Below are 65,824 nucleotides of genomic sequence, written 5' to 3'. Positions count from 1 at the left end.
ACTTTGAATCTATTATAGCAGCTTCTAACAAACATAAACTCTCGCTCTATTACCAAAACCTAAGCAACCGTAGCTATGCTAACACCAGCACCCGACCCACACATACACCCAACACGGACATATAAATTTGTGTGTTGGATGGTATCATATTTTAGCACCCCTGTTTGGCAATTTGACAAAAAATATGACTCTATCTAAATACAATATCATATGTTTCAACACAAGATTTTAAATAAAGTATCTTTCTAAATATAGTGAAGACAACAGTATCTGTACGTGAGTGTATGTGTGTTTGTATGTGTGTGTGTGTGTTTCTGTGTGTCTGTTTGCCTGCCTGTCTGTCTGTCTGTCTGTCTGTATGTATGTATGTATGTGTGAATGTATGTATGTTTGTGTTTTTGTGTGGTATCTGATTTTTATTACAATTGTTGTACCAAATTTAGCAAAATTTTTAATGAATCAATGATGTAGTCATATACATGCATACATACATACATACATACATACATATATATATATATATATATATATATATATATATATATATATATATATATAAATTTAGTAAATGGAGTAAAACGCATATGTTAACTGAATACTTTTATTTCCAACATATGTTTTGAAGATTACAAATTATACCTTCCATAGGAATAGGTGATGTTGATAAGAATGTAATCTTCTCTTCAGGGAAATGCATGGGAACCAGCTTAAACATAAGGCATTTTAACCAAATATGATAACTGTAGTTAACTCGGACAAAATAAATTGGTTAATAGATACCAGGGTAGCAAAGATCACAAAATGACTGTGGTGTAACTTCTGTTTATGAGGTAGAAATTCCTTGTTATTTTGGATACTTGAGTATATATAAATTTAGTAAATGGAGTAAAACGCATATGTTAACTGAATACTTTTATTTCCAACATATGTTTCGAAGATTACAAATTATACCTTCCATAGGAATAGGTGATGTTGATAAGAATGTAATCTTCTCTTCAGAGAAATGCATGGGAACCAGCTTAAACGTAAGACATTTTAACCGAATATGAGAATTGTAGTTGGAGAAGGTTGTTACGTAATTCATTTGAAAAAGCCGTTGGAGGTTAGGACGCTACTAGACCAATTTATTTTGTCCGAGTTAATTATTAACTAAGAGAAAATAAATACCTATAATAAAATATATATATATATATATATATATATATATATATATATATATATATATATATATATATATATATATATATACATATACATATACATATATATATATTGATTGATTGATTGATTGATTGGCCGATGATTAACTGACTGACTGGCTGACTGACTGATGAATGTTGTATTTACAAACATAAGAAAAAACACAAAATACTTCAAGTATGTTTATTAGAAGATGAATTTTCTCGAATCAACTTTTATGATCAATGCAGACAATCTTCGAGTGCTGTATTTTATTGCTGAAACAGCACCTGTTAAATGACAGTAACAAAAATACATACATCAATCAAGTACTCAAAAACGAAATGAACAGCACCCTGTGAGTTCACAGTGAACTCCCTCAAGAAACACTTCCTGATAGCCAGCTATATGACACCAGAAGTGCTGGGCTTGCACATCTCACTCTGCATACTACAAGAAGGTTATCCATAGGTATGTTTCTCATAAACTAGAAAAGGATGACAATGTTAACATATAGCTTCTCTTGGACTTGTGGCTAGTCTCTATCTACCCTTTCCAACTAATTGAGTATTTACAACAACCATTGTTTCTTTTCCCTCAACAACAGAAAGTATCTACTCCTATCTCCCCTTTTTCTTCCCTCTCTCTTCTTTTCTTTACTCCTGACAACCTTATACGATTCCCACTCCCAAATATTTGACCCCATCTTTTCCTTTTCTTACTTCTTGACTGTTTTATTTCATCAAACATTTGTTTTTCTATTGTGTTCTGGTTTCACCATTCATTTTAACTCACATGTAACATGAGTAAACTTAGAAATTCCAAGCAATAATGTAACCTTCATGTAATTAAGGTATTCCCAGCCTCAGGATTTGCTAAGTTGAGCTATCTTCTGCTCTTGGATTGAAAAAGTATAGCCTTCAAGTTATGACATGATGTAGTGGCCACAAGTAGCTATAAAATATCTCATGAACAAATGGGAAAGCGATGCCTTTAAAACCCAAGGTGCAATCAGAAATGTTAATTATGTCACTTTTCTGTGAAAGACATAGCACATGTAATTTAGCAGCTTCCCAAAACTGTCATCAAGGTAGCACTTCCCAATGTGATATGACATTTTTGGTTAAAACAATATACAATACCATGTGATATAAAAACTGCCCTGTCATAAATATAGAGACTCCTCCTTTTATTGAATCTGTTATCTTTTATTTGTTTCAGTCATTAAACTACAGCCATGCTGGGGCACCACCTTGAAGAATATTTTTAATCAAATGTATTGACCCCAGTACTCATTTTTTTTAAAGCCTGTAACTTATTCTATTGATCTTTTTTGCTGAACAACTAAGTTACAGGAACACAAACAGACCAGCACTGGTTATCAAGCAGTAGGGTTGGGGCTGGACAAACACACACACACACACACGTATATAGAAGTGCCTCACAGAGGCAATGACTGATGACCGAGACCTTTGGCAATGTGCTATGCCTGAGAGGACCCGTCAGGCCAAGTGGACCTGTGCTGGTGGCATGTAAACGACACCTTTTAAGTGTTGGGCTTCACAGAGGCAAAGTGGCTGAGTTCCTTTCGAGTGTTGGGCTTCATGGAGGTAATGACTGAGACCTTTGGCATTATGTCATGCTTCAGAAGAAGACCCATCAAGCCGAGCAAAAACATAGTTGTAGCAGATACTGTTGTCATGCAAATTGGCACCCATGCCAGTGGCATGTAAAAGTACCCTGGTGTCACACAAATGGCACCCATGCTGGTGGCACATAAAAGCACCCATTACATTCTTGGAGTGGTTGGCATTAGGAAGGGCATCCAGCTGTAGAAAACCATGCCAAATCAGACTGAAGTCTGGGGCAGCCTTCCAGTGTGCCAGCCAGGTCAAACTGTCCAACCCATGCCAGCATGGACAACAGACATTAAATGATGATGATGTGTATATAACGGGTTTCATTCAGTATTTTGATTGCAAATTTTCTTTACTTTATAAATGCCCATTCTTTTAACATAATTGTATTTCATCTTATTGCTCTACTTCACGTTTTCTATTGTAGATGTCCAAGCTTCATTTATGTTCCATGTCTTGCCAGTATTCTTCTCATGTGCATGCCGTATGTATACTGATACATAGACACAATAGGAATATTTGATAAACTATAGTAATATATGATACAATGATATGAAACCAATGTAAAACATGCTATCTTAGAGATAGCATGTTCCCACTAGTACACACACACACACACATAGTAGATGTAAGCATGAAACCTTGCCACAGCACTCAGCTATAGCCCAGAGTTAACCAAAGCCTTGTGAGTGAGATTTGGTGGATGGGAACTAGAGAGTTCTCAACGAGATAGTTCTAGCTTCAGTCCCACAGCATGGCATCTTGTGCAAAGCCTTGCGAGTGGATTTGGTAGGAATGTGTATACGTGAATGAGTGTGTATATGTGAATGTGTGTGTGTGTGTGTCTTTGCATTTAACACCCACATCTGCATAACAATGGTGTTGGTTTGTTTGCGTCCATGTAACTTAACTGTTCAGCAAAAGAGATCAATAGAGTAAGTACCAGGCTTTAAAAAAATATGCACTGGAGTTGAATCATTCAGCTAAAACCTTTTCAAGGCAGTACCCTAGTATTGCTACGGAAGAAAAAGAAGAAGAAGAAGAAGAAGAACAACAACAACAACAACCACGACGACTACAACAACAACAATTCTTTCTTTTAAAGGCACAAAACCTGAAATTTTGTGGTAGAGAGACAGTTGATTACATCAACCCCACTGCTCAGCTGGAACTTATTACACTGAGCCTGAAAGGATAAAAACAAATGACACAGTCCTCACTCCCACACCAGACATTCTGGATACTCTCCATCTCAAACATCTGGACCCTCTGATAGATATCAGGGATCTCCAAATCCCTGACAGAGACACAACCTTGACTGCAACCAGTGATGATGTGGCTGCTGCCATGAGATTCTTCTCTATGAGCAGCAATGGCCAGTGATCCAGTCACCTTAAAGATTTAATCTCGCCACACTCTACCAAGATGGGTTTACACTTGCTCTGATCCATCACCAGTTTGACAGACTTATTTCTAACCAACCTGATTGTACTGAAGAAGGACGGAAGCATCCATCCTACAGCAGTGGGAAATGTCTTTTGTCATCTTGTGGCTAGGTTAGCTTGTAGATCAGTCAGCAGTGACCTGAATGAGGTGTTCAGCCATGTCTAGCTGGAGGTGGAACTCAAGTGTAGATGTGAGGTTGTTGCCCATGCTGCCAGAAACTTCATACAACACACATCTCCCTCATCACCTTGTCTCCTAATGAAACTGGATTTTAAAAATCTAGGACGATATCAGATGCAAGTTCACCCTCTAGCAGCTTGAGACATGACTAAATCAGTACCATCTTGCCTGCCTCCATTCTGATTCACAGACAAATAGCGTTGCACGGCTCAATTTGGTGCCCCCCCTCATCTACTTGTACCCTTCTAGATAATGAGTGCATCCATATTACAGTACCTCAATACCTTAGTTTCTGCCTGTGTGAGCTGTGCAAATGTCAATGCAAAATGGCAGTAGACAAATTTGGTCTGCATCCTTTATCATGCAGCCTTAGTGAAGGCCGACTCCCTTGACACACCACTCTGGATGATATAATGAGAAAGGGCTTTGATGCAGCTAGCTTCCTGTCTCAACTTGAGCCAGCAGGCCTTGACCACAGGGATGGTAAGCGACCCAATAGGATAACACTCTTCCCATTAGAGGGAGGCAGATCTCTAGTCTGGGATGCAACGTGCAGTGACATGCTCCCTGGCTCCATCCTTACAGCATCAACTCCAAACCCAGTTGTCGCCGCCTGTAACATGTAGGAGAGAAAAATCAGCAAGTACAGGAAGCTGGCCGGCCACTGTCAGTTTGTGCTGGTCGCCGTCAAGACGTAAGGTGTTCTCATTCCCCATATTACCGATTCCTTCCGCAAAGTAGGGATAACGGTGGCCCGTGGGTAAAACGAGCCCCATTAGGTGGAGTGGCTACAGCTGCTGCAGTGAGTGCCGCTGTGCAGCAACACCATCGCAGTCATTACTGCGGGATGCGGTTGAGCACACCATTCGTTCTGGGATATGTGACACATCGCTCCTTCTCCTTCTGTCATCCGTTGCGTTACCCTCCCCACCACCACCATCGCCCCCCCCCCCCACACACTTTGTTTCTCTTTTCTTTTCTTATCTCTCTTCTTTCCTGTTTCTTTGCATTTAAATGTTCTAATAAAATTAAAATATTTATTAATTTGCATCTCAAGTTACACAGGCATAAAAAAAAATCGAGGATTAGAAATAAATAAAATAAAAAAGATAACACGAAGCTCTTCAACTCTAGTAACCGAACAGATTCATAACAACAGCAAATAATATAGATAGAAATGAGAATTCGCGTCTAGTTATCTGCTCCTGATTTGGTTTCTTTAACCACCATTCTCTCTCACTAATGTCATCATTGTTATTGTGGTAAATGTCCGCTAGAGGTCAGCAGTTTGTTCTTTCACTCCTCCCCTCCCACATCAAATGTAATTAATTATAACATGTCAAATAGGGAGAAAATGAAGCCAGTTATTGAGTTGAGACCACAAAGGCCACCTATTGCAGAGATCATTGCTGACCTGGAATCGGCTTCTGCAGACGACGTTGTATTCGGATTGCTAGATACTTCTGACTTAATGGACGGTAAGCAACAAGTAGAAAATATTTCATCTTTGTCGTAAACATACATACTTACATGTATACTTTGATATATTATATATATATATATATATATATATATATATATATATATATATATATACATATATATATATATATATATATCAAAGTATAAATGTGGATATAAACCTCGGAGGGATAAAAATATCCAAGACTAGACTGGTTGAATACCTGACAATATAGGTAAACTCTCTTGGTTTATATATATATATATATATATATATATATATGTATGTATGTATGTATGTATGTATGTATATGTACGCGCGCCCGTAATGTGTTTGTGTATATAATGTATACGAATACGCACACCCGGTGGTTAGGGTTTAGGGTTACGCCGAAAACGGGTGGTGTGCCTATTTTCTTTACCTCCGCCTACATATCTGTGTACATACCTGTGTGTATATACATATATACTTACACGATTGTGTATATATATATATATATATATATATATATATATATATATATATGCACGTGTGTGTACATTTACATATATACATGCAACTTCATTAATGCTGCTTATTGTCACTTTTTTATATTTTGTGTTTATATCTTTACTTAATCGTTTATTAGACTGCGACATTTTTTAAAACCTGTTCGGTAATGTTTCGATACAGGAAATCGAAATAAAGAAGCACCTGAATGAAGCGATTCCAGTTTTCTTCAATGATACTGTCCTACAGGGAAGAACACGTAGCTTATAACAGAGTTAGTTGTACACGTACACACAATAAACAAAGTCAACAGAATATACAATACTGAAAGTAGAGATATTTATATTACACTTTTTTACAAACTGAAAATTTCACAATGGTTGCTACGACTTAATTGTTTTCAATCGGAGATGATAATCTCAGAATAACTTATTTGTGAAGGTTTCCAATATAATACACACACAAACACGCGTTGTTATGTGTGTATATGCAAAATATACTATGTATGCTTCTCTATGTGCGTGTATGGTTACTCTTTCTTGTCTTTGGAGAGTTGTTAGTCCGCACATACATACCTTTCTATGTGGATCTGTTTATTATACTGATCATCTAACGAGAGAATTTCTATGTTATTGCTCGACCTATGAGAAATAACGGCCATATGTCCATCAAATCACACAGTTTTGTCTTGAAAAGATACATATTGTATAATTGTTTCTGATTTAGGTATAAAGCCAGTTGAGGGGAGGAGTTATTCGATGTCTCGCTCCCGGCAGTCTGAGATAAAAAAAAATAAAAAACTGGCTGTCCATTAGTGAAATGTCTTTTATCGCAGGCTTGTTGGACCAGAGCTAACCTGGGTCTAAACAAAAACTGTTGATCACTATTCTATTTCTTACCTTAGCAACGCATTTCTCTGAAGTGCAATCGTAAAAATAGTTACGAAAGTATTTACTTCTAAATCGACTGCTCTGTTATAATATACAAACATCATCATTCAACGTCCGTTTTCTATGCTGGCAAGGGTTGAACTCCTGAAACAATATTGTTTTATTTAAAACACCCTTCTAAATCTGTGCTAGTTTCTTTTTGCCTGTATAAAGGCCTTTATTTACTTACTATATAAACGTGCTTTTGCTTATTCTCACCTGAACGAAATAAAGATCCATGCAACAGGAAAACAACTATAACAAATATGGTACATATCTTTTCTCACATGCTCCATCATTTGGAAAACAGTTATGATAGTTTATTGTGCTGATTTTGTGGTTGCCTGAATAGAGTTGATAAACTATAGAAAAATCTATAATTTATCACGTAATAAGAATATCGCATTGCTGACACACAAAAAAAAAATAATAAAACACAAGATTGTAAATCTTTAATATACATGGTAGTATATTATGGTTGCAAAATGAAATACTGTCCTTGCTAGTAATTAATATGGTTCCACGTCGAAAACATTGTCTGCTTGTCATTTACATGGTATTTAGGTATTGTTATACTACCCTGCTACAAGAACAGGCATATGTTTTTACATTGGTTTATTATTTGGGTCCATTTAGTGAGCTGTGGTCATAATGGGGCCCTATCATCTTTACAAAATTCTGTCATAACTTCAGTGCTCCAGAGTATTTGTAATTGCTGCTGAAATTCTGTAATTTTTTCCCTTAAAATATTGTGTCTAATAACACAGAAGCTTCTTTCACCCTGATATAGCAACCAAACCATTTTTCTACAATTCCCCTTACTGTTTTTTTACTATAAGGAAGATAACTTCTATCTAGTCATTCAATCTCCCTCATTAAACTCACTGTTGTGAAAACCTGAATATTTACAATCCTAAATCATTAGACTGCAGTATTTCTCACAGTAATCAGATAAGATATTATCTATATTGAGCTACTGAGAGAGTGATGTAACTGCCAATATCTCTCAACAAACTCTGCACCATGTTTCAAATGCAGACTGCATGTTCTAAATATTAGAACGGCATGTGTCACAAGAATGACAGCAGGAACTACATGTTGCATACCTCCTCATGTCTTTTAACTTCAGATCTTTAGATTTATCATTCTGAATAGAACATTTTATTCTAACAGCTGAGAATTAGCTACTTTATCATCTGGAAATATTATCTGTGACAGATCAGCATACTATCAAGAGTAGATGTAGCTCTCATCTATTCAACAACAGGAAAATGGAGGTAAACAAGTGGCTCCTTAAAACCCCTTCAGATGTTTGACCCTTTCATAGCCTAATTTTTAAAGAGATATATTTGTGTATATAAAATAATTTTGAAAAATAATCAAGAATAGGAAAGGATTTAATAAAATTATGTTTCTCATCATTAAGTTGGTGTTTTATGTTAGTAGATTTCAACTTCAATATCAACACTTTAGATTCCATTTTGCATGACAGAGCAAGGGTCAGTTGTATCTAAAGGGTTAAAAACTTATATTGACTGTAAAGCTAGAATGACCAGTGTGGGTTTGATACAAACCAACATACTGGACATTTGTTTAAACATCGTTTGCCAGAGTTCTGACTTGGTCTATAGCGTTCTTTCAACAATTTTTTTGTAATGCTTCGTTGTGTCTGTAGAATTAGTAAATAACAACATCAGTATAGCACTTTAAGATCTAATTATATTTCATATCTAGTTTGCATTTTATATCATCATCATCATCGTTTAACATCTGTTTTCCATGCTAGCATGGGTTGGACTGTTTCACTGAGGTCTGGAGAGCCAGCGGCTGCACCAGGCGTCAATCTGATCTGGCAATCTTTCTACAGCTGGATGCCCTTCCTAACGTCAACCACTCTGAGAATGTAGCGGGTGCTTTTTACATGCCACCAGCACAGGAGTCGGTCAGACAGGCCTGAATAGTGCTTTTTACGTGCCACTGGCACGGGAGCCAGTCAGGGGGTACTGGCATTGGCCACGTTTGGATTGTGCTTTTTACATGCCACCGGCATGGGAGCCAGTCAGGTAGATCTGGCATTGACCACATTCAGATGGTGTTTTTAACATGCTACCTGCACGGGAGCCAGTCAGGGGGCACTGGCCACAGCTAGAATATTGGTTTTACTTGGCTCAACAGGTCTTCTCAAGCTTATCATATCACATGATGCATCAGAGGTACTCTTAACTGGGCCGGACATGCTTGGCTGTGATCTCACTTTAGTTGCTGAGTCTTCTCAATCACAGCATATCTCCAAAGGTCTTGGTCTCCTCTCATTGCCTCTGTGAGGCCCAATGTTTGAAGGTCATGCTTCACCATCTCATCCTATGTCTTCCTGTCTACCTCTTCCACAGGTTCCTTCCACAGTTAGGAAGTGGGTAACACATGACCATACCAGCGTAGTCTTGCTCACCACATTTGATGCTTTTTATGCCCAACTTTTCTCTCAGGGTGCTTACACTCTGTTGTACATGCACACTGACAATATATATATATAAAAACAAATAGTAAATGAGTATATGCATATATACGTACAGGTATGCGCATACTGACATCCACCTGTATGTATAGGTGCATATCTGGGTACAGGACATTGCAAACAAAACGTAGACGAGAAAACACACAAGCCACATAGAGAACATTCTTCATCAGCTACCCCTGTTTTAACACCGGCGTTTCGAAGAGCTGGGCAGGACGCATCGTTAAAACGGCTCTTCCCATGGACCGCAAATTAAATTTGTATACACAAATTAAATCTTGCCATGGAGGAATGTAGTGGCGGACAAAAAGCAAGACAGGAAAACAAACAGAAAAGGCTTTATGGCCAGACGAGAAAAATTATGTGTGTATATATATATATATATATATATATACACTAGCTGACGTACCTGGTAATTCTCAGAAAAGTGGGGCTTATCCTTGGTTCTGTTCTCATAATTGTTTCGCTAATCCAATAACAATACAAAGTATGTAGCCCTTAAAATGGTTTTTGTGCATTTACAGAGAATACCGAACTGGATCTGGTATTTAGGAATTCCCAATAAGTTATGAATACCCAAATTGTGAAGTCAGTTATGTAAAAACATGAAATTAGTTACCCGATAGTAAGAATTCAAATAAAGTAGGCCCGGAAAGGGCTTTAATGCATTCCTAGAGTATATAGTACATAGGAGGAAATACCAATAAAGTATGTTTACTAAAATCGTGAAGCATGTTAATTAGATATGAGATAATAACAATTCGAAGTAAATAACTCTGAAAAGGGCCTTTGTGCATTCCCAGAGAATATTACCCTCAGGGACGCTAGTGTTGGTATATTCATAAATAAGTCATTACTGAAATAAGTGGATCTTTTGTTTAAGAAAATACTATTTACTTGTTTAAGGGTTGTACTGGATAAATTGCAAAAATAACTCTAACAGTTCAAATACTAAGAAATAAGCACACTCAATTTCATTTTTATCAAATAATTTAGGAAAATGAATGGGTTATTTCCCTTAGCTATATATAAGGATCCCTTCCAGGGGCGAATGGATTATTTTCCTTGGTTTTTAAAATAAAATATATTAAATATATATATATATATATAAGGATCCCTTCCAGGGGCCCTATTATCGGTTTTTTTTTTTTCAGCAATCTGAGTATGCCATGAGGTTTCCAGACATGAGTTCTACTCACGTGTCATGTTTCATCAAAATTGATAAACAATGTAGGAGGAGTTTGCTAACACACCCACAGATTTCCCACATATGTAGTATATATATATAGATATAGATATATATACACACATATATGCATACATTCATATATACACACACTCATGAAATTTGTTGAGAAAATATGACATTATTGTCTATTAAAAGAAACTGAAGAAATGAAGTTTTATAAATATTCTTATACACCAGCAATGTGGTAGGGTCATGATATGCATGCATTGTTATATTTGTTTGTGTTTTAAGTAGCATCAAATTCTTTCATTGTTAAAAGCCTGCTCATGTTTTAAATGGATATCCTGGTTCTATCACAATTTAATAGTTTCAGTTTCACAGTCTTGGATCAAATTTTACTAGAATATATTTCTAGCAAAATTCATATAACTACACCCAATATTTGTTACTTTTTCTTCCTTTGTCTGAAGATTGATAACCATGTATGTGCATATATCTATCTATTTGTCTGTGTGTGTATGTGTTTATACACACACACATCCATATTGTTTTCAAAGAATTTTAATATGAGACCATGTGTTGAATCCAAACTAGTTAGTCAGAAATTTCCCATCACACTACTATAACCTTTCCACTGATTTTAAATTCTCCAATTGATTTTCTATATGTTATCAAGCATGTATGTTGTTGTCATGTTACTGTTTTGTTTTCACTGAGTCTTTTTATTTTCTTTTGATTTGATTATGTTTCTTCTTGTTGGTACCAACATAAAACCATATGTGTTTGTGTGAGCATATAATTTGTAGGCTGTTTGTTTGTGATTTCTATCTGTGTGCTTGACTTTAGTTGAGTTTAGTCTTATTTTTATGGCATATATTGTTTATTTGAAGTAAATGTTAAATATAAAAGATTCATACAAATACAAAGAAACATGAGAGGTGAGAAAGGGAAAGAAAGAAAAGGGGAAAAAAGAAAGAAAAAAGGTGGAGGGGAAGAGGCGATGGGCCACATGTCCTCGAACAAGTGGGGTGCTCAGCTGTGCCCTGCAGTGATGACTGCTATGGTGTTGCTGCAGAGAATGGCCAGCAACGCTTCTTACTGCACCAGCCATTCCACCTTGCGGGACTCATTTCTCTGGGTCACCGTTATCCCTATTTTATCCTCATTCTTCTGATACTGTAATGGTGACTATTACTTGTAGGGTGTTGTTACTTCTCTCATTCTTTCTACTGAAGGTATGTGTGACGTCAAAATATGCTTCACTCTTTCTCTGTAACTTGATGTAGTGTTGAATCTTTTGAATATCTGGAAAATGCTTATTTCAACATTGTTTATTAATTCATTACATTTCTGTATGTAATGTTGGTAGAGCAGGAATATCTGTTTCCTTTCATTACGTTCACACTAGTATTTACTGATTCTTTCACCTATGTTGCAAATTGTCTTTCCTATATAGATGGCTGTGTCCATGCAGAACCCTTCCATGTATCTCACATGGTACAGTATGTTCCTAATTTGCAGTTAATTTGTAGGTTGGTTGTACACATTCTGTAGTTTTTCTTTGTACAGGTATGTAAGACTAATCATTGTTTCTCATAAAAAAAGTTGTTAGTTCCAGTTTTTGACCCCCAAAACAGCAACACTGTTTGAACAGAAGTTAAATGCAGGTGCAGCAGAAGACTTTAAGAGTCAAAAAGACAAGGTTGTTATGTCCCTATTGAATGACATTTTCAATATCCCTCTTTATGAACTCAGTATGTTTGGAATTAAGTGTTTAATTTGTGTGTGGTTGATTCCTGTGTCTGTGGAAGGTTAATGTGAGGAATACTGTCATATGCATAAGGTTATTAGAAATGCAGCAAGATGGCCATTAATATTCAGAAGGAAGACTGTAGGAGACATTATCAAATCTTGGGGTACTCCAGAATTGATAGTATCTGAGTCAGAGTTGAATCAGCACAAGAAGGTCTCAATCCAAGAAGAGGTGAGTGTAGCTCTCAGCTGGGCCATCAACACAGTTTTACTTACTAAATTTTAGACATTATTTACTTATTCTCCTTCTGTAGTATTATTTACTAACATGACCTACTTCTATTCTCTCAGAAGAAATGTTTGAATCAAGCAAGGCATTTGACATGGTAAACCAATGTCATTATTAACTTGTTCACTATTAGCAAAATGCCTATGATGATTATTACTATTTGATATAGATAGATGTTTATATGTAGGAATATATATTGATTACAGGCACACTAAGCAGTGATGATTAAAATAAAGCTGTGTACATTTATATTCAAGATATTTAATGTCCACTCAAAAATAGAAAAACATTTGTTGCAGTAAATTTCTTTCAATCATTTTTTTCATTTTTCTTTCATATTTTACTATTTTAAAAGTTTTGATCAAAACTTACAAAAGGACAGATTGGTCAATGTTTCCTATATATATATTTATATAAGGACAATATATATATATATATATTACATAAGCCAGAAACTAATCTAGAGGACAGTATGTGTTCTAGTGACAATGACTGGTTTAACAGGGGGGGGGGGGCTAAAAGAAGTACTGATAGAACATGGCTTCGGAAAAAATAATTCTGTGTGACTTAGTTGTTCAACCAGCTTTCAAGCTGTGATTGTCTCATCTTTTCTGGCATGTTTTGTTCAGAATTAATTTATAACTAATATATAGAAGCTTCCTTGGTGACTCATTATGTCAATGATATTATTTTGAAGTGACATCAATGTTTTATTTTGATGTGACACCAATTTCATTATTCTGATGTAACAGATTTATATTATTTGTGTACTGTTTGGAAATGAGATCTTAATAGAATAGACAGACTATCACTATGTTGGTGGTTATAATCATGTTGACTGATGGATTAAATTAGTTATCTCTTTCTGGTTTTGTTCTTACATATTAGCTTCTTACAAAAGCCACTTCTTGTTAATGCATACCTTCAGTAATGGTAACTCAGTTAAAAAGGTTCTTGCCAGATGATAGATTGGAAACTCTTCTACTTAGGCTGTATATAAAGTTTCTATTATAACTGAGAGAGTAGTTGCAGTTCTTGTGTATGCATATGGTTTCCTTGTTTGGCTTTCTATAGAGGTGAAGTCTGCCTATAATCAAATCTAGTTGGATGTCTGATAAGTTTGTTGTTGTTATATGAGAAACAATGTTCATGTTTAAAGTGAATTTTAAAAATATTCTTGTTAGACTCTTTCTGAGTCTATCAACATTGTGACTGTTCATGTTGTAGAAAATTGCTAAGCCACCATATCTGTGCTATGGAGGAGTTTGTTTACTGGAGATATCTAGGAAGGAAACTGTCTTCAGATCTGATATTTCTGCTCAGCAAATAAAGGATCATCTTCCTTTCATCCAATAAGAGTTGTCAAGGTACAACATTGACTTCCTCATATCTACCTTGCTAATGGTGATATATGTTCCCCAAATGCCTGGGCTTTCAGGGGAGGGGTATTTAAATATAAATGGCTAGAAATCCACCATATCAAATTAGGTGAATCTGCAAAATGGTTTGTTTTCTATACTTTTAAACCACTTAATTATAGTGGTACTACATTTCCATTGTCCCAATATTAATAGTGTTTCTTATTTTAAGGTTAATCATTTTGAGAATAGGCTAACTAAAGTCAGTTCTTGTAGGTTTTTAATTAAGCTACATCTGGTGTTGGAGGAAAGTTCATCTTATCATCTTTAGGGGTAATGTAAGGTTTGTGTCTAATAAGACACCTCTGCAGCCTTGTACTTCTAATTTGGAAGCTAACTCTTTTGTTTTTACGTTTTATGATGGTAATGTGAGTGTGTTTGCATGTGTTCTTTCCCTACTTATTCCAGTTTCTAAAGCTAAGAATTTCAGAATATTAAAAATAAAAAAAGAATATTTTAAATATTGACCCTTATAAATTTTAACAAATAGATTTTGAGAAATACACTCATGAATGAATTCCTGAGATCTCTTTTAATTTTCCTATCTTTTTTTTTTCTGAACTGCATCCTTGGCAGTTGATTCTCATTATTTTACTGTTTGGGCAAAACATCAAGAAATAGCATTTTTACACAAGCAAGATTAAGTGTCTAGTCCTGATTTATACTTCACACCAACTGTCTTTCTCTCTTCACCTACACCTCGTCTCTCTCTCTCTCTCTCTCCCTCCTTCTCTCTCTCATATGTTAATCCTGTTCACAGCTATTTTAGTCTTTTACTTCACTTCAGATTTAAGGAAGTTTAGTTAGTTGTCAAAAAAATCATTACTATTATTTTTATTACTGTTGTTGTTATTGTGTCCTTGTGTGACTTAGTAAAAATAAACCATTGTTATTACTATTCCTGTTGGTGCATTTGTTGCTGTTGTTGTCTACACTATTATCTAGCAGTGCTGCATAACATGCTGGCTTTGCCAACAGCAACAACACTTATCACCACTAACCTGTACAACAACTGTTGCTGGACTTTACATCAGAATATTTTAGTTACTGTAATTAGTTTATAGATTTTCTTGGGCTTGCCACTAAACACTACATAGTAGATAAATAACTAAATGATATACATACATACATATATGTAATATATATATATATATATATATATATATATATATATATATATATATATATATATATTCTTTCACTTGTTTCAGTCATTTGACTGCGGCCATGCTGGAGCACCGCTTTAAAAGGTTTTTTTAGAAGAAATCGACTCTAGGTCTTATTCTTTGTAAGCCTAGTACTTATTCTATTGGTCTCTTTTGCTGAACTGCTAAGTTATGGGTATATTAACACAAACATCAGTTGTCAAGCAATGCTGGCGGGGACAAACATAGACACAGACACACATAAATATGTGTGTGTGTGTGTGTGTGTATACTCTTACTCTTTACTCTTTTACTCTTTTACTTGTTTCAGTCATTTGACTGCGGCCATGCTGGAGCACCGCCTTTAGTCGAGCAAATCGACCCCAAGACTTATTCTTTGGAAGCCTAGTACTTATTCTATCGATCTTGTTTGCCGAACCACTAAGTTACGGGGACGTAAACACACCAGCATCGGTTGTCAAGCGATGTTGGGGGGACAAACACACAAACACATACACACAGACATATATATATATATATATATACGACGGGCTTCTTTCAGTTTCCGTCTACCAAATCCACTCACAAGGCTTTGGTCGGCCCGAGGCTATAGTAGAAGACACTTGCCCAAGATGCCACGCAGTGGGACTGAACTCGGGACCATGTGGTTGGTAAGCAAGCTACTTACCACACAGCCACTCCTACGCCTATATATATATATATATATATATATATATATATGATGGGCTTCTTTCTGTTTCTGTCTACCAAATCTACTCACAAGGCTTTGGTCGGCTTGAGGCTATAATAAAAGACACTTGCCCAAGATGCCACACAGTGGGAATGAACCCAGATCCATGTGGTTGGGAAGTAAGCTTCTTACCACACAGCCATGAGATTATTATTTCTCACACACACACACACGTACATGCACACACATACAATGCAAGTAAAGGGACCCTGCAGAATAGGAAAACTGTAAGATGTGAAAATAAGTGAAGGCAGAGCTTAGGGTACCAAACCTCACAAAAGATTTGACAAATGACTGCAAGAGTGATGAGGCACTGAACTCCAGAAGACCTGCCTAATCCACTGAAGTATTGTAAAACAAGCTTTAAAATGATAAAAGATAATAATGGTGGTATGTTCACTCACACACACATATATATATGTACAGGAATAAATATATTCATATAGATAGATACACATAAAAAGCTTGCACACACACACACACACACAAGAAGGCTATCCAACCTTAGGAAGAGGCCTAAATGAAATATACAAGCAAAATGTGGTTCTCGACTCATCTAGAAGGTTATTAACTTCATACAAGAACTGGCTCAGATTGTGACCACCCAGCCAACCCATGCCAGCATGGAAAGTAGATGTAGAGTGATGTGTGCTTGTATCTGCACACACACACACACACATATATATATATATATATATATATATATATATATATATATAGGAGAGAGAGAGAGAGAGAGAGAGAGCACTCACACAAAATCAAAATTGTTCACTTATGCAGGCAATCATTATCTGCAAAATGTAGAATGGAACAATTTTTATATTGAATACATTTTAAATGTATATATTGTATATCAACATAAATGTATTTTATGATTTGTTACAATTATCTTTACATAATATTTATTAAAAAGTGTTTGTCAAATGATAATTAAGTTCATTTTTTTTAGAAGAGGCTATTTTGGGCCAAACTTTGCTGCAGGTTTGCTATATTTAGTAAAATTCAGGTAGTCTGGACATATAATCGTAGTTGATGGTAGGTACTAAAAGAGAATGACTCTCCCCAGACAATAAAACTAGATGTTTTTTTTTGTTTATTCCGTAGGTCTACTCTGACAATAAACATCTGTCATTAAAAATGTTCCAGCTGTAACTATCAGTTATAGTGTATTTGGGACTACATTATCCAGTGAATCTGTCTCTTTTTAACAACAATACTTCTACTAGCCCACTTTCAACTACCACAGCAGTAGTACTCCTTGTTTTTGCTTCATATTCTGCTTCTCACATTGTTTACTAATACATTTTTCCATGGCACAACCAACCATATTTGTATATCTTTATTCACTACTACTCTCATTTATCCTACAACTATATCATCACCACATTCACTTCCTACTGCAAACAACCTTTCAAGAGTAAATCTGTTCCATGTTGATTCCATTATGATCTTTCATACATGGCACTGCTTTCCTTCTTTAATCTAGCAGCACCTTATTTCAACTCTTTCACCTGCTTCCTTTTCTAACCTTGATACAGTTGGCTTTCCATAACCTCGTATGTCTTCCTACCTCCAATCTTTCCATATGTGGCAAATCCTTCCTATTTCAATCATGGCACTGCCAAACTTCTGTACATGCTTTTTACCTGTTTAACCATCATACTGTCATTGTTCCCTACAAGATAATCATCTTCTTTCTCTTAACTTTTGCCACACTATCAGTAATATTTAATTGATCATCCTGTCACTGATAGTCAATCCAGAGTTTTCTAATGTCAATGTAGGTCAAGCAGTATGGACATTATGGTAGCCGGTGATTGCTAAATAAAGGTTCTTGTCATTTGTTTAGCTTCAATGCTGCTTTAACTGAGCTATTCAACTGTGACCACCCTACCATTTATTTATTTATTTATTTATTTATTTTCAAATGTCACATATCTGATTGTATTATCCAGTATTTTGTTCCTCTTAAGTTTTCCTTAGGTTTGGACAAGCCAGGGCTCAAGAAAATTTACTGACCAACTGCGTCCTGATGGTTTTATCACTCTTGGCCCTTGATTGCTTATTCAGCTGGTGCACCTTCTTACATTGCAGTTTTCTAATAATATATATGCAGAGCATTTCCCAATCTGCCACTTGGAGGACATACCAGATATCAATGGAGCTCTGGAACTGGTTTGTATAAGATAGATGGGTGTGATTTGATGGAAATTTTTAACAACTGTTTCTACCAGTTTGAGCAACCATATACAGGCATGCTTATTGGCTTCTGAAATAGAAATAAGCAATGTTAGATTGGGTATGGGATGGTAGTGGATGCTATCTAAAGTAGGGGTTTATGATAGTTGTTAGCAACTAAATTAGGAGTAAGTTATGTTGCTATAGTGGTGTGTGACAGTGGATGGTAACTATATGGAATTGACAATAATGGGAGGTAACTAAAATGTTAGCATCATTACACTTCAGCTACATTTGCCTGCCAATATGGTAGCTTTCAAGTCTTTTTCTTTAATCCCTCTTCTCCCTCCTCTTACTCTTTCTCTTTCCATAGAGTATACCTGTTTTACAGACATTAACTGCTGAAGATTCATGATTTTTATTGCAGAAGATACAGTAATGTTTTTTCCATTGCCTTCTGCCAGTCTATTTACAGTTTATTCTGCTAGTCTTCTATTCTCTAGAGCTTTCCTTTTAGGTACAAAGTCTGTCTATCCTTTAGGCCAGGGACCTGATTCATCTGACATCAGGATATGTCCACACGCCAGTGGGCTGGTATGACAGATGTCTAGAGACCAGCCCTTCACCAAATCCAGTATGCTTTAACCATTGGGCCACCTGCTCTTTTTTCTAATAACTTGGGTCCTTAATAGATATTACTACCTCAAGCCAGAGTTGAACCAGGTGTAGTAGTAACTAAGGAGAAACTCCATACTTCCCAAATCTCTTAAACTCTCCACCAGATGCAGTTTAACATCTTGCTTAGAACATATTTTAACTTCACTAATTAATAAAACTTCAGTTTATCATTTTAGTTTTGTTTTCTGATGATGAATAGCAGAATACACTTCCTAGTCTTCTTTATTATCATCATTGGTTGTATCATTATTAATTCAGCATTTGTTTTCATATACTACTGTGCTTTGGACAATCCTGCATTCACTCCATGCATTTCTATCTACAATCATCATAAACATACTTAGGTCCAACTTAAAGTAAGTTGGTCCCATATTTTCTGCTAATAATTTCTTCCACTGTCACCTCACTATCATCACTACAACCATTAATACTGAATTGCGACACCTTTATGTGTTCTCCATCTCATCCCTCACCTGCATAGTCATTGTAATATACACATTAGCTAGTGTATTGTCAATATTGTGCAATATGAATGTGGTGAGGGGTAGGTAATCATCATCATTATTATTATAGTGGAAAATGGCCTAATCAGGAGAGTCTCAAACGTAATACTTTGTGTTATTCTGATTTCAAATCACTCTGGGGTTGACTTCATATTTAATCATTTCAGGTCAATAAAATTAGTTTTAGTCAGGAGATCCTGTGGTCAATATTGATAAACTCTCCGCCTAAATTGGTTTTGACTTTGTCTTAAACATTCCAGAAAGTCAATAAAATAAAGTAATGTTGCTTCAAAATATTGACTGTACCCTTGTGGAATTGTGCCAGGGTTAAAAATTATTAATAAAAGCAATGGATTGACAGAAAATTGATAGAATTGTAGACTAAATAACTTGGGTTTGCCCCTCCATGTTTTAAATTCAAACCTCTCCAAATTGACTTTATTTTTTATGCCTGGCTTGATGAAATTAGTATCAATTATCTACTGCCAGCCAATTCTATCAGCATAAACCTCTCCCCTCTGACAAATATGTGGCTTTGATCCAATGTAGAAAAACATTATTCAGCTAGTAATGGAGAGTGATCAGCTGTAAGATTTCCTTTGCCTATCATTGTTTTTAAAGGGCTGGGCTTTTACTAGTAACAGGAGGCAAGATTTGAACTCAGGACATATGTCAATACATTACATTGAATTGGTATTTTTATATCACTCTTAAAACTTCACTTAAGCAAGATTTGAACTTGGCATGCAGAAAGCTGGAACAAATACTGTTGGGCATTCTATCCATTGTTCTAACAATTCTGCCAATTATATCATTATCATCCTCATCATCATTTAATATCCATGTTGCAGGCTTCTGCCCAGCCGACTCCTGTCAAACCATCCCACCCATACCAGCACAGAAGGCGAATGTTAAACAATTATGATGATGATGTTGATGATGTCCCATGCTAGCATGAGTTGAATAGTTTGACAAGAATCTGATGGGTCCAAGGACAGCATTGTACTCCAGTGCCTGCTTTGGTATGATTTCTATGGCAGGATGCCCTTCCTAACAGCAACCACGTTACAGCATGTAGTGGGTATTTTCTTGTGCCACCGTTTATATTGATGTTGCCATACAGCTTGCAAGACTATAGAACTCCAGTGAGTGAGGGTAAGCTTTATGCTAGGAGACAAAGAGTGGTAGGGGCAGAAAAGTTCTTCTAAAGCAGCTGCATGGCTACTCACATTCAGGAGAGAGAGAGAGAGAGAGAAAGAAAGAATGATCTGTCAGAGCTGCAACAAGATAAATAGTAGAAATGAGGTGTCCAGGTGGTCCCTCAAGGCACAAGGTGAGTAAAAGTGAATTGGTGGAGAATTTGCAAGATTCTATGAAGAGCAGGTTATGTATGTCATGATGTATGTACATATGTATACAGTGCCTTGAAGGACCACATGGACACCTCATCTCCACTATTTATCTCTTTGCAGCTCCTACAAATCATTCTCTTTCTACCCTACTAAATGTGAGTACCCAAGTAGCTTATCTACAAGAACCTTCTCTGAACTCCCACCCATCACCACCTCCTCACCTATTTCAAGCTCTCATCTGCTATCTAAAGCCAAACTCTCTCCCTTGGGGTTCATAGTCTTACAAGCTGCATGGTACCTCAGTAGTGCTGGTGGTACACAAAAGCACTCAGCACACATTGTAAAGTGGTTGGCACTGAGAAGGGCATCCAGCTATAAAAACCATTCCAAATAAGACATTAGAGCACAATGCAGTCCTTGGACCCATTGGATCCTGTCAAATCGTCCAACCCATACCAGCATGAAATATAGGTGTTAAATGAGGATTATATGATGAACAGCTTGACATTATAACAGTATAGTCTGATGCTCTGCTATTGCTAATAACAATCATATGTTGATATATTATGAACAAAGTAAAAATATATATATATATATATATATATATATATATACCCTTTTCCTTAGCAACAAAGTTTGTTCTGTTATTGTTATTTGCCATTGCTGTTGTTTATCATCACAATATGATATTTGCTGAAAACCTGTATTAAATTTACCAGTTGTTGAACAATTGTCTATCCTGAGCACCTGTCAACAGACTAATTTTTTTCTCTCCCTACTAAATTATTCCTAGTTTTTCCTCAGCTGTATTGACGTTGGACTTAAAACTATTACATTATTGATTTATATCCCTGTTTGACTTAACTGCTACAATGTTTATTATACAAGTGCTATCTCACTAACTTCCTTCTTCACCTGCTTATTATTTGCATGTGTGGGTGTGTAACTATTTATATAAGTAAATGAATGCATGGTTATGAAGTTTTCTGTACAAATACATGGTTCTAGGTTTCATACCATTGTGATCACCTTGGATTTTTCAACACTCTGGGCTGATAAAATTAGTACTAGTCATATCCTAAAGTTAATTGAAGCATCTATATTATCCCTACCTCTACTCTCTACATTTTTGCCTTGTACTGAGCTAATGTAAATATAAACAGTGTGATACATCTTTTATCTTTTACTTGTTTCAGTAGCCATACTGGGACACTGCCTTGAAGGGTCTTACTTGAATAAATTGACTCTAGGACTTTTTTAAAACCTAGTACTTAATTCTGTTGGTCTCTTTTGCCACTAAGTTACAGGGATATAAACACACCAACACTGGTTGTCGAAGCAGTTAGGGGGGACACAAAGACATACACATACAACAGGTTTCCTACAACTCTCATCTACCAAATCCACTCGGAAGGCTTCGTTTGGCTTGAGGCTATAGTAGAGGACACTTGCCTGAGGTGCCACACTGTGGGACTGAACACAGGACCATGTGTTTGGGAAACAAGCTTCTTATTATACAGCTGTGTATTTGCTGTTAGTAGCAGAAGCAGTCTTTATAACAAATATTAATTTGCACATCCATCTTAATTTGGATGTATTGTTAAGAATGCTGTAGACTGCAGTAATCATCCAAGGAAATCATTTCATACAACACAATGGTGGTTCAAGAAATTTCGTAGCAGTGACGAGAGTCTTGAAGATGATAAGTATAGTGGTTGGCCATCGGATGTTGACAACGATCAACTAAGAGCCTTAGTGGAAGCCAGTCTATGCATAACTGTTCGAAAGATTGCTTCTGAATTAGACGTAACATATACGACAATTTCCAACCACTTGAAGTTAACAGTTGGAAAATGCACTCTGGATCAAATGCTTCTTTTGGCTGTCTCCACACATACTTAGCAAGTGGTTGGAAATGAGGTAAAGGATGTTCAAGGAAATAATATTTTCCCACTGCTCTGGGGACCAGTTCTGTAGGTTTTTACTCCACTCTAGACATTTTGCAATGTTTGTTTTTGGTAGTAGTGGTTTTCTGATTGCAGCCTTCCCGTGAAATCCAGCTTTGTGCAGCTCCCGGTGAGCACTTTTTGTGGAAACTGGGTTCTCAAGGTGGTTATTAGGCTCTACAGTAATTTTGGGAGCTGTACTTTTGTGATCCTTTCTAACAATTCATGTAAGAGTCCGACAGTCCCTGTCTGAAAGTTTTGGTTTTCTTCCAGAGTTTCGTTTCGACAAGGAGGTTTTTCCCTCTTTCTCAAAGGCTGTCATTACTTTCAAGACAGTACTTCTTGATACACCAAATATTTCAGCTGTTTTCGTTACGCAAGTGCCTGCCATATGAGCACCTACAATTTGACCTCTTCTGATGATATCTGAAAAGAAACAGCAAATTTAGCAAAACATATTAAGCAACACTAAAAATAAATCAAAACACATAAAAGTAAATAAGCTTTTGACAGTTTTATAGATATTTCAAAATTATAATGCTATGATGCTAGCATTATTTTGTCTAACACCTGTATGTATATACAGACAGACATATACACACACACATATATATGGCACAGAATCTAGGAAACTGGCCTTATGAGCTTATGGTTCAGGAACAACCTTTGATTTTTTGATAAATATACACAAACATAGGCGCAGGAGTGGCTTTGTGGTAAGTAGCTTGCTTACCAACCACATGGTTCCAGGTTCAGTCTCACTGCGTGGCACCTTGGGCAAGTGTCTTCTACTATAGCTTCGGGCCAATCAAAGCCTTGTGAGTGGATTTGGTAGATGGAAACTGAAAGAAGCACGTCGTATATATATATATATATATATATATATATATATATATATATATATATGTATATGTATGTATGTGTCTGTGTTTGTCCCCCAACAACCGATGCTGGTGTGTTTACGTCCAGCCATAACTTAGCGGTTTGGCAAAAGAGACCGATAGAATAAGTACTAGGCTTTCAAAGAATAAGTCCTGGGGTCAATTTCTTGGACTAAAGGTGGTGCTCCAGCATGGCTGCAGTCAAATGACTGAAACAAGTAAAAGAGTAAAACACAGAACCTCTTAGTTAAAAGAGTATGCTTATAAATAGGAAACCAATGTTTTTATCTCTTATACTTACTCACTTAGTGACCTCAGTATTGCATTAGCCAGACCAAGTTCACTTGGTACCTTGTTTACTGTCAATTAATGACCTCTACCATTCTTGCATTATGTAACAGTGTGAGAAAATCAGGCTGAAGCAAATCTTTGTTTAGATTTTTCTCCTTTTTCTCACCAGCATGAAAGCCTCTAGTTCAACTTTGTTTACATCTGATAAAGAGTGAAATGGTGGTGGTGGTGGGGTTGTTGACAAGTTGGGAGAGTGATTGTTTGTTCTGGTACACATTCACAATGTCCAGCAATGAGGTCAATTGGGTGCATATACATTAGAAGTTGTCTTTTGGAGCAAAGCTTCTACCTTTCTGAATTGTGAATTCAATCACCTATATCCCTACCCTACATAACCACACCGCTGTGTCTGTTCTTTATGTCTTCTATTCTATACAGGTCTTCTATTATTAATATACTGACATTTGTTTTGTGCAGCTAAGTGTGTTTTCATTTTCTTCACAGTAACTGGTAACAGCTTGGTTGATTCATTACATCATCATCATCTACACCATTATCCTGATCATTTTTGTCATCATCATCTTCATCATGTACATAGACCAAACAAATAAAGTTGGAAATTAGTCTAAAATGCATAGAAATATACTATAGTTGCGTAGTTGTCCAACCCATGTCAGGGTGGACAACAATGAAACTAATTGGAGTGGTTGCAATTAGTGAGGAGAATAAAGATGTTAATGAAAAGTGGTGTTGGTAGCATTAAATAATGGTAAATTTTAAGAAATTAACAGGGAATCTGAAACAGTAATGGAAAACCTTAGTGCTAAAAGTTAACTCTAGCTTTATATTTCTTACATTGCTTTATTTCCACTTATTTCATCAGTGGGTGTTGTCAGCTTTGATATAAGACAAGGGTGATATTATTAATGGTGGTTTCCATCAGTTGACCTTTAGGTAAGTTGATGTTATTAGTATATAGCCTCTTTGTGGTGGCGATTTTTTTTTTTTAAACAATAATGATCTGACAGAATAATGCTAATCTTCTTTTATGAATAAATTATAACTAATTTGGTGTCAGCTGATTTCTTGTAAAACTCGTTTACTACATAGTTATCCTCTTTTTCAGTACTGCTGCTGCTGCTATTATTATTTTTACATCAGCATCACCACCATTCTTAATAATGTCCTTTAACCAAAATACAGACACCTAGAGATGCAAGAATCACAGTTCAGAGCTGTTTGCTCTGAATTGTGATTCTTATCAGCTCCACCCTATCACATAACTACATATCTAATCAACCACACACAGCTAGGCACACATCATAATGCAGCTGACCCCTCTCTCTCTCTCTCTCCCCTTCACACACACACACACACACACACACACACACACACACACACACAAAACACACATACCAAAATAACTGCAACATCAACTTACTATGACCAAATTCATCAGATGGGTAACCAAATTAAAGCTAACATGCATTAACCAATCAAAATACTTTTCCCATCTCCATTGCAGCTACCCTAGACCCTTCAGTCCTACAGAAACAAAGGCAGATTAGAATGTGCAGCCTTGTCTCAGCAGAGATATCTCGGATAAAAGACCTGCTCACTTTTTAATATTTCACAAACCATAAATCTTTCTAGACAATTAAACTTCATTCTTCCATATTGTATGGAAATATCTATTTATAAACTAACCCTTTAGTATTCAGATTATTCTGTCAAATGTAATGCTTATTTATTCACATTGTTTTGGATTACTCATAGCTTTCAAATTTTTGATGATATGATTGTTTATTTTTAGAGTGATGATGTAGAATAGATGGGAGAGTTTGAACATAAAATAGTAGAATATTTGGGCCGGATATAATATTATTAATAATAACTGTTTCTAAATAAGGCATAGCACCAGCATTTTGGATGGGTTAGTTGATGCCATCAACAGTATTTGACTGGTATTGTATTCTATCAATCCAGAAAGGATGAAAGACAAATTTGACCATGTCAGGATTTGGATTCAGAGTTCAAAGAAATACTGCATGGTATTTTTTTTTTTTTTTTCCAATATTCTAACACTTCTGCCAATCCAGTAACAATGGTTTCTTACTAAACCAGTAATTGGGGAAAAGGAACAAAAGTTGATTATATCAGTCAACAATACTTAACTGGCACTGAGTTTATCAACTTCAGCAGGCTATAAACTCAGAATGAAGGGGATCTAACTAAATACTACAAGGTATTATGTTCAATATTTTAACAATTCTGCCAATCTACCACCTTCATAATAAAAATAATAGTAATTTTTCACATTAGCACAAAGTCAGAAATTTGGGGAAGAGGTATATCCAAGTAAATATACCCTAGTTATGACTTAAGATTTGAACTCAAAACATATAGGGTTACTACTGAATATCAAGAGGTATTTTCTTGGAACAAAAGATGGTCAGCTTTTCAAGGTGCCCTAATTCTCTGAAACAGCAAGCAGCTGAACGACCTGGGAATCTTGATGCCCAAATTAATATATCTGCAAAACTGGCATACTGGGGAATTAATCACCTCACTGCAATTAATTGGCTGATAGACAAGACTCTAGTAGACACATCCAAAGATAATCTCAGCAGAAGCATTTGTTACAGACTCACCTACCAATAGAAGTAGAAGGCCTGGAAATCAGGAAATCATCTGACTTTGACCTACTAAGATATTTCATCATTGCCTTCTAAAGCACTTAAGTTGATAGGACAATTTCCAATATCTCAAGGATCCCCCTCATCTATAGAACGTACTATGTTTGTTTTGGTGTTGAAACTATACTGATGTTCAAAAAGAAGCGATGTAATTGGGACAATACATGTCAAAAGACATACAGAGTATGAGGTTGTAGGTGCACAGAAGAAACAAGGCATTCACAGTTGGTGGCACAAGTTTGGTATGGTTTCTAGTACATTTGCATCTTTGTGTCCTAAATTGGTTCCAAGCCAGACAGCAATATCTTCCTAATTGGTGTAACTCTTCACATCGACCCAGATATATGTCAAATGATTAAGTGTAGTTGTAATTGCAATACATACCATATGCTGATGTAAAATTTTATTGGTTATTTCAGTGAGTCAGTAGCTAGGTGATGCTCCTGATTCACTAAGATAATCAAATGATCTCCAACATTTTAAGGTATATCAGCAATCTTTGTGCCCACTAGACTGAGTCACAAATCTAGATAACTGGTTTTTTACATACTTCTTATAACAACTCAGAGGGTGCAATTCATCCAGTGAGTACTTTGACAAGGGTCAATGATAGCAAGTGACTTAAGTGATATGTGTTTAGCAAGAACTACTAGACACGTGTCTCTTTGAACTAGAGACAATTGAAACAACTGGCATCACCAGAGCAAAAATAGTTGAAGTGACAAGGGAAATTATTGGCAGTCCCAGTTTTTCCTTTGTATACATCTGCAAATATATGTAGATGCTTCTCTGTTTACTGTAACTTTTTTCCTTTAGAGTTTCTCTCGCTCTCTCGTATATATATATTATCATTATCATTTAATGTCCATCATTCATCCTGGCATGGGTGGACAGTTTGGTACACTAAGCTCCATTGTCTGTTTTGGCATGGTTTTTACAGATGGATGCCCTTCCTAATGCCAACCATTTTACATATATTTATATATTTCATCATCATCATCAATCTAATGTCTACATGTCCATACTTGCATGGATCAGATGAAACTTCATTCAAATAGAACTTTCTATAGCTAGACATCTTTCCCAATGCCATTTTTCACTGGTTTCCTACTAAGGTAATAATCTCGCAGTGTGTCTTTTGTTAGCAAATCAAAAATGCAAGAAGATATGCACTCAAGTCATACACACACATATGTATGTGACCCTTTTGAGCAATGCTGCTGAGATGCCTGGAAAAATACATAAGGTGATGTCAATGAATGAAAACAAAGAGAAAAGATAATCTGTTACCTTATAGAGGTTGTTTAATGATCCAATAATATTTTAGGTAGATTAAATCTTTTCAGACAGAAGGAAATAAAAGAGTTTGAAGAAATGTGTTGTTATCAGCAGGCCATTCTAGAGTGTTGTGACAAAAGGCAGGTATATGTAATGGGATTAATATTATATATAATACTAGTGTGATTTGGTATCATATATTCCTATAGTGCATATACAGCGTTCTTCCCACATGCATGCCATGTGTATATACACATGGCATGCATGTGGGAAGAACGCTGGCAAGACATGCAACATGAAGGAAGCATGGATGTCAGTAGTAGAAAATGTAAAATAGAGTTATAAGTTGTTAAAAGAATGTGCATTTATGAAGCAATGAAAAATTACTACCCAAATAATTATCAATAAATTATAATATATACACACTTTGATGAATTTTTAATACAACTTGTATTTGTTACTAAACACAATATCATTGTAAACACCATTATCCTATCTACATTTATGTGTAGTAAAAAACTGAGCCCATCTCATTCACATTATTGTCACCTTCTTGATGCAAACTGAACAAAAGAAATGTATTATTTATTTATAACATGTCATAATGTAATCAAATATTGTTACATACAAAATGAAACTGAAGCGAAGTAAGCCATTATTTAGATATTTAAAAAGAATATAATATTAATATTACTTATGTTAAAGCAATGGGCATACCTACACAAATGTGCCCCACTGACTTCATTTCCAAATAACTTTCAGAAATATGGATATATTTTAATGAAATTTTCTACCAATATGCTTCAGATCAAAATTTGTCATGAAAAATTTTTTCCAGGTGTAGAGAGAGGAATTTCAGAGAATTCACATGAGTCAGTTTTGTTTCCTCATAACTATCAGAAGAATGGGTGTTTTTAAATGAAATGTTCTACAAATACCATTCAGAGTGTGTAAATTTCGGTTATATAAGAATTTGAGGTGAAAAAAGAAATAGTGAGTACACGCACATACATATTGATACACATTACAAGTTTTTTCAAAATTGAAGTTTCATATGTGATGTGTGCCAGTATACATGTTGGCTATCTCACCATTTTTTTCATATTAAATTCCAGTATAATTATAATGTACACACTCTGAAAGGTATTTGTTGAAAATTTTCTGGAAGTTATGTGGAAATAAAGATATGGTGGGGAGGGGCACTCATGTTTGCTGGAATCATATGAGCTTCAGACAAAATGCCTTGTGTTATTTCATCAGGTTCTTTATGTTTTGATTTCAAATCCTGCTTAGGTCAACTTTGCTTTTCATTCTCTTAGGGTTGGGTTCTTGAGTAAGTGTTATCAACCAGTCCCTTCCACTTGAAAACTGCAAGTTTTGTACTTACATTAGAAACAATTATTAAAGTTTGTAGAATGGCAGAATCATTACATCATAAAAAAATACCTTGTATTTCTTTTTAGTCTTTACTTGGTTTATCTTGTATATTTTATCTTTTACTTGTTTCAGTCATTAGACTGTGGCCTTAAAGCATTTTTGTCGAATGTATTGGACCCCAGTACTTATTCTTTGTTAAGCTGGGTATTTATTCTTTCAGATCTCTTTTGCCACTAAGTTATGGGGACGTAAGCACACCAACACCAGTTGTCAAGTTGTAGTGGGGGACAGACACAAAGACATACACACACACATAAATATTTGGGCTTCTTTCAGTTTCCACCTACCAAATCAACTATCGCCCAAGGCTACAGCAGAAGACACTTGCCCAAGGTGCCATACAGTGGGACTGAACTCAAAACCACCTGATTAGGAAGCAAGCTTCTTACCACACAGCCAATTAAATGTTGGGATTCATGGTCCCTTCACTTTAAAATTATTGGCCTTACCTAAATCAGAAACTTATCATTATTTAGGGTTGTTGTGTGCAGAATCATTTGGATATTGAGAAAATGCTTTGTGCTATTTTTCCAACTCTTTGTTCAAATCCCAGCTTTCCCTTGCATCCCTTTGGAATTGTTAAAGTACTAGAATCAAATTAATCAAGAAGTGTGCCTATTTTTAGAAGCAGTTATTATTATCATCCATAATCTCTGCTAGACCTGCCTAATCCTGTTGCCACAACAAGAGAGCTCATCCAGAACTAGAAACATTTTCCTAAAAACATTAAAACCATCTGGAAAAATAATCATTAAACTTTGACCCACAACTCCTCCACAAAAGCTGTGGAAGCCTTGAAATTTCAATAATATTTTATGGCTGCTGTTGAAATTTCACTAATAGTTGCCATTGTTATGGTGAAAATTATGATAATTTCTCCATTTACTGTGAATTACAATTACACAGTCTGCAATAAGAAAAGGTCAAATAAACAACATTTATTTAATTGTTATTTTCTTATTGCTATTGGCCACCTTGAGAATGGGAAGTTTGAATGTTTCCCACAGCAATGTAAAAATGTTTGACTTGTTTACAAGGAGGTAGTCATTGTAAAAACTGTGTTTATACACACACACACACTATTATAAAGTTTATTTCTTCGCATCTCTTTCCTTTCCTGACACTCCACCACCTTTTCCTCACAATGCTTCTATTAATTTCTCTTTACTACCGCTATAATCTCCCTCACTCTATCTACCTCTCTAACTCACTCACATTGGTCATTATCACTTTACATGTATTGTACACTCATAGGACATGTCCAAACCTGCTACTATTGATTAATATTGTCTTTCATGTCAAGTTACACAGTCCAGAAATTCTTCTGCTTTACATGAGCTTACTTTCACAAAGTTTCCCTGAACAGGGACCTCTTGAGTTTGAAAGTATACCACCCTTAAAGCCAATATTCAAGTTAGTTTTATGATTGTTTTAAGGTTTGAAATCTTCATTAACGTTAATATAATTATCATTATTACATCAGGTGGTTGTCCAGTTATAAAAATTATTGCTTCCACAAGTGAAGCATCCCACCCATGCAAAGCATGAACATATTATTGTAAATCAATAGAAAACAGTAAATCACCATCTTCAAATTCCTCCAAGGTCGACTTTACCTTTCATCCTTTTGGGGGTCAATAAAATAAGCACTAGTTGAGTACTGGGGTCGATGTAATCAACTAATCCCCTCCCCTAAAATTGCTGGCCTTATGCCAACATTTGAAACTATCATTATTATTATTATTATTATTATTATTATTATCATCATCATCATCATCATTATTATTATTATCATTATTATTATCATTAAGAAGGCAGAATCGTTAGCACACTGGGCAAAATTTTTAGTGGCATTTCCTCCATCTTTATGTTCTGAGTTCAAATTCTGTCAAGGTCGACTTTGCCTTTCATCCTTTCGGGGTTGATAAAATAAGTACCAGCTATGCACTGGGGTTGATATGATCAACTAGCCCCTCCCCCAAAATTTTAGGCCTCAGGCCTTTAGTGAAAAGGATTATTATTATTATTATTAGATTCATTAATGCATCATTGGAATTATATCATGGTATTTCTTCCAGTTCTGTATGTTCTGAGTTCAAACTTTGCTTGATCAGCTGTATTTTATCAACCACAAAAAGTTGAAAAGCAAAGTACTACTGAAGTACTGGAGCCAATGTAACTGACTTACTATCTCCTCCCAAAATTGCTGGCCTTGTGCCTAAATTAAAACAGTTAAGCACAGTGAATTAGCTGAATTGTTAGTGTTAGACAAAATATAGTTGTAGCTATATGTGTGACTCTTTACATCCTAAGTTCAAATCCTGCACTAGTCAGTTACTGGAATGTGTGCGTATGTGTGTGCATGCATGCATATGTGTGTATGAGTGTATACTCACTAACTCTAACTCTGTTCATGGTGAAGCATAATATTTTTTTGGAAAAACCATGTTTTACATGGTCTGAAAAAGAAAGACAGTTTGGTCACAGCTGGAATGGCTTTGAGTTTAAGTGCAGCCAATTAGAGTTAACAGCAATGAGGCACTTTGAAATATTGCCAGATTCTGAAATTTTGTTGCAAATGTCATCATATAGCTACAACTAACAGTACAATACTGTGCAGTATTCGTCTTAGATTTTCATAGCTGAAATACATCTTAGTGTTCCTCAGAGTAATTTAGCTTTATTTTCCTTTAGTTAGGGAAAAGTGTGATCATCATCATTGTTTAATGTCTGCTTTCCATGCTGGCATGGGTTGGACGGTTTGACTAAGGACTGGCGAGCCAGATGGCTGCACCAGGCTCCAATCTGATCTGGCAGAGTTTCTACAGCTGAATGCCCTTCCTAATGCCAACCACTCCAAGAGTGTAGTGGATGCTTTTAGGTGCCACTGGCACAAGAGCCAATCAGGCAGTACTGGCAACGGTGATGGTCAGACTAATATATTGTACAACCAGCCCAATAATCTTGTGTTCAAATCAAATGCAAATGTTTATTTCTGTCTCTGTGTTTGATAAGTGCCAATGCACAAAGCTCTCAGACCGCAAGTCACTCTGTTACTTCTGCTGAATATTAATAAAAATGTACAGGTGCAGGGGTGACTGTGTGGTAAGAAGATTACTTCTCAAAGGCGGTGAGCTGGCAGAAACGTTAGCAAGCCGGGCAAAATGTTTAGCGGTATTTCGTCTGCTGTTACGTTCTGAGTTCAAATTCCGTCGACTTTGCCTTTCATCCTTTCGGGGTCGATAAATTAAGTACCAGCTACGCACTGGGGTCTATATAATCGACTTAACCCCTTTGTCTGTCCTTGTCTGTCCCCTCTATGTTTAGCCCCTTGTGGGCAATAAAGAAATAAGAAGATTACTTCTCAACTACATGGTTCCAGGTTCAGTCCCACTGTGTGGCACCTTAGGCAAGTGTCTCCCGCTATAGCCTCAGGCCAACCAAAGCCTTGTGAGTGGATTTGGTAGACAGAAACTGAAAGAAGCCCGTCATATATATGTATATATATATATTTATATATGTAAGAAATTGAGATTCAGTTGAATTAAGTACTTAAGTTGAAGCACCAAGTCAGTCCGGTATTATCCACACAGCTTGAAGTAAGGTGAATAAAATCAAAATAAGTAACAGGATATCAAGTAGTGATGCAGTACGACCGTTTCAAGCGGCTTCTTTTAATTGAACAATGCAATCATTACATCAATTCAAATGTAGTGCCATCTTCAGCTGCACATATAAATAAATAGAATTTTAACCAGTTGGACACATTAATATAATTTTTCTCAAATATTTTAACAGAGCAAGAAGATAGAAGAAATTCATGTTGTCACCATTGTAGCTAAGAATATACTACACTTCCAAGAATTGCATGAAGCCTATTGGGGTCATAGTGTTGTAAAGGCTTGTAATTCATTTCTAATTCATTTATCTCGTTATCAACTACTGAATCTAAGACTAGAAGACTGTGTCTGTTATGAATAAAGGACAAGAGTGAGTTGACAACTCATGGCTAGGTATGGTCATAAATATTGTCATATGCATCCCTTTAACTGCCCTCACTACATCCATACCTATTACCCCCACTTTTCAGGTTACCTTTATCTCTTCCCTACCTCAAATTTTAATCCCCTGTCTCTTTAAATGTAGGTTGTATGTATTTCTTATTATTTTCTATAAATTCTTATTATTTTGTTTTCTTATTTTGATATCCTTACCTATTAACCTCTTATCCCTTATAAATTGTTACTTTTCTTGTTCTTAAATAGATATTTTTCAATTACTTAAGTCTATGCGTGATGGTTATACTATATCCATATAAACATATAAATATTTGTGTATGTGTCTATATGCATGTGTGCACATATATAAATGTGTGTGTATCTGTACACAGCTTTATTTTTTTCTGATTCATGGCTTAAAATTAATATATAGATAGCATGTGTATCTTTCCAGTTATTCCATAAGTGAATGCCCTGAGCAGTCTTTATAGAAACCACCTAATAAGTAATTAATTAAGTACATGAATGAACATTAAACTGATTCTATGTAGTCTTTCTTTTTTAATGTTTATAATTGATATATACATACATTTTACTTATTTTGGTTATGTTATCATTTTTGAAAATCTTAAATTTTATTTTTTATAAAACATGACAATATTGTTTATAAACAATCACACATAGTGCCCCAAAATAAAATTTCCTCTGTATTAACACCTTAGATTTCTTAGCATCTTGCCCCTTTAACTAGTAATTAACATCATGATTTAAAGTCTTCCCCTACCCAGCCTCTTTTTATAGACAGTTACTTTATATCCATTTGACTACTCCTAATGTCTTCTTTCCTCCCTGAGGAAAAGGGATACATATGACAATATTTATGACCATACCTAGCCATGAGTTGTCAACTCACTCTTGTCCTTTATTCATAACAGACACAGTCTTCTAGTCTTAGATTCAGTAGTTGATAACGAGATAAATGAATTAGAAATGAATTACAATCCTTTACAATACTATGATCCCAATAGGCTCCATGCCATTCTTGGAAGTGTAGTCTATTCTTAGCTACAATGGTGACAACATGAATTTCTTCTATCTTCTTGCTCTGTTAAAATATTTGAGAAAAATTATATTAATGTGTCCAACTGGTTGAAATTCTATTCATTTATTTGTGCAGCTGAAATTGGCACCGCATTTAAATTGATGTAATGATTGCATTGTTCAATTAAATGGAGCCGCTTGAAACGGTCTTACTGCATCACTACTTGATATCCTGTTGCTTATTTTGATTATATATATATATGTATGTATTTGTGTGTTTGTGTTTGTCCTCCTCCCTCCCACCATCACTTGACAACTGATGTTGGTGTGCTTACATCCCCCATAACTTAGCAGTTCAGCGAAAAAGACCAATAGAATAAGTACTAGGCTTACAAAGAATCTCCTGAGGTTGATTTGTTCGACTAAAGGCGGTGCTCCAGCATGGCCAAAGACAAATGACTGAAATAAGTATTTTGAGTTCTATTTTTCCTGTTTGCATCAACATATCTGTACTTCTATGTCTTAATTTAGCCATCCGTTACAAATAAATACCATACCTATGAGAATATTACCTATTTCATTGACCCTGAAAAGATGAAAGCCAGGTTGACTCAAGAAAAATGTCACTCAGCATTTTGTCCAACATGCTAATGTCAGCTTGCCGTCTTAATAATAATAATAATAATAATAATTGTTTCAAATTTTGTCTCAAGTTGAGTGATTTTTTTTTAGAGGCAAGGGGTCTTCCAATTACAGCAACCCCAACATTTGATTGGTGCTTAATTTTATTGACCCCCAGAAGGATGAAGGACAAAGTTGTCCTTAACAAGATTTGAACTCAGAACATAACACACCAGAAAAATTGCTGCTAAGCATTTTGTCCAATGCACTAATAATTCTGCCAGCTCCCAGCCTTTTAATGGTTTCAAATTTTGACACAAGGCTAGCAATTTTAGGGAAGGAGGATAGTTAATTACATCAACCCCTGTGCTCAGCTAGTACTTATTTTATCTACCTTAAAAGGATGGGAGGCAAAGTTGACCATGACAAATTTTAAACTACAATATAAAGAGCCTAAAGAAATATTAAGCATTTTGTCTGACACATTAATTATACTACTAGCTCACCATGTTCTTAATAATAATAATAATGATGATAATAATAATGGTTTCAAATTTTACCACAAGGGAAGCCAGTTTGGGTGGAGGTATAAGTTGATTACATCAACCCCCAATGTTTCACTAGTACTTAATTTATCAACCCAGAAAGAATGAAAGCAAAGTTGACCTCATAAGAATTTGAACTCGGAACATAGCAACGGGTGAAATACCACTAAGCATTTCATCCAGCATGCTAACGATTCTGTCAGCTTGCCACCTTAAATAATAATAAAAATTAATAAAAGTAATAATAATATTCATATTTTACTCTTTCTGTTACAGACAAATCAAATTCCTCAAGTGTAGCGACAGAAGATTCGTTCCTGAATGACAGTGACACTCCTGACAGCAATGCCAATGATTCAACTACAGTTGACAACCAAGAGAATTTGGAAGTGAATGCCAACTATTCTAAAGTGCTGAATTTCTTGGAGCTCTACTGCTCCTTGAAGGAATGTCCACCAGAACTGCGCCAACAAGTTAATGAACTGCAAACTCTTAGCAATGAGGTCTCCCAGTCAATTGCTAATCTCAAAGAGAAATCCGAGACATTGTCACCATTTCAAAACAGTTTGAATGGAAAATAAAAAGATAATGAGAAAGAGAGAGAGAGATAGAGAGAGAGAGAGAGATAGAGAGAGAGAGAGAGAGAGAAATAGAGAGAGAGAGAGAGAAAATGAAATTATATAAAAGTGTATTTAAAAACAAAAGAAACTAAAACAGTGTAATGTGACAAAAAACAAAAGCCTTTTTTTTAAAAAAGTTGAAAAATGTGAAAAAGAACATTGTTTAGATAGACATCATTTAAATTTTTTTTTCTTTAACATGTTAATGTTATGTTGTGTTTGCCTGTATAAAGCTGTGTTTCATATGTAATGACTCAGCATGTATAATGTTGTTTTAATGTATTACATCTGACTCTAATGTTGTCCTTATATGTCTTTGTGTAAAATGACTTCATGTATAATGTTGTGTCTGCATGTATGAGGCTGTGTTTCTTATATATGAAATTGACTCTGCATATGTGTTGTGTCTTCAATATGTAATGTTGTATCTTCATGTACAATTGCTGTGTCTACATGAATAATGTTCTTTTATCTGCTACAATAGCATTCTGTCTACTAGAATATATTGTGGCTCTGTGTGTCCAATGATAACATACTGTCTACATGTAAAATGTGTCTACAATAATGGTTCTCCTACAATTCTGTGTCCACTTCAACAACGTCCTTTTTACATGTCACACAAAAGCTCACAAAGCACTTTCTTTTAAATATTTGTAGGACATATAGGCTGTGATAACTAGAGATAACAATGTTATTATTACCATAACTATCATTTCTTTTACTCTTAAGTATGTGGCAGATATTGCTGATATACCAAGACCTTGATTCAGTTTTAACTGAAGCAAATTCACTTCACTAACCGTTTTAACAAATGTGTGAATGGAGTGCCAGCACTTCCACTGTAAAGACTGGCTGATAAATTGACAGAAACAGAACACAAGACCAAATGAGTAAAAAGGGTTTTAGTTCAACTCCTGTTGGGGTTTATGTTGCTTTTTATCCTTCTAAAGTCAATAAAACAAATATTAGTGACATATTGGAATCAGTTCAGCTTGCCATAAAGTATGTAACCTTATGCCAATGTAAGAAATTATGATGGCAATAATTAATAACAATCTATAATATTACTTTGTGTTCATGCATTTCAGATTGTTTTGTCCATATGTTACACATATGCTATGGGAGGTAATCACTCAAATGGAGAAATATATTTATAGAGGGAAAAGGGCAGACGAAGAGGGAGAGAGAAGGTTTATGTCATTCTGAAATTGTGTGTTCAAATTGCAGGCATAGTCAAAATGTTTAAGCATAATGAAACAATGTCATGAAGATTTATAAATTTATGCATTTAATGGATATATCAATAGATTGTTAAATTAAAGTGAAATAACCTTGGCAAATAGCTGTGGGTGTTATATTTTTATCTTTTACATGTTTGAGACCAAAGGTTGTGGCCATCCTAGGGCACTGCCGTTATTCATTTTTTTTTTTCTTTTTGTTATTTGGTTTAAATGCTTATTGGTATTATCAGAATAAATGGATCCAGAACGAAATATAGATACGATAGTTAATTAGCTAAACTAGCTACATGTTTAGATAGATAGGTATGTAGGTAAGTCTACAAATATGTCAACTGAGAGATATATTAATAGATGTGTGGCTGGGTTGAAATGAAAATAATCTCAATTGGTAAATAACTTGGATTGAGCGTTGGTGGTGGTGATTGGACAATGAAAAGTGTAGTTCACATACATACATCATACATACATAAGTAAGTTTTAATTCATCTTTTATTTTCTTAAACTACAAAGCACATAATATCTGTCAAACATAAAAAAAAGGAAAATAAACAATGTTCTAAGTTCAATTTGATTATATTTGAAAGTACAGTTTTGATTGAATGGCTGGATTTCAAAAGAACTTTGGAAATTCCTTGCTTGTGTTTAATATATCAATGTTTTCAAACATGCTGACTTGCACCATGGATTTTCCATGGGTCCCACTAGTGTTAATCATAGTAACAATAAATAGTTAATAGATATAAAGATTGTATTGATAATTAAATTGCGCTTGCATATTTCACATAATGTTCCTTTCTGTTTGCATGTCAATATAACCCTCGTATTATTGATATGTATTTGCTGGTGGTAGTGGTAGTGGTTTTATGTGATATTTATCACACTTATCTACACACATAGTTGTATTGTTGTTTGTATTTGCTCAGAATCACATACAACAATACATGTGTATGTTTTTTTTAAACAGACATGCAAGCATACACAATTTCATTTTGTGTTTTGATTAATCCTGAAGGAAAATTTGTGTGAATGTATGGTATGTATAAACACATACACATATATATATATTTGGTTCCATAGAACATGACTAACACTTTATTTTACTGAACCCTCATTTTTCATTCACGACTAGAGAATCCATTATATATATATATATATATATATATATATATATATATATATAGATAACAGGTTAGCTGAGTTAGAGCAAAATGGTATGATTATAACCATATTCAACTTTTCCTTTTTCTTCTCTAGACTCTTCTTTTTTTATTTATTCTTCACTCTGGTGAAGCTCCATGTTTCAGATTGGTTTTATTACCAAATATGATGAATATTTTTAACATCTCAATGGCAATACCATGCAACATTGGAAGTAGGAACAGCTGTTAGATGGGATGCAGTGTATTTGTATTGAATTAATAAATACTAATTGATGTAAGTCAATTGTTGTTCATCAATATTTCTCCATTTTCTGTTTTTGTTAAATTTTTATTTATATATATATATATATATATATACACACACACACTTACCATAATCTAAGTGTTGTTAAATGTGTATATGTATATTACATAATGCAAACATTATCTGATATAGAAATCAATTTGTTCTGTAGAATTAGTAGATCTATTTATTACATCAACAAATAAGGGTTTAGTCAGAGATTTTTCCTTGGTTAAACACCACTGTGTAAAAGGTAAAGGAACCTGCATTATTTATAAAGTTAGAGGTACCTTAGAAATGTTTGGGTTGGTGGGATATTAAATGTAATTATAATTCCTACCTTATAATATAGATTCTTCTTCTTACTTTTACATTTTACATCCTACCAACACTCCAAAGAATCTAATTTTATAAACAATGTGGGTTTCTTTTTATAGGCAATGTCATAATACTTAGGGCAGACAATCAGCTGTTAATGTACCCACACACAAACACATATATGGAAAGCATGTTAAGTGATGATGAGATACACACACACATATATAACTCACCTGTCAAACTAATTTATAGCTAGGTAAACTGGAACATTGGACAATTGTTTTGACCTTAGACACAATGTAGTACTGGTGATAGTTTGTGCTCCTCAGTATCTTGTATGTTAGCACTCTGTTTACCTGGCCGTCTGTGCCCCCCACCCCATTTATGTGTGCATTGTGTGTGTATTTGTATACATTAAATGGTTGTGGACAATGTAGAATGGAGATATACTTGCAGCCAGTTACTCAAAAAGACTATTCCAATGCTTAAGTGATTTCATTTATATCCTACTATATTTGCCCACAGACAAATCTGAGGAGAGAGAAATTCTACCTGGCTTGACTTGCCCCCTACATACAACATGAAGCTGACATCCTCTGTGTTAACCCAATAACTCATTAAGGATTAAGGTGTAATTTTATTCAGTTTTTTTGTTCATATTTCAAGTGTACATTTTGGACATTGTTAAATAAGATATATATTAAAAAAAATTCAAACTCTTGTTTTTATGTTTTATGGCTTATTAAACTGATTATTTAATTTTGATATAGACTTTTAGTTTGTCATTTACATTTATAAGAGTCATTAGCATTCCCATTATCATTTTGTTATCTATTTTTTCATGCTGACAATTGATGGACTCCTGATATCTAAACTCATCTCTTGCTCTGCTCACTTAATTTGCCTCTCTCTAACAGCTGATCTTTTTCATGCATCAACTACCATTGCCTTCAGTTCACATGTCCATACTTGTGTAGCCACATTACATTCACCCATCATGTGATGTCTTAACCTTTTCAGAACGATTTGGAAATGAAATTAACTGTCCATATGTTTCAATTAATTTTGAAAATAATCAAGGTTTTGGAGGGGCTTAATAAAATGACTCACTTTTTGTAATGAATCTGGTATTTGGAGCATAACTATATACAAGGTTTTACATAAATTTGTGATGCAAGAGGCATATGAACAATTAAAAATAATAGTTATGCATCATAAAACCAGAAATAGTCTCAGGCTGATTGATACCAAAAGGGTTAATGCTCTTGCAATGATAATAATGATAGTGATAGTATTGATGCTTGTTTCTCAGTAAACATCTGTGCTTTTGTATTTGGTTTGTATGATTCTTAATGTGAAATCATACAAATCTTGGGAGGGTCATTATGCCAATGAGAAACACACTGGTTTAATTTTAATTTTATTAACTAATTAACAAATCGATTGTTTACTTGTTTGGTGAATCACTGGGTCAACTAGATTCGTCACTCTTTTCATTGCCATTTGTGACTTTATTAATGACATGTCCTTGCTACTCCATGTCTGTCTGTCTCCTAGTTTAGATTTTATATCTATAAGGGGATGTGATAGAGTGTGTATGTGTGCATGCATGCTTGTGTGTGTACATGTACACCCATGTATGTGTAAAGTGTGGATACTGTGAGAGTGATTAAATATTTATTCATTTTATGGTTTGTGTCTTTGTCTTTATGAATGGAATGTGTGTATGTAAGTGTGTGTCAGTACATGTATGAACATTGAAGTCCACTTTATTTATCTTGGAGATGGTGCAGATCATATTTCAAGTTTTTGACACTGCAATATTTCAAACATACATATGCAGAGCATGTAAACACAGATGTATGTTTACTGACACACCTAGGTTTGTTTATTAACCTAATACACTTACCCATGTGTGTTTACTAACCTATAGATTTGTAATCTTTTCCTCTGGTAGGGATGACTTATTGTGTCCACCTATGCATGCATACACACACAATCTCTCTTTCATAAATATAGAATCTGTAAACTGTTGTTAAGAGGGCTTGGCATTGATGAGGTCATGACCAAATGATTAATCAATCAGTTTACTGACTAATCATAAAAAGTTAAATGGAACCAGTGCATGTGTTTATTACTGGTATAATGGCATGTGTTTATTACTGTCTGATGTTTACATATGCACATTAGAATACTACCCATATTTAGATAAGATCCCCTAAGTGTAAATGCTGATTTTTCATTATATCTAGTAATTAGCAGAATTTCTTCCAGATAAACAAACATTTACTCACTAATACTGTCCAGCTACAAGTTGTCAACTGCAGACAGCATGATCCTTTCCCCTGATAGAATTTTTATAAATTGATCTTTGCTAATGATTTGTGAAACACTTTCAGCACAAAATGAACCAACTACTTTTCTGTATTTATCATTAATGATAAATAATAGAGGAAATCAGTTTGAGTATGACAGTTTGAAGTTAAAATAAGACAAATTTGAACTTGGTGTAGTGTTCACCACAAATAATCTATAAATTAATAACAAATAAAAGCCTGTCTTCACTTTTCCATTTTTTTTTTCTTCACTATGTCATCAAATGTCAGTCATAGGGTTATCATAGATCAGTCAGAATGCCCTAATTATGATCAGCAGGTCATACTCAATCATCGCCATCATCGATTAACGTCTTTTCCATGCTGGCATGGGTTAGACTGAGGTCTGGAGAGCCAGTGGCTGCACCAGGCTCCAATCTGATGTGGCAAAGTTTCTACAGCTGGATGCCCTTCCTAATGCCAACCACTCTGAGAGGGTAATGGGTGCTTTTTACGTTCCACCAGCACAGGAGGCAGGCCTGGCAATGATCACATTTGGATGGTGCTTTTTATTTGCCACTGGCACAGGAGCCAGTCAGGTGGACCTGGCATCGACTATGTTCAGATGGTGCCTTTTATGTGCCACCAGCAAGGGAGTCAGTCATGGGGCACCAGCCCCAGCTATGATATTAGTTTTACTTAACTCAACAGGTCTTCTCAAGCATATCATATCACCTGACGCATCAGGGGTATTCTTAACAGAGCTGGACGTGCGTGGCTGCGATCTCACTTTAGTTGCCGGGTCTTCTCAATCACAACATATCTCCAAAGGTCCCGGTCCCCTGTCATTGCCTCTGTGAGACCCAATGTTCGAAAGTCATGCTTCACCACCTTGTCCCATGTCTTCCTGGGTCTACCTCTCCCACAGGTTCCTTCTACAGTTAGGGAGTGGCATTTCCTTACATAGCTGTCTTCATTCATACATGGTCATGTGTCTTCAACACATGACCATGCCAGCACAGTCGCCTCTCTTGCACACTGCATTTGATGCTTCTTATGCTCGACTTTTCTCTCAGGGCGCTTATACTCTATCGTGTATACGCACTGACATTATACATCCAGCGGATCATACTAGCTTCATTTCTTTCAAGCCTACACATGTCCTCAGCATTCATGACCCATGTTTCACTGCTGAGTAGAATGGCAGTTTGCACACATGCATCATACAGTCTACCTTTCACCCTGAGCAAGAGACCCTTAGTTGCCAGCTCCCTGAACTTTGCCTAGGCTATTCTTACTCTAGTTTCTACACTCTCAGAGCAACTGTCCTCACTACAGACTTGGTTGCCTAGGTAGCAGAAGCTATTAACTACTTCTAGTTTCTCCTGACATGTGATGGAATCTGTTTTCTGTACATCTTCAGTGTTTATTGCCCCAGTGCATCTGCCATACACAAAAACTATTTTCCCAGTTAACCTTCCTTTGATATTGCCGCACATTTTATGTGTCCATAAATTACACCGGGTACATCGTATAGAGTTTCTACCCATGCCTTTTCTACAGATCGAGCAGGGCCATCTACCTGAAGGGGGTTGTGATTTGACAGCCTTCTTACTTACTGAGACTTTGGTTTTGGCTAGGTTAACCCTAAGGCCCTTTAATTCTAGACCTTGCTTCCACACCCTAAACTTTGTCTCTAGTTCTGGCAGTGACACAGCTATTAGTACAAGATCAACAGCATAGAGGAGCTCCCAGGGGCAGCCTCTCATGAATTCTTCTGTTATTGCCTGGAGGACTATAATGAATAAGAGTGGGATGAGGACTGATCCTTGGTGAACCCCTACTTCCACTCAGAATGCTTCACTATACTCATTGCCAAACCCCACCTTACTGACAGCATTCCTGTACAGGGCTTGTACAGCTCTTACCAGCCACTCATCTATCCCCAGTTTCCACATTGACCACCAGATAAGGGACCAGAGGACCCTGTCAAAGGCTTTCTCCAAGTCAGCAAAAGCCCAGTACAGAGGTTTATCTTTGACTAGGTATTTCTCCTGCAGTTGCCTTACCAGAAATATAGCATCAGTAATGCTTCTGCCTGGCACAAAACCAAACTGCATCTCATCTAGGCTAACTCTCTCCCTAATTAGTTGGGCTATGACCCTCTCGATAACTTTCATCACCTGATCCAATAATTTAATACCCCTGTAGTTATTTCTATCTAAAGCACCTTTCCCCTTGTAGCAGCTGACTGTGGTGCTGCTACACCAGTCATTGGGTATGACTCCATGAACTACCTGATTTACGATGCGGGTGACAAGACTATAACCCACACCACCTGATATTTTAAGTATCTCAGCAGTGATTCCTGATGGGCCAGGTGCTTTCCCTGTCTTCATATCCTTAATTGCTTTATCTACCTGGGAGCATTATCATTTTTGTTTTATTATTTGCCTTCTTTAATATGTGTGTACATATAAACACTGAAAATGTGCAGAGAACAGCTTCTGTCGCATTCCAGGGAGAAAAATTACAAGTAGTTGATGGCTTCTGTTACCTGGGGGATCAGATCAGTAGCAGGGGTGGATGTTCTGAATAAGCTGCTAGAATAAGAATAAGAATAGCCTGGGCAAGGTGCAGAGAGCTCCTATCTCTGCTGGTGACAGGGGACCTCTCACTCAGTGAAAGGTAGACTGTATGATGCATATGTGCAAACAGCCATGCTACATGGCAGTGAAATGTGGGCCGTGACTGCTGAGGACGTGTGGGCTTGCAAGGAATTAAGCCAGTATGCTCCGCTGGATGTGTGATGTCAGTGTGCATACATGACTGAGTGTGGGCACCCTGAGAGAAGGGTTGGATTTAAGAAGCATCAGATGTGGTGTGCAAGAAAGATGACTGCACTGGTATGGACATATGTTGTGAATGAATGAGGACAGCTGTGTGAAAAAGTGTCACACTCTGGCAGTTGAGGGAACCTGTGGAAGAAGTAGACCCAGGAAGGCCTGGGATGAGTTGGTGAGGCACAACCTTCGAATGTTGGGCTTTACCAAGGCAATGACTAGTGACTGAGATCTTTGGAAGTATGCTGTGCTTGAGAAGACCGAACAAGCCAAGTGAGACCATAACCCATGGCCTATGCCACTGGGTGTATCCAGCCCACTTATGAGTACCCTTCATCCATATGAAAAAAAAAATTTGCTTGCAAAGACCAGTTGAGGCAAGTAAAATCAAAATCAAAATTGCTGACGTGGCCGATAACAGTACCACTTGATTGGCACTTGTCCTGGTGGAACGTTAAAAGCTCATCCGAGTGTGATCGTTGTCATGGCCGCTGATTGATTTCCGTGCCAATGGCACATGAAAAACAACATTCAAGCATGGTCATTGCCAGTGCCGCTTGACTGGCTCCCATGCAGGTGGCACGTAAAAACACTTTTTGAGCATGGTCGTTGCCAGAACTGAATGACTAGCCCTCATGCCAGTGGCACGTAAAAGCACCCACTACACTCTCAGAGTGGTTGGCATTAGGAAGGATATCCAGCTGTAGAAATTTTGCCAGATCAGATTGGAGCCCGGTGCAGCCTTCTGGCTCACCAGTCCTCAGTCAAACTGTCCAACCCATGCCAGCATGGAAAGCAGACGTTAAGCAACGACGATGATGATGTACTGTTGATTCAGATAGCTGGTCCCTCAATTGGGTTAACCTTTGGCAGACTCTCATCCTCCCATTCATTCTCTACATTCAGCAGTCTTTCATAATGGCATCCCCAAGCCTTTTTCTTTGCAGAATCATTAAACGCAAGGGCACCATCATCCATGTGGACACATTTCTCTCCTATGACATTATGGTTTTCTCTCAATCACTGTCTTGCAATCTGAAACACTTCAGTTCTCTGGTCCTCACATTGTTAAACATTGGCAAACTTCTTTTCTGCTACTCCCTTGGCTATATATACCTGTCACTTAGCTTCCCTTTTGGCTATCTGATACATTCTCCAGCTACCACCACTCTTCCAGGCATTCCTAGTCTGTTTCTCTGCTCTAATGGCCCTGTCTACAGTATTGTTTCACCACCATGTTACCCTAGGTCTGGAAGGGTCTTTGCACCAGCCACAGATTTGGTCTGTGGCACTCAGCAAGCTGTCTCGCAGGAATTTCCATCTGCCTTCTATGTCACAAGACTGTAGCTCCTCCTCCCTATCATCAAGTTTCTTGGTAAGGATATCCCTAAATCTGTGACCTTCTGGCCTCGAGTCTAAAGTCACTAATAACTATTCTATGTTGGTGGGGTACATTCTTCACCAGGGAGGGTCTTTGTATTTAAGAGCAACCATGCATTCGCTGTCTGGTGAGAATGAAATCGATTTGGCTAGCAGAGTCACCTGATTGATAGGTTATCAGGTGGTTAGCTGGCTTCCTGAAGTTAGTGTTGCAGATCAATAGGTTATTTGCTTCGCAGAACACCAGGAGCCTAGTTCCCTCTTTATTTCTGGTACCAACTCCATGCCCCCCTATTACACCATGTAAGATACTAGATTGCTGTCCGACATACCCATTAAAATCTCCAGCCACAAAGATGAGATCATTATCACTCCTATTTGAGGTAGCCTGCAGAAGAATATCATAAAAGTGATCCTTCTGTTCATTTAGTACACCTGCTTGTGGGGCGTAGGCAGAGATTATTGTAGCTATACCATTCTGCAAGACTAGCCTGAGTTTAAGTACTCTATCGCACACCCTCACACCTCTATGACCTTATCCACCCATTTCTCTGGAAGATGTATGCCCACACCCCCATTCCATCACTATTGCCTTCCCAGAAGAGCTTATACCTATGTGCTTTGCCTGTGAAAACTCTGGATGAAGCTCCTCTCTATCTTACCTCTTGTATGCAACATATATTAACACACCTCCATTCAAGCACCCCTACAATCTCGCTAGACCTACCTTTCAATGTGTCTACATTTAGAGTGCCATCTCTGTAAACTAGGAAAAAGATATGGGAGGTAACACAGGAAGGATAGATGTTATTCAGTACCTGAAAAGAAGGTTCCCATGAATGTTTGGTAACAAGCGTCTTAATAGTTGTCCTTGCTGTTAACCTACCGTCATTCAAACATGTTAGAGTTGTTTAGGTTGTTACCTCTACTGGGGGAGGGGGAGAAGTGAGGAAGTATTGTATATGAAAGTGTTTGGGGCATTGTAAATATAAGCATTATGAGCCTTGTGAGAGAAGCATTACTGATGCTGCAGATATGTGTAAATAAATAAATAAATATTTAAAAAGTGTTGGGGGGGGCAGTAAGTGGGCTACCTTATGGTTTAGTTAGGCTAGAGATAGGGGGTGGAGAGAGAGGAGAGGGCAGCAAGATTACCAATAGAGGAGGAGAGAGGGGAAGGGCAACTGGATGTCCAGTAAGAGAGAAAGAAAGAAAGAGATCTCCGGTAAGAGTAAGAGAGAGAGATTTCTGGTTTTGGTGGCAAGGGTGGGGATGGTGGTGGCAGAAAAGGATAGTGGGGTGGGTACAACCACCAACACAAAAGGTCATTTTAAGGGTTATAGCAAGGGTTAGAGTTATTTTAGAGAAAAGTACAAGATAAGTATATACATGTAGCCAAGAAACAAGGTTAGTTGTTGTAGGATTAGGACAAACAAGAAAGAATTATTTTAGAGAATAGATGAGTTTGAATGAATGAGACAATTAAAAACGAGAGTTTCTTCGCTTAGCTGTGTATGTCTTCGAGTGTCATCGCCTTCAAACACATAGAATAGACTAAACTAAACTACCGAAAGTCTGAGAGGAGGTGGGGGGAACAAGTGTGGAGGCAACAGCCTGAAATGGACGAAGAAGGCAGCATTTTGCTCAAGGCTTCAAAGAGAAATAGCAGTGAGTAGCCATTGCAATAAGAAATAAAAGATACAGACAGGAAAGAAAGGAATTATTTTAGTGAACATTACAGAATACGTATATATATGAAGTCAAGAAACAAGGGAAGGGATTATTATTTTAGAGGGGGAGATTGCAAATTTGAAAGTTATTTGATGAATTGATATAGAGATCTACAGTTTATGAAAGGGAGTTATTTTAGAGTAAAGTACGAGATAAGTATATACATGTAGCCAAGAAACAACATTAGTCATTGTAGGATTAGAACAAACAAGAAAGAATTATTTTAGAGAATAGATGAGTTTGAATGAATGAGGCAATTAAAAACAAAAGAGTTTCTTAGCTGAGCTGTGCATATTTTCGAGTGTCATCACCACCGAAAGAGATTTGAATCGAAATTGAGTGCAACTGAAGGCCATTACTTCTATTTTCATCTAGAAACAAAACAATTTCAAATATCACTCTTCTCATCATTACATCAAACCTCTTGTGAAATGTTTTTTCCAATCCTTCCTTCCTTAAACTCTCTATGGATCTCCCTCTCTGCCCATTGATCAACCCCTTCAAAACAACATCTTATAAAAGGAACCTTTATGTTGTCATTCAGTCTTAATTTATTACCTCAGAGGGATGAAAAGCAAAATCTGACCTACATAAAATATAAGGAGATATAATAAAACTACAAAATATTACAGTCTGGTACCTACCACTTCTGTCACACTCACAGCTTTAATAATAATTTCCAACTTTATTACAAAGCCATACATTAACTTCAGTACTTGACTACTTTGTAGTTGAAAGAGTTAAATCCAGTGGGATTTGAACTCATGATATAAAGTGATAACATTAAATACTGCTAGATATATACTTTACAACTACATTACTATTTCTGTCTTCTTCCAACCCTAATAAAGATGTCTAACATAGGCACAAGTTCTCAAATTCGAGAAAGAAGAATAGTCAATTATATTTGATGCATTATATGACTTGCACATCCTAGAAGAATTAAAAGCAAAGTTGCCCTTAGTGAGATTTTAATTCAGAATGTAAAGGGTTGTATCTAAATACTACAAGCCATTGTGTTCAAATATCTAATGATTCTGCAATCCACCATATTACCACCACTAATAATAACAGAAGTTCTGAACCAACGAGGGAACCTCCACACACTTTACTTGTTATAAACAAATGTCAAATTCCTTCAAATGGTACCTTACTATCTTGAAAAAGGAAAACTTATTAGATAGTGTAGTCCTAGATATACAAAAATACAGGATGGTCATGGATAGAATGGCTTTTCATCATAGGTCTGAGCCATTAGATCAAAACAACAAAATAATAGTTGTTTCTTAAATTGTCCCAAGGTCATAAATTTATAGTTGAGGAGTTTATCAGTTTACTTATTTAACTGAATCCAGGAAGGTCAAGAAAAAAAGAAATCTTGTCAACTTACTTTATCATTTCTTCTATTCTACAGCTATTGGTTGGTATAATTTTTCTAATTGGAGAATGGTACTGCAGATTACATTGACCACGGTATTTGATTAGTACTATTTTATCAATGCTTTCAAGCAAGAAAGCATGGTTGACTTTGACAGAATTCAAAGTCTCCACACTCATAATAATTCCTAGCATAGGTGCAAAGTCACATTTTCTGGAGTGAGGTGCGGTCAATTACTTAGCTGGTACTTATTTCATCACCTCCACCAGGAGAATGAAAAAAAAAAGTCAGCTTTGGAGGAAAGTATTTTGTCTGCCTATCTACAAATTCTGCCAATCCACTGCCCTCTTCTTACCTCTAACGATTCCTAACATATGCACAATGCCTAAAATTTAGAGGAAAGTTATAGTCAATTATATGAACCCTGATACAAGTACTTTATTTTACCAGTCTGAGAAGGATGAAAGTGAAGTTCACCTCAGTGGATTTTGAACTCAATGTAAATGGATGTAACTATGGCTACAGGCATATTGGTCTTATGCTCTGTTGTTTTTTGGTTAATTTACAACCTGGTCCTTTCCCATAGCAACAACAAAACTCCTATTACTGTGAATATTTTAATATAACCTTGACTTCCAGAGAAGTCATTCACTGTATAATACAACATAAAATCAAAATGAAGTTATTTCTGGCATATTCCTTACCTCAGATAGAAAACAATTTAGCTGTTGGACATATCTTTGATTAAAAAAAAGTGTATTTGTATTTATTTTTTCTAACATGATTTCATTAAAGAAAAAAATAGTTATCTTCTGCTGGCCTAGCTGCATCTGAGAATGTAATGAAATGAAGCATGACAGATGTACTTAGTCTAAACTCATACCTTTATATACTACAAAATTTATATACTATGTACTATAAAATATATTATGACTAATAAAAACATCCTGCCATTTTTTCATAGTGTATCTAGGATTACATTAGCTAATGTGTCTCTCATTTTAAAGATGGTAGGGTGGGTTCTGGAGGAGATTTAGCTGCTATTTTTAGCAGTTCAAAATGACCAAAGAAAAATGACCAAAGAAAGATTCCTTTGTTGGCACTCTAACTACTCTCTCTCTCTCTTACCCTCTCTCTCTCTCTCTTTCCCTCTCTCTCTCTCTCTCTCTCTATCTTACTCTCTCTCTCTTCTCTCTCTCTCTCTCTCTCTCTCTCTCTTTCTCTTACTCTCTCTCTCTCTCTCTCTCTCTCTTACTCTCTCTCTGTTTCTCTCTCTCTCTGTTTCTCTCTCTCTCTGTTTCTCTCTCTCTCTCTCTCTGTTTCTCTCTCTCTCTCTCTCTCTCTCTCTCTCGCTCTCTCTCTTACTCTCTCTCTCTCTCTCACTACTATATCTCCTCCTGCCTCTTTCTCTCCATCAAAAAGAAGTATGAACCTGTATGGTAGTGAAACATTGACAGAGAATGTGGAGGATGAAGAAAAGTGAGTCAAAAATGAATTTCTCAATATACAATGTTGAGTGAAAGTAGAGAAGGTGAGCTGATAAAATGACAGGGCATTAAAGACATCAGCCAATGTACATAGGAGAAATGGAACATGTTGGTATACACTGTTGGATTAACTAAATTGGGGCTGTGATATCAACAATATGGCTGAGGGAAAATATTTCATGGTAACATTCTGCATACTAAATACAATTTCAGTTGGGACTCACATATGTAATATAGTAGGTTGACAACCTTTGATCATCTGAGATTATCCAAACAGTTAATAAACAAAAACCAAAATATCTAAAAATCTAGCAACAATAAGATCAATTGATTAAAATTTTTGCGCAATATAGACTTTGTAGGCTGGAGTAGATTTTATCATTAAAGCTAAGTTTTATTAGACCTTCTCAGTAAAGCATATTATACTCAGTTGAGAGGACTATAGCGACCGTGCGACCAGGAGATGGTGATGAAGGAATGGTTCCTTTAGTGCATCGCACAGTCGGCACAAATATAAAAAACAAATAGATGGAATGAGTTACAAGAGTTAAGTGCCAACAAGAAAAGAGAGAGACTCAACCGGTAAAATGTATAAAGTAAGGTTTTATTGGTAGTCAACTAGAATGTCTGTGTGTGAGTGTATGCGACATAATAAAACACAATATTAGACAGGCCATCATGTAAGCAAAGAGTGTGTGTGTATACAAAAATGTATATGAATGCAAGAGATACAGAGCATAGAAAACAGTCTATAATAAGGATGTTAGAAGTCCAGACATAAGGATGAGAAATACCAGTTCGTAGCTAAGGCACACAGTAGGTTGAAATGCTGTACCAAGAGGTTGTGGCATTGAAGGCAGAGCCGTAGTAAGACACATGTCATGTAAGAAGTTGAGGCTTCAATGCTGTGGCCAGTTACTTGGTACAAGAGTTCTCGCAGGTTGTATTCTGGCTGTTAACCCTGGTGAAGCATTTCACACAAACAGCGTGGAGAAAGTTATGTTAGCATTGCTGGTTTGGTGTGTACGTTGAGATGTCAATGTAGACGCTGGCGACGAAGAAGCTTGTAGTAAACAGTTAGTTGAACGGTGGTGTTGGTTCTCCAATGGAGCAGAGTCATGTCGTCGCTAGAACTGGCTGGTGCTCTGTGGTCAGTGGCTAGACCTCAGAAGGTCTAAGACCAAGAAAAACTTTTGCACAGACAAGCTACCTATTTAAGAGAAATAATTGACTCAGACAGGAGTTCAGAAAACCGTTCCATGTGACCTTATCAGAAGGCTATGATTGGTTGGTTTACACCCTGGCACGAAATAGAACAAGAGACAAAAGTGTGCCAATACCAACTGATCAGAGTGGTGGACACAACAGGGTCCAAAGATGCGGCGAAAGGCTAGATGTTATCTGCTATGTCCGCATTCACATATATATAACTGAGAGAGAGAAGCTTCGCTACAGGACTAAAAGCAATTAATATTCATGGAAACAGAGGGACTGTAGTAATACTGATTACATGATCATCTTGATCATTATCATCATCATCACCAGTTATCATACATCTTCCATGTTGGCATGGCTTTGAAAGCATCCAGCAAACCACATGGGTGCGTTGTACTCCAATGTCAGCTTTGGCATGACTTCTACAGTTGGAAGCCATTCATAATATCAACCATTTAAGAGATGCAGGCATGGCCATGTGGTAAGAAGCTTGCTTCTCAGCCACATGGTCCTGGATTCAGTTCTACTACATGGCATCTAGAGCAAGTATCTTCTACTATAACCCTGGACTGACCAAAGCCTTCTGAGTGGATTTGGTAGATGAAAGAAGCTCATCGTATATATGTGTATGTATATATATATATATATATATATATATATATATATATATATATAATATGTGTGTCCCCCACCACTGTTTGACAACTCGTGTTGGTCTGTTTATGTCCCTGTAACTTAGCAGTTCAGCAAAAGAGACCAATAGAATAAGTAACAGGCTTCAAAATAAAATTTGAGTACTGGGGTTGATATATTTGACTAAAAGTTCTTCAAGGCAGTGCCCCAAGATGTCCGTAGTCTAATGACTGAAACAAGTAAAAGGTAAAAGATGTACTCGGTGCTTTTTACATAACCAGCAGCATTAGAGAGGTTACCTAGTAACTGACAAAACAGGAAAAAAAAACAAGCAATGTTAATTCTCTAAATGCAGTTACTGTTAATACTTCATTTAGAGAATTAACATTGCTTGTTTTCACTTTTTCGATATCAGTGAAGAATTTCACTGGAAAAATATACATATGGTTGCCAAGAATTTGTACCTCTCATCAAAGGTCGGTAGCTATCGGACGCTGACGAAGGGAAATAACCCTGAAACCCGGGTCCGTTCGTGCTACGATCAAGATGAGAGGGGTAACTTCCCTTGGCAAAACAAACAGGACACAGTAGTGTGTCGATAAGCCAGCTGGAGGAGATGTCCTCCTGGGGCTAAAGCAACAGTAACATCCACCCCTAGGGGTCAGCCACACTTAAGTGGCAATACACTTCACTTTATCGTGCAGTTATTGTTAATACTTCATTTAGAGAATTAACATTGCTTATATATATATATATATATATATATATATATATATATATATATATATATATATAGGATAAAATCTTTATAAGAATTTATCAAGTAGTCAGCGTGAAAAAACCCATCGTTTTTTTCCGTAAATATATATAATTTATATAAGGGCATTACTATATAATAATGCCTCACACTTAGAGGGACTAATTAAGTAAAAAACTACCAAAAATAAGCACATATTTACCGAAAGCGAGGGAATGCAATTTTCAGTAATGTCTTTATATAAATTATATATATATATATATATATATATATATATATATATATAGAGAGAGAGAGAGAGAGAGAGAGAGATGTATATATACATGTATACATATAGATGTATATGTACACGTATATGTATACATATATATATAGATATAGATCTATATGCATACATGTATATGTATACATATGTGTAGATGTATATATATAGATGTACATGTAATATGTACACATATATACACGCATACAAATATCTATACATATATACACCCATACACACACACATACACATGCACACACATTAGTCATTTGTTTTTTTATCCAAAACTACGTCAAAAGTATTGAATGGATCTTTATGAAATTTGGAAATTATATTCTATGCATAAAGGCCATAACCCCCATGAAAATTCATATGTTTTTGATGTTGATGAAATTTTAACCATACATTTAACACACAAATAAAGTAATATTTCTAAAATTTTTTCTTCTTAGAAGTTACAAAGTCCCCTTCATGGGGACTTCACACCCACAATTTAGTCATTTTTCCTAAGCAAAGACGAATACAGTTGTACCATTGGAAGCTATACGGTCACCTGAACATAACAGATGAGCATTATTTGTAATTCAACGGTACAACAGTGTAAGACTATCCTTTCAGATATACTTACATTGTGATTTCTGCAATGTGGTGCATAAATTGTCAAGTAAATGAGACGCATCTTTGCCTCCACTGACTCACTTGCAAAGTGTTGAGTAAAATTATTTCCTTTCAGACCTCCTTTCAGTCTTTTTATTATCACTGAAACACACATAGTCCCCAGTTGGTAACATTGATTTCAAGGCCTTCCCAGATGAGTGACTGGTTGTTCTAAGACATTTATTGATTGAAAATTTTTTCTGCACAGATACCTATTGGTATAGTGGTCATTTGCAAACTCCACAGGCAACACTTTCATTTCCCTTTACTCCAAACGTTACACGTTGTTATTTCAATTGGGTCATGCCCTTCCAATTGCTATAGATCCATAATGCATCTTACAGCTGTACCTGTCACCTGTATGGTGAGGAATCCTACATTGGGGAGTAGTAACGACTACGCTAGGGTAGCTGACTGATTATCAGGATCATTCATCTTTTGGTTTCCTGAAGCTTTGCTCTCTTTTACAAACCCAGTGAACATACATATATTTCCTATTTCAAAGAAATTCAAACAATACATATTACACCCAAGTTAAAAAGATTCCCAACAATTCAACTTCTCTGGTTGACATTAACACACCCACCCCCAATAGGAGCCTTAACTCCCACATTTTTCTGCTCCATGAGCTCCATTTTTCAGGTGCAAAATCCTTTTTACAGGGTCCATAACACTGGAATTTTGGAATGTGCGCATAAATATCAGATATATAAAGATGAGAATGTGTGTCTGTGTGAATCCCTAAAACTCGAGAACTACACAACCAATTTCATTCCAAATTAACACATGCCTTGCTTAGGGTCCATGTATTGTCTTAGGCCAAAAATTTTTTAACTTCTTGCATAGTTCGAGCCCACAGCAATATCATATCTCCTCCACTATTTCAGTATTACGTGTCAAAAGTGAAACAATAACATCACTTTACTGCAATGTCAGATACTTTCACTTTAACACTGAAACTATTCCACTATTTCAGTGTTACCTGTCAAAAGTGAAACAATAACATGTCGCTACTGTAATTTCAAATACTTTCACTTTAATACTTTCAATTTCATACTGAAACTATTAAAGTGAGACTATACTCTCACATATATACAGGCATACTATAAAACCCAAGTTAAAAACATTCCCAACAATTCAACTTCTCTGGTTGACATTAACACACCCACCCCCAATAGGGGCCTTCATTCCCATATTTTAGAGCTCCATGAGCTCCATTTTGCAGGAGCAAAATCCTTTTTACAGGTTCCAGAAGACTGAAATTTTGGAATATGCACATAGAGGTCAATAGTATGGGATACATGTCTCATGGTTAGAATTTTTTTAGGGTGTGTAAAGAAGGAAAGAACCCTCATGTGCAATTTTGATGAAATTCAAAACATATGTATTCCAGTTCCTTACAGAAAATATAACAGAAAAGTCTCATTCTTCAATTGCATGTAACAAGGGCAATGCTGGGTATCTCTGCTAGTATATTATATGTTCTAATTAATGGTTCACTTCCTGTGTTCACATCACTTCATCAACCAAGAGGAGATGGAGGCATTAGTGAAGGGATTTTTCACCTCAAGAACTGGTATTAGCATGGTATCAAAGAGCTAGCAAAAAAGTAGCTTCAAATGGTGCAACATGATGGGTTCTACTTTGAATGCATGCCTACTTTTGTAATAACTTGATGAATAAAGCAAATAAGTCACTAATATAGCAAAACATTTGACTCAGCACAGTAAAACTAACTGTTCAAAATTTTGGCACAGAGTAATTGGTGGGTGGGTATTCAATTACATTCACCCCAGTACTCAACTGGTATTTTATTATATTGACCCCCAAAAGGATGAAAGGCAAAGTTGACCTTGGTGGTATATAATAATAATTCTAATTTTCACACAAGGCCAGCAATTTTGAGAGGAATGGGTAAGTTGATTACATCAAACCCAGTACTTTATTTTATTTTATTGTATGAAAGGCGAAGTTGACCTTGAGCATTTTGTTTGATGCACCAACAATTCTGCCAGCTTGTTGCCCTGATAATAATAATTTTTTCTTTCTACAATGGACACAAGGCCTGAAATGTTGGTGGAGGAGACTAGTCAATTACATCAGGTCCAGTGCTCAACTGGTACATATTGAATCAACCCTAAGATAGAAATTAAAGTCAACTACAATGAAATTTGAACTCAGAATGTAAAGCCAGAAGAAATGCTGCTAAGCTTTTGTCAGGTGTGCTAATGATTCTGCAAGCTTGCCATTAATAATAATAATCCTTTCTATTATAGGTGCAAGGCCTGAAATTTTGTGGGAGAGAGCAATCAATTACATCAACCTCAGTGCTCAACTGGTACCTATTTTATCAACCCTGAAAGGATGAAAGGTGAAGTCGACCTCAATAGAATTTGAATTCAGAATGTAAAGACAGACGAAATGTTGCTAAACATTTTGCCTGGTGTGCTAACAGTTCTGCCAGCTTGCTGCCTTAATAATAATAATGATAAGAAAGGGCTAAATGTAGTTCTTGAAGAGCTGAAACAAAGATTGCAGGCTAAAGCAACAAAAATCAAGAGATATAACCAAAGAATTGAACAATATAAAATCAATAAATTGTTCCAACAAGACCAGAAAAAGGTTTATCAGCAGCTGAATGGAAAGGTTAACAGCAGTGAGAGACCAGACACTGAAGAAAGTGAAATGTTTTAGAGTAACATCTGGGACAATGGAAGAAAGTATAACAGAGAAGCTAAATGGTTGAAGGAATTGAGATCGGACAAATATGAAGGGAAACAGAGCAATATTAGGATAATGACTGAAATGATAACTAAACAGACAACAAAGATTCCGAACCAGAAATGCCCAGGCCCAGATGGGATACAAGGATATTATTTGAAAAATTTCCCAGCACTACACAGAAGAATAGCCATGCAAATGAATAAAATGATCAACAACAGGTTGCAACTCCCAAAGTGGCTGACCACAGGTAAAGCAATTCTTTGCCAAAAGGATCCCAGTAAAGGCAATGCAGTGGATAATTACCAGCCTATCACCTGCCTGCTCCTGATGTGGAAGCTAATGACAGGAATAATATCTAATTATGTATATAACTTCCTGGGAATGAATGACAAACTGCCAGTGGAACAGAAAGGGTGCAGAAAAAAAAGCTGAAAGAAAAGCCAAGGAAAAGCCAACTTCCTATTGACAGAATGTTACTGAACGACTGCAAGAAAAGACTTACTAATTTGGGTATGGTGTGGGTCAATTATAAGAAAGCATATGACATGATCCCCATTCCTGGATTTTAGAAAGTCTTGAGCTGGTACAGGTTCTGATAACATCTTAAATTTTATCAAGAGATCAATGAAAAACTACTGGCATACAGAGTTAAGTACATGTGGAAAATTTTTGGTGAGGGTTAATATCAAGAGAGGCATATTTCAGGGAGATAGCCTATCATGATTATTGTTTGTGATTTATATGAATCCCCTTACACAGATACGACAAAAAGTGACATCATGGTACACCTTGAAAAGTAGAGGAAAATTAAATCATCTGTTATATATGGATGACTTAAAGATCTTTGGGAAGACTGGGCCTAGTTTCAACAGTATATATATTCAGTAAGGATTTCAGAATGGAATTTGGGACTAAAAAGTGTGGTATGCTTATAATACAAAAAGCCAAAGTAGTGTTGTCTGATGGTGTAGAAAATTAAGAACAGCAAGAAAATTAAAGATATTGAAACTAATAGATACAAGAATCTGGAAATTTTGAAATATGACAACATCAAGGCAAGTGAAATGAAGGAAAGCTTTAGGCGAGAATATCTCAGAAGAACCAAATTAATTATGGAAAGTAGGCTCAATGGAAAAAACAAGATCAGGGCAATAAACACATGGGTAATTTCCTTAATGCAATATGGTGCAGGTATTGTTTGATGGACAAAGTACAAGCTTGAGGAAATGGACGGGGAAAACCAAAAAGTAATAACAATTAACCAGGAACTACACCCCAAATGCAATACTAACGGGTTGTATGTGCCTAGGAACAGGGGAGGAAGAGGCTTCATAGGATGCAAGATCTGAGATGGTACATCAAACAGCAGAGTGAGTGCTTGCTTACTGCTATGAGAATTAACAATACAATACCTACCGAAAATGTGGTGCACCCACAAACATTTAAGAAACAAGATGAAAAAGACAGAGCAAATAATTGGAAAATGAAATCACTGCATAGGCAATACCTCAGAAAAATTGAAGGAAAAAGCAAGATCAACACTTGGAGATGGCTAAGAAAACGTGATCTGAAAGGACGTAAAGAGGCATTGATATGCAGCACCTAGGAACAAGCTCTGAAAACTAATTACACCAAGCTCCAAATAGATAAGAGCAGTAAATCACCTCTTTGTAGGATGTGTGGCAGCAGAAACAGAACAATCTCACATATTGTGGGTGAGTGCAGTAACCTGGCTCAAAAGCATTACAAAAGGAGGCATGATAACTGGAGGCTGTGTGAAAAGTATGGCCTGGACAGAGCATGGAAATGATATGAACATGAATCAGAAGGAGTCACTGAGAACAAAGAATATAAGATACTATAGGATTTAACAATCCAGTGTGACTCCTTAATCAATGCTTGGAGACCAGATATTGTTGTGGTTGATAAAGGAAAAAGAGAAACCAAGATTATAGATATTGCAATACCTGAAGATGCACACATCAGTGGCAAAGATTGAAAAGTACAGACCACTAAAAAGTGAAACTGTAAGAATGTGGACTATGAAGAAAGTGGCTTTCATTTCAGTAGTTGTAGGGACACTCGGAGCAGTAACAACCAAGTTTAAGAAATATGTCAGAGAAATCGGAATTGACATGAGAGCAGAGCAAACCCATAAAACTGCTCTGCTGGGGACAGCTAGGATTTTGAGATTGGTACTTGGATGTTGAATGTCTTCCCCCATAATTTACAATCAATTATCAAAGCTTATAATGTGCGGAAAGAGACCCTGTGAGACCTCTGACAACAGGCTACTGTTTGCTCTCACAGAATCTACCAGAGTAAACAAGACCAAGTGCTCTGAGAAGTAAAACAACAATGATAATAACAACTAAAAATTCCATAGTGGTTTTTTTAGATTACATTTTAATTAGTTTTGATTTTGTTGTTTAGCCACTGATCTGCCAAAATTGAGATAACAAATGATTAAAAGCATTCCAATTATGACCGGTCTGTTACTTTTAGGTATATCTAGCATTACATTATCCACAATATCTGAATTCTTTGTTTAAGCTTGTCAGGTTTGACTCAAGGGACATTAGGCTGCTATTTCTAGCTTGTCAAATGACTGCATGACTTCTTCATTAGCATGTGATCTATATTTATTAAGTAAATAAAGAGGTAAAATTTCGAATTTTTTATAATCCAGTTTATGACTTAAGGTGGACTTTTTACATGTGTGTGTGTGTGTGTGTGTGTGTGTGTGTGTGTGTGTGTGTGTGTGTGTGTGTTGACCAGTTGGTTGGTTAGTTGGTTTGTTAGCAGAAACAGCTGTCTTCTCTCTTTTTAACAACTTCATACTTGAGTAGAAATTATTTTTATTTGTACTTCTCTATTTTCTCTCGTCTGTATACAGAGTGCACCAGGTATTTGAGAACACACCTTTGATTGGCTATAAATAAAAGACAACTTCATGTTACAGAACACGTGCCAAATTTTAGCTTTTCTCTTTCTCTTTTAGACATTATTGACAGCATCAACATAGCGAACTCGAATCTGAGACAGGAAATAAAAAAGTACATTGTTCTTGTGGCTCTAGACAAGGTACAGGTGCAGATACATAGTCAACTCCAATCAATGAAGGTACTCAATGTGTGTGTGTATGTGTATGTATATGAGTGTGTATACATACATATGCTTTTATTATATTATGTGTTTTATATGTATGTGATGCAAAAACTTTTCATTCTTACATTAGAAGCCAACAAAACACCTGTTAATTATACAATTTTTCTGCTATTTTATATCAAGGGACAACTCCAGTCATGGGTTAACTTTATCTTCCATTGTTTTAGTGGTACAGCCTGCCTAATGATGAGCCTTGTCTCATGCTACCCGCTTTTCAAAAAAAAAAAAAAAAGGTTGACTATCCCTTTCTGTGGTACTTAGTTGTAGTGACAATGGCAGGAAGTGAACTGCTGACTCTTTGGGTGGTTGTTAGATATTCTGTTGATTTAGCCATTGATGACACCATGGAAAATAAAAAAAAAAAAATATTTATAACAGTGAACAGCAGAATTTCAAATTTTATTTCTTCTGGAAAATTCTGTTTTCAGTTTATTTCCTTATTTACTTATTTATTTATTTACGCTTCATCTTAACAAAAGGATATCATTTTTTTAAAATTACATTTTATTTTATATCATTTATATTTTTACCAAACTTTAAAATTTTTATTGATCTCTTATGATGATTCCCAATAAATATATATATTTGCATGTGTGTATGTGTGTAAAATATAGCCAAAACTTTATCACAAAGGTTCTGCTTCAGAGCCTGGAAATATTTATCTAGTGAGCCATTGTTAACTTACAACAAAGTTAAAATAAAATTCCACATAGGAGTATTTCTGAGTTCTGGGACAATACAGCTGTTACACACAGACAAAATTCACGCAAATGAAGACCATTTTAACATTACCACACTAATTCACATGCATTTCTTATTCCCTCTGCCTCTTCTACTGTTACTGCAAAATCTTCTGAATTATTTAGCTGAATGCACCTCTTTCCGCCAGGTTCACTCAATATACCTACCACTTTTTCCTATGTCACATCCCTTCCAAATCTTATATTAAACAGTTTAACACAATCCTTCTCTACTATAGCTGCTACCACAACAGAATTCCCTCCCATGTTTTCCCTACAAATGTTCAACAGCAGATGTTGAAATCAAACCCGATCCTCAATGATTCCATCATGTGTGAAAAAGAAGGAAGGGAGATGGCAATGGTCAAGAGGCACAACCCCTCTTAATCCAACTTCCCATTTTTATTTCTTCTTTTTCTTCTTTGTTTTTTTCTGCTTGCTACCAGATTGTTTACTCTTCTTAGTTTCAGATTTTCCTTGCCTCTTCTGATACTGGTTTGCCTGTCCTGAAATTATCATAAAACAAATGAAAACATTAGGACATGCAAAAGGTTAATGAACACTACCCATTTCTTATAATTAATATTATATGAAAAACAAAAAAATCCTTTAAGAATTAGAAACTAGATATAACTTTGAAGCCAGTAATAGTAATAATTGTGCAGTTGTTATTGATTTAGTAGTCATTTTGTGGTTCTGATCTTTCATATGTTAATTATTTATGTATTTATTTATTTAGTCAAGCAAGTCAGGTCAATAGAATATTGATGAACTAAGATCACAGGTTCATATCTTGAGACTACACAGTGGGGCAACATCTATGCAAATGTGTATGTGTCAAGAAATATGTAAATAAAAGGTTACTCACTCAATTTTTTAACAACCTTTTGCAGAGCATTGAATTCTTTAGGAAGCCAGCTTTTTGGGTGACTTAATAAACTTCAGATGAAATGAAAATATAAATAAAAGAGAAAAAATTATGAAGATCTCTTATGTTGGTACAAGATCATAATTTTTCATTGATTTCAAACACTGGCACAAATCAATCAAACAGATCTAAAAAAAAATTTATCACTTAATCAGAGGAGGAAGGAAAGTGTTCTTGGCAATTTTCACAGCCTCTGAGACTAGTGAAAAAAAGGAAAAGAATATATTCTCTAACTAGAGACCTTCCTGAATGTTTATAACAGAATAAATTTCCCTAAAGGTACCCTACAATCAGTTGGTGATAGTAAACCAAGCAATGAATTAGGTCTACCAGCCAAAAAAAAAAAAAATAACAGGACCTCCAGTGGACTTCTACACAGTTTTTGCTTATCCAACTTCCTTCGCAAGGTTTTGGCTGACTCGAGGCTATGGTCGTCAAGCAGTGATGGGAGACAAACACAGATACAAAGACATACACACACACACTCATACACGGTGGGCTTCTTTCAGTTTCCATCTACCAAATCTACTTGCCCAAAGTGCCACACAGTGGGACTGAACCTGAAACCATGTGTTTGGGAAGCAAACTTCTTACCACACAGCCACACTTACATCTTATCATTTTTACATCTGATTTTCCATATTTGCCTGATTTTCCATTACATTGTTGTGTAGTGGCACGAAATTATAGCCGCCATTGAGGAAGTACTATTCTGCGCATGGGCAGGGGACTTCACCACCAGAAGCTCCTCGAGTTGCACATGCGTAGTAAAACTTGCACTTAAACCATGGTTTCACTTTATTAGGCGAGTTGAGCTCAGACCTTCTACATGACAACACCTCGCTCCTCCATGAAGCACTTTTACACTGTTCTCTGGCAGGCATCAAGGAAGACCTTAACCTTCCATATACCAACTACAATCTAATCAGCGGCTGCTAAGCTGAATGACAGGAATTGTGAAACCAAGCATCATCATAAATAAACCTTTTTATTATATTGTTAATTGTTCTAATGTCTCTTCATTCATAATGCTGTTGAAAGGTGATAGAGAGAGACTAAAGTCTCTATCACTATCTATCAAAACTTTTACACTGGAAGGTGATAGAGAGAGACTAAAGTCTATGACTACTATCAAACGAATTACAGTTGTTTAGACCTAAGTCAAAACTTAAACAGATAGACCTATGATCAATGGTGGTCAAGCCATGGCAATTTTATTTTTCTGTGTATCAGACACTAGATTGTATAATTTGTCTTTCCTTTATTGAGATGGTAAGCTTGTGATTTGATGGCCACCTAAGACACCTGGTTCTACATAACAAAATTTACATTTTAAAGTGTTCATATCTGAATAAAAATCTTCCTCTAGGATTCTATGTGAAACCCTTTTTAAATTTATGTTACAAACACCAGATAAAGCATGAACCTGATAGCTATTTCAATAAATCCCTCCAGCTTCTTAACTATTTTGAAATCAGTTTAAATACAAAGGTAGTATATTTTTTAAAAGTATGATACAAAAGGGTTAAAGTTTACTGATCTGTAAGATTGAGACTCACTTCTTAGCTTGTAAATGTTGCAGGTAAGTGCAAATCCTTCCTCACTGTAAGTACTAACAATACTGTAAAAACAAATAAAAGTTTCACTAGCCTGTAATATTGATTTCAACTTGTCTGCCCATGGGTAAGCATCCACTTTCAGAATAAGTGGTGATTGAGAGGTAGGTTAATGGCCAATTTATGTAAATGACTTCCTATAGAAGTTAATGGTCATAAGATTATATATACCAGACTATACAGAAAGCCAAAATAGTGAGAAGAGCTATCAAAACACACACACACACACACACACACACAAACACACACGCACGCATACACACACACACAAACACACACGCACGCATACACACACACACACACAAACACACACGCACGCATACACACACACACAAACACACACGCACGCACACACACACACACACACACACACACACACACACACTTTAAGAAAATTAAAATGAATACCAACTCAGATTCTGGAAACATTTTTGTGTCAACTTCCATTGCATAATGTAAAGGTCGGCCAGTAGGAGGATAAAGGCTTCTGTAGAAAGACAACAGAAATAGCACCATGAACAATATACAGAGATACAGTAGAGTGTGACAGCATATTGGTGAAGAGAGCAACAATAGCAATAACATCAACAGTATTGTGATAAGTTGTGGGTGTGATTAAAAGATTAAAGTAACTTTTTAACTGGTTGTTCTAATTCTGGATAAATTTTTCCTGGAAAGAGATAGGATGTTCAATACTCTGTTGATCATAGGCATACTCAGTGTTGATTATCAATGAGCTCAATCAGTGTTGACCAGCAAATTTGCACAGTACAGGACTGGATGATGGAAGTTAATCTAGAGAAACAACTAAAATTTGCCACTACTAATAGGCAGTTGAGGGTTTGCCCATTGTACTTCAGTGAGGTGTATGAAACCCAGGACATTTCAGGAATAAGCAGAGGAGCCATCAAGAGCACCATAAGAGCCACTGAAAAAGCATATAAATGCCTCTGGCTTAAAAGAGGTGATTAGTGGGGGTGGGGGTCAGTAGAATGCCTCTTGGACACAGGCCTAGGCTTGATCAAACAAGGTCAAGTCAACTGGATGAGGATGTAAGTTGTAAGACTTGAAACATGCAGTAACCTCAAGATACAACACTGCTGATATGTCCTAGTCTTACATTTGTAGATGTATGTTGAACAAGTGTGGGTGTGGGGGTGCCGGCAAGGCTGTATGGTTAAAATATTTGTTTTGCAACCATGCAGTTTTGGGTTCAGTCCTATTACATTAAGCAAGTGATTTCTTCTATAGTCTCAGGCATCATACTCACACCCACGTGTGTGTGTGTGTGTGTGTGTGTGTGTGTGTGTGCATGCATGCATGCTTATCTCCTCATTTTGACATTATGCATTCAATGTAAACAAACTTCATTATTGTACAAGCAGTGATATTTGTTTGCAATTTTCTGTGAAAATATGTCCAGACTAAGAAAATATATTATTTGCTTGGAAATGGGTAAGGGTTGGTGACAGAAAGAGCATCCAGCTACAGAAAATTTACCTCAACAAATTTCATCTGATCAATACAAGTGATAATAAAATTATCTGGACCAAAAATGCTTTCAACTTTTTAGAATTTTCAGCTGGCAGTAAAACTTGCAATTAATGACAGATAATAAAATTATTCAATAGATAGTATTTAAAAGTTTTGAAATTCTCCAATGTAAAGGAGATCCAATTTCATAAATATATTAATAAGTGTTGGAGGTATACTTCATATAACATTGTCTTTACAATCACATAGTTTTAGAATGACATTGTAAACAAATTAAACAATATTACTATAATTATGGCATGTTTATATTTTCAGAATTTATATCTAACAGGGAGGACAATGTTTAATAAACATGTATTTGTAATATGTAAGATATTCAATGCATATGTATTTATTAGGCAACAGATATATAACACGGTGAAACATTCATATGTACAAAGGTGGGCTGAAAAGTTTATTGGCTAACTATGAATGAGTAATGCTAGAGCCGTGAAATTTTGCATGCAGTAATTTAAACTCTTTTCTTATTAATAACGCTATTGTTTCTTTTCAGGTATACTGATATCTGAATGTTCAAAGAAGACTTCAAAAGTAACTAGTAGAGTGTTCTCTTGAAAATTGGCAAAATTTGGCATTGTAGTGTTATCAAGTACGAAGGACATTCATGCTGACATGCTTGCTACATTAGGGGATGATGCTCCAGCTTTATTAACAGGGCAAAAGTGGACAACTGAATTTAGAAGAGGAACAAAGAGTCTTGAAGATGACCCAAGGTCTGGATATCCTGATACTGACACCACCGAGGAAAACATTGATCATGTTCACCACATAAGATAGAGGACAGGCAATTGGCTATAAATCAAATAACCAATACTATTAGCATATCCATGAGAGCTGAGAATATTCTGCACAATGAACTTGGCGTGATGAAGGTTTCTGATCAAAAACGCACCAGGATGATCACATCATGGGAATATCTGAAATCTAACATTGTCTGAGGCAGATCCAGCTGAATCTCTTGAATGTTTTATAACCCAGGATGAGTACT

At 36.1% G+C, this 65,824-nt stretch overlaps 2 protein-coding genes across 8 annotated transcripts in view; one reads left to right on the top strand and one right to left on the bottom strand.

Annotated features, from left to right (window-relative positions):
- The first annotated feature begins 5,652 nt into the window (after positions 1-5,652).
- LOC149136615 (uncharacterized) lies at positions 5,653-38,468 on the top strand. Its single transcript, XM_089349328.1, has 2 exons — positions 5,653-5,920; positions 36,103-38,468. The coding sequence occupies exons 1-2, from the start codon at positions 5,779-5,781 to the stop codon at positions 36,405-36,407; spliced, it is 447 nt and encodes a 148-aa protein (XP_089205454.1). The 5' UTR covers positions 5,653-5,778; the 3' UTR covers positions 36,408-38,468.
- Positions 38,469-60,372: 21,904 nt separating this feature from the next.
- The window catches only part of LOC106879385 (uncharacterized), a 173,856-nt gene continuing 168,404 nt past the window's right edge, over positions 60,373-65,824 (bottom strand). For all 7 annotated transcript variants that reach the window (XM_089349322.1, XM_089349321.1, XM_052966274.2 and 4 more), the window contains 3 exons: positions 63,695-63,769; positions 61,607-61,677; positions 60,373-61,244 (listed from right to left, as the gene is read on the bottom strand). In XM_089349322.1, the coding sequence (XP_089205448.1) occupies positions 61,141-61,244; positions 61,607-61,677; positions 63,695-63,769 (250 nt within the window). In that variant the 3' untranslated portion in view covers positions 60,373-61,140. The remainder of the gene's footprint in view (positions 61,245-61,606; positions 61,678-63,694; positions 63,770-65,824) is intronic.

The sequence above is a fragment of the Octopus bimaculoides genome, chromosome 3 (assembly GCF_046866305.1).
Source record: "Octopus bimaculoides isolate indiv1 chromosome 3, ASM4686630v1, whole genome shotgun sequence".
Taxonomy (NCBI): Eukaryota; Metazoa; Mollusca; class Cephalopoda; order Octopoda; family Octopodidae; genus Octopus; species Octopus bimaculoides.
Note: the sequence above shows the minus strand (reverse complement) of the source record. Positions and strands in the feature narration are given on the sequence as shown.

What these genes read in the sequence shown, in the direction of transcription:
- LOC149136615 (XM_089349328.1), top strand. Translation starts at nt 5,779, where the DNA reads ATGTCAAATAGGGAGAAAATGAAGCCAGTTATTGAGTTGAGACCACAA. An exon ending in TACTTCTGACTTAATGGACG is followed by an intron (nt 5,921 to 36,102) that starts GTAAGCAACAAG and finishes TTTCTGTTACAG; the next exon opens with ACAAATCAAATTCCTCAAGT.